Source organism: Ictidomys tridecemlineatus, chromosome 4 (assembly GCF_052094955.1).
Source record: "Ictidomys tridecemlineatus isolate mIctTri1 chromosome 4, mIctTri1.hap1, whole genome shotgun sequence".
Taxonomy (NCBI): domain Eukaryota; kingdom Metazoa; phylum Chordata; class Mammalia; order Rodentia; family Sciuridae; genus Ictidomys; species Ictidomys tridecemlineatus.
The window spans coordinates 18,691,251-18,762,346 of NC_135480.1; the positions used below are offsets into that span (position 1 = coordinate 18,691,251).

Sequence of the window (71,096 nt, forward strand, 5' to 3'; positions counted from 1 at the left end):
GCATCTTTGAAATACTCCATGATTCTGTAACCTTGTCCTGGAAATTGGAGGCAAAGAGCAGGATGGTTGCCCTAATGTTACAATTTTCCTAAGAGCAGACCTAGTTTTCATCTCCCTCTGATGGATAGAAGGCAGAGCTGGGATGTGAATGCCTGGGAGTTGGGAATCAGGGACAAACTACCCTTGGAGTCCTTGAGGACAGAGAATGGATCCTATTTGCATATGTATTCCTGTACCTAAGGTCTGGGGCCAATTCACTGCAATTTCATTCCTCACATTGCAATTTGCTAATGTAGGTGAATTACCACATGAGTAAGGTCCTGAACTTTTGATCTATCAAAACATGTTTCCATCAACCCTTTATAAAACTTGTAGTTCTTATGTCTTGTTGAGGTCAATAATGAACAATGTATTTGTGGTGCAGATTTTATGTAGTTTGAAACTTTTTGTGTATCTTTGAAATTCTTGGAAACAGTGAATGTAAAAGGATTAAATATATGGTGTTATGTCTCTTTTGATGAGTTTTATTATCAGTCAACTGCTGTTGCTATTTCTCTTCACTCTTGGTTTTATTTTCTCAAGCAAAGAATAGTATAGTTCCAAGTATAGAAGAGGAACATCCCACCTGGGCATGATATCTCAAGTGTTAACCAAACTTACCTGGGTCAGACTGACTTTCAGCCTCACTTCTTCACCCCTTCTTGTGTCTATGCCCTTTTCCATGTGACTTTGCAGTTGGCACGATGACTGGCAGATGACAGACACTCAATTGCTGCTGAATGAGTAATGTCAAGATTGTGTCAACATTGTCTTCATCATTTGGGAAGGGCTTAAGTCAGATGTGTGGTCCCTTGGAGTGAGAGGATTTTATTATTGAGATATAACTAAGACATAGACATAGAAGAGGTATTCACACATTATCTCGCAGTAAAACAATACCAACTTTCCAAACTGTGTGGATATACCTGGAAGGCATATTTGGATTTGTTAATATTATAATTGATATGCCTTATATTTGCATAATACCTTGTTATTATTATTCCAAAGCCATTTCACATCTATTACTTCACTAGAGTCTCATGGAAATCCTGTGAAGTCAATGAAATATGAATTCATTATTTCTAATATATAGTTTTTGAGTCCAAATGTTGTTTAGGTTAGGTTTTGCCTGCAAGGATCAGGATCTGAAACAAGATAGAAGTAAAAAAAAAATAAAATAAAAAGATTCAGAGTAGAAACATTCTCTTTATCATGTTTCTCCATCCTTAATAACTTCCATTCCAGTGTTTACCTCATGGCCCCAGAGAGCTGTTGGAGCTCCATTCCCAATGCCAAGTTCCTGTCATCCTTATAAAAGAAGTGACCAAATCAGTACATATCCCCTCAAAGTTATAAAGAAGCCTGGGTGATATAATTTTTATTTTTTCCAGGTGGGCATGTGCTCCAGTAATACTTGGACCCACCCTCTTAAATACTGCTCATTTCATATCTATCCCTTTGACTGTATCTTTATTTGTTAAGAATGAATGACAATGAAAATATGGAAAAATACTAATATTTGTGGAATTTGGATTAAAGGAAAATAGGCATTCTTTCTACTTTTCAGCATTTATGTAAGTCAAATTATTTTACAATACAAGTTTTAAATATTTTGCAAATTAAGGGGAAAACATTGTACAATTTGCATTCTTTGATTTTTTTTGTGAAGACAGATGTTCTACTGTTTTGTTTTTAGCCTTATTTACAAAATTTTTAGAAATTAAAATTTTAGAAGCTTACAGTTTTATAAATTATAATTCTATATTCTACTGATTTATTCCATTAGTTTTGTATTTGCAAAATCTTATTGTAAATTCATATGTTGCCTTAAAATTACTTAAAATTTTAATTTAATTAGTGCCCAGGTAATATATTCATAAGGTTTGAAGAATAAATGAAATGAACAGATACACAAGTGAAAAGTTTCTTTCCATTCCTGTCTCCATTTATCCTGTCATTGTCCTACTTTTCTCAGTTTCTTATATTTTTTCAGAGTTTCTTTAAGCAAACACATGTATAGTAGGTGGTTTTTTATTTATCTCTACCTTTTATGTAAATAATAACATGCTATATAAAGAAAGATAAAACTTGTTTACTGATTTAACAATGCTCATTGGAGATTTTTTTTTATATATTGATACTAGGAAAACTCATTTTTTCTTAAGTTTCATGGTATTCATTGACTGGGTGTACCATCATATACTTAAGTAATTTATTGATGTAATAGGTGATATAGCAATGTACAGAGGTGAAATGACTAGATTATGAGAGTTGTAAACTCATAGTGGATTAATCCATTTTGTGGATAAATAATTTCAACAGACTAATGGGTGGCAACTGTAAGCACATATATTGTAGCTGGAAAAAATAAGTCACTGTGAGCTGAATCATATTTGTCCCTAATTCCCTTTCTGTGTCTCTGTGTCTCTCTCTCTTCTTCCTGTTTGCCATGCGGGGAACAATTTTTCTCTGCCAGGCCCTTCTGCCATGATCATCTGCCTCATCTTGGGCCCAGGGCAATGGAATGAGTCAGCTGACCATGGATAAAACCCCTGAAACCATGAGCTCATAATAAATTTTCCTCCTCTAAGTTGTCCTCAGGCACTTTGATCACAGCACTGGAAAGCTGACTAATACAGACTGAAAAATGTATAAAAAGGAAGATGAAGTCATTTCAGGTAGAACAAGCAGCATTTCTTCAGGGATTAATAATGGCCATCCATGGGTATGATTAGCAGAGACTCCAAGGAAAATGAAGATTTCCTGGGGCCTTACAACCACTATTCACCTACATTCTGAACTAGTGCCTACAGGAGAAAGGGAACGATCTTCAAGGCCTCTAGCACACCCAGGATGCTGCATCACTCTTCCAGGGAGGATGCATGCATTTCACCTGATCCTCAGAAAAGGTTGGTGGATGCAGTGCAAACGCAGTGCCACTCTGTGGAATTCCAAAATTGGCCAATTCTGTGATACTCTCTAAATTGTTCACAATGATGTGAGAGGGTGAGTGACATGGAGATCCCAAGAGGTGAAACAACAGCACACACCCAGACTCTCATATTCCTTCAACAAGAAATACTAACAAGTATTAAAAAAAATAAATGTGCCATGGTCAGTAAAAATAAGGGACATGGTTCTAGAATGAAAACACATAGACAGTATAACCCCCACCTTCATGCTCTAATTGGGACAGTAAATATTGTCTAACATTCTATGATTTCTACTTCTAGATAAGGTAAAAAAAAATTCCTTTTTATGAATAAATTTGACTTCACTTTTCCCAATTGATAAGTACAACTGATGCCATTTTGATATTGTTTTTGTTTACCAATGTTGGACACTGTGAGACGTCCCAATTCTACCTTGTGAGTCAACATGTCAAAAGAACTCTAGGGACTTTTCTGATGACCATGATCACATGGCTATGGTACTAGATGCCAAGAGCCAGCAAGAAGAATTGAAAATTTTAAAGATACTCTTATCCATATTGGAAAAGAAAAAAAGATTTATACTCTCATACCCAAATATGCCCTAATAATTCCTGTGGATGGTCTTCTTTTATGTGAAGTACAAGTTGTTAACATGAAGGATGTTGAACAAAGGGAGAAGGAAAGAAAGGAGGGAGATTAAAAAGAGAGGGAGGAAGGGAGGAAAAAAGGAAAGGAACAGATTTTAAGCAATGATGTCTTTTTCAAATATTTTTATTTTTTAATTGTAGTTGGACACAATACCTTTATTTTATTTATTTATTTTTATGTGGTGCTGAGGATCGAACCCAGGGCCTCTCATGTGCTAGGTGAGTGCTCTACTGCTAAGCCACAACCCCAGCCCAAGCAATGAACTCTTTTTAGCAATACAGGTAGATAGAAGAAATAGCTCTTAAAGTTCTATCACACAGTACAATGGCTTTCAGTGACACAAATTAATGAATATTTCATGGATAACAAGTGGAGACAATGACAGCTTACCCAACACAAGAAATGATAATTGTCTGATCTTATCTATATACCTTTACCCTAATTTGAACATTACACATTGTATCCATATATTGAAATGTCACACTGTCCCCCACAAATATATAAAATTGCTATTGAAGGAAGAATAAAAGAAGAAAAGGATGCAAGAAAGTAATTTTAGCCTACAAAACATTCATTAAAATATTATCCTTGCATTTACATTTGATTTGTCCCTCCAATTACCCAAATCATTCTATTATTGGATATCAGAGAATCACCAAGTTCCATGAGGTTCAGCAAGAATATTTGACCTCTGTCCTTGGACCATTATACCAATATACAAGGGACTCCTAGTTACTAAGGAGAATTGTCCCAGCAATAATATGAAGTTCTTATGTTTGTTGTTGCCATTCTTGAAAATCATACAAAACTTAAAATCCATTCCAAGAAAGACAAAAATCAGACACATATTATTTATCATGTTCCCATCCCTGAGATTCCCTTTCTGGCCCACAGCTTCCTCATGGCAGCTTTCACCTCTGCGTTTCTGAGTGTGTAGATGATGGGATTCAGCATGGGGGTGATGACTGTGTAGAACACAGCCACCAGTTTGTCCACAGTGAAGGTGGATGAGGGCCGCATGTAGATGAAGATGGCAGGTCCAAAAAACAAGATAACCACCGTGATGTGAGAGGCGCAGGTGGACAGGGCTTTGCGCCTCCCCTCTGCAGAGCGGTTCCTCAGGTTGAATAGGATGATGATATAGGAAGTCACCAAGATAACAAGGGAGAAGACGGAGATTAATCCACTGTTGGCCAACACGACAACCCCCTCCACAAAGGTGTCCTTGCAGGCTAGCTTGAATAAAGGCTGCAGGTCACAGAAATAGTGGTCTATCACATTGGGACCACAGAAGGGCAGTGGGATGGTGATGATAACCTGAATTATGGAGTGGATGAAGCCCCCTAGCCAGGAACCAGCTACCAGCATGTGACACACTTGACGGCTCATAATGTTCATGTAATGAAGAGGCTTGCAGATGGCCACGTAGCGGTCATAAGCCATCACCATAAGCAAAAGGATCTCAGTGACCCCAAAAAAGTGGGAAAAGAAGATCTGGGCCAGACAGCCCTTCAGAGAGATGGTTTTAACCTTAACAAGTAAGTCAGTGATGAATTTAGGGACTATGGTAGAGGAGTAAGTTATCTCTACCAGGGACAGGTAGCCAAGGAAGAAGTACATGGGGGAGTGCAGACTCTTACTGACACTGACCGTCACAACAATGAGGCCATTGCCCACCACAGTGGCCAGGTACACGGGGAGAAACAGCACAAAGCACACTCTCTGCACCTCTGGATCCTGGAAAAGGCCAGTGATGATTAACTCAGTCACATTGTTTGTACTGGCCATAGATCCAATTCAAGTGTGCTGGACATCAGATAGTGAAAAGCCTGCAATGGAGCAATGATTTTTAGCTCTGATTCAGCTCATTTAATCACATAAGACAGTGTAAACCAATCTATAATAGACTCATCAGTTCAGTAAGTACTCATTTACCATTAAATATTAGCAATCTAACACTTTGTATTATTTTAATTTATTTAATTTTACTAATTTTAAGTGGAAGTTTCAGAGCTATAGTCATTTTCCTAAGGTTACAGAGAAAAGTGGTGAACTCTGGGACTCAGAACCAATCTTTCTGACCTTGAGCCCAGACATCTTTCTCATTCACTGCAAGATATTGTGAATGTGGGAGCCACTGAAGTGAATGGCCTATATTTCTATTACCTATTTTTCATTTTGATAGCTCTTCCTCTTGGGGAATCCCCCTGATCCACTTCTGGTCCTGTGTTCCTTGTTGCTTTCATGTTTGCTCCAAGGAATGTCATAATCCATTTTCTGTTGCTATACCTGGATGCCTTAGACTGGGAACATCATAAAAATTAGAGGTTAATTAGTGCACAATTCTGCAGGCTGTGAAGTCCAAAAGTGTGGTCTGGGTCTCTGCACAGCACCTAGTGGTGGCCTTCTCTGTGGGTCATAGCATGGTAGAGAGCATCACATGGTGAGCACAGCAAGCATGCCAAAGACTTCCTTTGACAATTCTTCCTCAATTGTCTATTAATCCATTATCCACGAATGGATTAAACCATTTATGAGCACCAAAAATAATAATAATAAATAATAATGTGTAAAATAATGAGAAACTTCAAATGGAATCACTGATTAGAAAGCACAACTGAAAAATATTGTGTGTAAAACAGTAAGAAACTTTTTATAAATATAAAGCATTAGAAATGTAAAATACTCAGAAAATCCTAAAACTCTAGTGAAGAACATAAAATAATGTTATATTAATGCAAGAGAAGACACATGTCATCACAAAATAATTTATGAAATCGTATTTTTAAATAGTAAAAGACAAGATAGGGAATTGCTTCAATTCTCTGTAAATTTCAATTCTTCTTTAATTAATCCCAAAATATGTATCCTCAACTATAATCCAATAAAATTTCTTTCTATAATTAAACAAAATTATGCTAAAGTTCATCTACAAGGAAAAATAACAGCTAAAATCATATTAAAAAATTAATGAAGTGTTTGTCCTTCCGATATTATTGTTTTTTGCTTTATTTTGTTTTGTTTTAGTGGCTGTATTTAAAGAAGTTTAATAATGGATGAGAAAGAAATAATTATATAATTCTCAAAAACTGACATGATGAAACATTTGCCATAGCCAAGTAGATTTAAGAAAGAATGCTCAAAAGATAATAGAGGAACGATTGGTATAACCTTTAGGGGAAATGTATATTTGATGACCAACTATATACTACCATCAAAATAATTCCAAATTAAACATTTAAGAATGAGAATTTAAATTATTAAAGAATAACAAGTAGAATTGGTGAATGTGATCATAATTTGATGGTATAAATGCCTCTAGAACTTGGACATAAATGCTAGATTTTTGACTACACACACACACACACAACATTTAAACAACAAAAATTTGTGCATAAAAAAGGTCTTATAAAAATGATCCTATGGGAAAAATACTCAATGTATTTGAAAATACTCAATAGTTACAACATATAAAAATTTTCTAAATCTATAAGAAATAGATGTGCATGCATAATTTACAATAGCGAAGTTATGGGATTAGTTCTGGTGTCCATCAACAGATAAATGGATAAAGAATATATCATATATACACCTCATCTCAGTTGCCATGAACAAAGCAATTTGTCTTCACCTAAGTTGTTTTTGTCAAGTATTTTGGTCATGGCTACAAAAAGCAAATAAGGATATATCATCATATACCTTTCATAGCAATTAACAAATTGTTTTATAATTGTAGCTTCTGCTCTATATCACTTACCAAGAAATACAGTATTCTTGCACTCAAAAATATGTCTGATATTTTCTTAAATCTATTATTTACATTTTTGGTAGATAGTAATAGCTGGTATCTCAATAATACTTACTATATTCCACACAATTTACAAGTACTCTATAGAAATTTATTCATTCATTTTTTCACAAGAAACCTGTGGAGTAGTCTACTTATTATTACCCCCTTTTTACACATAGGAAAACAGACAAACCAAGAAGTAAAGTAAGTTGCCAAAGGCTTCATAGTATTGGAGCCAGGATTGGAAAGCAGGCAGCCCAACCACAGGTCCCGTGCTTTTTCACAATACCATGTTCCATTAGCAAGGACACGGTATGTACATAATGCATGGCACAAAGCAAAAGGGGCCAGCATAGAAAAGTGCAAATCAGTATTTGATAATAGACTCTATATCCACTGAATGGTAGGTTTGGATCAATGCATAATACATTGTGAAAATTAAATGCAACCTTTATTAGCAACCGAAGGTACATTCATTCATTTGACCCATACAAACACATACCCTCTTATCTGAGTTTGAACTTGATCTGTTTTTGACTCAGTGGAGAAATTAAGGAAAAAAAAATCAATCTCAGAAATCACTCAGAGATAAGAAGATAATTATGGAGCATCTCATTTTTCCAGACTTTATCTCCAACAAAGAAACAACTGATGACCCTTTTCCTCGAAATTTATCCTTCCTTTCCTATCATCTGTCTTTTCTCTTTTAATTCCCCTTTCTGCTACCTGTAGCCACCATATCTCCATTTACCTGTTGAGAAATACCTACCCAACCCCCCAGCCAATACTGCCTCACCTAGAAGTTCAGAAAGTAAAGGTGGCCAGCATCAAGCAACTGACTAGTCTGAACCGGAGCTAAATGATACACAAAAATATACAAAAAACAGCTTGACTTGCAAGTGTGACTGACACTAGGGTGCAGTAAGGGAAGCTCTGCCCCAAGCACAGGTTCCCACATGGTGATTCCCAAAGGCTACTTCACAGAATTCAAAATAATAAAGGTATTTAAAAGTCACCCAATTTTTTCCTGTGTACATTTAATTGCAATAAAAATGATCAATTTTGGCTGGGGATGTGGCTCAAGCGGTAGCACGCTCGCCTGGCATGCGTGCGGTCCAGGTTCAATTCTCAGCACCACATACAAACAAAGATGTTGTGTCTGCCAAAAACTAAAAAATAAATATTAAAAAATTCTCTCTAAGTACATAATCAAGTTGCCCAACATCCTATGGCTGCTTAGAAACATTATGCTTTATTTCTAGTCACAGCACCTACCTTTGGGTCAGAAGAGCTGGTGTGGTTTTATGTTGCCTTGGAACAAAGAATTGGACCAGGTGGCTCCCAAATCCTCTCAGGAGACTCCAGTTCAGCATGAAGCTAGACACTCCACTGAGATAGGAGATCACTCAAAGAGATGTTCTGAGAAAACAAGGATATCAAGGGGTATTAGTTCCCTCCCTGCAAATTCTGGTCCTTGAGCAAGAAAGTGCCCTGGGCTATGTTACCACACAGCAGATATCTCACTCAACACCCCCAGTGGACAAAGACCAGGTCACACTCAGCTGTGACACTCTGAGAATAGTGATGGAAGAATTTTCACAGATAATTCCCTTTGATTATAGATGAGGTGACAGGTACATTCACTGGCTGCCAATTTCATACACTAGTTACTTGCCACGTTCCAACTCAGATATAAGTGCTCTTTCCTCAGCATTAGGCTGTCTTCTCATGGAGTAGGTGGTAGGTGCTACTGCAATTCAAAGATCTCCCTTTCTCACAAAGGAAAATGAACAATGTTCATGGGAACTGTTAGAAAACAAAGGAGATTAAGTCTAAGGTAAACCACAAAGGAAAATTCAGAGGATCTGTATCGAGATTAAGATTCAGATTTGTAACATTTTAGAAATAAACAAGAGCCAAACACATCAGCAAAACCAAAGATTTTAAGTTCTTTTTTCACGTGAACATCTACACACCACTCTGTAGTCCAAAGGTTGTGATGAATTACTGAGATCCTTGAACTACTTATTACACTAACACTGCAATCAAGGGACCAACTTCCCTATGGAATTTCTTTTCTCTAGAGTAAAAATTTGCAAATAAACTGTGACTTGAAGGAAGGTCAAAATCTATTTCAATTGCTTTAGAGACATTAACAGAATCATTTTTTTTTTCACCCAAAAACAAGGAAGTCAATGAAGAAAGTTGAAAGTAACACATGTGGTAAGCTCTCATGCAGAGACTGGTCAACTGAAAATAAATACAAGAACCAACAGTGAACAAACACAGCAATGGCACTAGCTGTGGTTTGGCAAGGGACTGACTCTCCAGTTTTGCCCGGGCCCTTGCACCTCTTCCCTTCTCACCCTCCTGTCTGTCCATTTCCATAAGAGACGACAGAGTTCACCTGCATCATCACTCACCTTTCTACTCTAGCAGTCATGCGGTCATGGGTAACACTCATGTTTAAATTCAGTAATTCTCCCTGGGCCCCCACCCAATGATGATGGAGGCCATGATCATAGAATATGGTAAGAATTTCCTCCCAAAGGGGTCATTTCTTCACTGATTCATTTACTTACTTATTCAGCCAGCCATTTATTCAACAAAGAGTAATGCATTCTATGAAGTACCAATCACTGTTCTAGGTAGTGGGTCTTTGCCATTCAGGGAAAAAGGCTCCTAGATTCATGGAGGTTAAAACCTCATATCCCCTCCAAGACTTCATGGAAGGAGAGACAGACAACAAGTAAACACAACTTGATGTGTAAGTTAGAGGGTAACCAACTTTCACAGTTATGACAAAAAATAAACTAAGATGATAGAGAAAGCTGTTAGAAATTAATTTGTGTAAGATAATAAGAAAGGGCCTCTTGTGCCAGGATCATTCGCTGTTTTCTCTGTGACCTTGGGCAAATAACTATTTCTCTGAGTCTTATTTTCTAATAATAAAAGTAAATAAATTTGAATCATTTGAAGTGTTAGATCACCAATGGTAAGTGTTACTTAGTACATATTGACTGAATGATTGACTAATAAGTGTTTATAAACCACAAAGAATCAACAAGAGACCCTGAACCTACTAGAAGAAAATGTAGGCCTAACTTTCCATCATATTGACAGAGGAACCAAATTCCTCAACAAGAATCCTAAAGTGCAAGAAGTAAAATCAAGAATCAATAAATGGTATAGTATCAAACTAAAAAGCTTCTTTGCAGCAAAGGAAACAGTCAAGAGCATCAACAGAGAACCTACAGAATGGGAGAAACTCTTTTTCACCTGCACCTCAGATAAAGCATTAACCTCAAGATTCTGAACTCAAAAAACTTAACACCAGTAAAACAAATAACCCAATCAGTAAATGGGCAAAGGAACTGAACAGACACTTCACAGAAGAAGAAATATAATTAATCAACAAATATATGAAAAATGTTCAACATCACTAACAATTAGAGACATAAATATTAAAACTAAACTGAAATTTCATCTCATTCTAGTCAGAATGGCAATTATCAAGAATACAAATAATGGGGGCTGGGGTTGTAGCTCAGTGGCAGATCGATTTCTTCACATGTGTGAGGCACTGAGTTTGATCCTCAGCACCACATAAATAAATAATAAAGGTATTGTGTCCATCTACAAACTAAAATTTTTTTAAAAAAATAGAATACAAGTAACAATAAATATTGGTAACAATGTAGGGGAAAAGATACACTCATACATTGTAGGTGGGACTGCAAATTGGTGCAACCACTATGGAAAGCAGTCTGGAGATTCCTCAGGAAACGTGGAATGGAATTAGCATTTGACCCAGTTATCCCACCCCTTGGTATATATCCAAAGGATTTAAAAACAGCATACTCTAGTGACAAGTCCCATGAATGTTTATAGCAGCTCAATTCACAATAGCTAAGATATGGACCCAACCTAGGTGTCCTTCAACAGATAAGTGGATAAAGAAAATGTGGTATATATACACAATGGAATATTAGTCACCATAAAGAAGAATAAAATTATGGCATGTACTGGTAAGTGGATGGATCTGGGGGCAATCATGCTAAGTGAAATAAACCAATCCCCAAAAAACCAAAGACCAAATATTCTCTGTGATATGCGGATGCTAACACACAAGTCAGGAGGAGAAGTGGAGATTCACCATATTGGATTGGGGAGGAGAAGGGGAAGCGGGGGGGGGGGGGATAGGAATGAGAAAGAGTGGAGAATGAAATGGACATAACTTCCTATGTCCATATATGAATATACGATCAGTGTAACTCCACATCATGTACAACCACAGAATGGGAAGTTATACCCCATGGATGTATGATATCTCAAAATATATTCCATGTATAACTAAAAAGAACAAATAAAAAACATTTAAAACAGATTACCCGGGCTGAGAGCTTTACTGACAAGGTTACTATGTTGACCAACAGTGAGTTGATCTGTGTTTTCTCCATCCTCATCCTGCTGTCTTGCTACGCTGTCATCCTGGCTAACTTGAGGAAGACTTCTGAAGAGGAGGGATGAACGGCTCTCTTCACCTGAGCTTTTCACATCACAGTGGTCATTACTAAAATTTAGAGCAGGAATGTGACACAAAGACCCATGTGTTAAAGTGTTGACGAATGGTCTACCCAGCATCGAGAGATGGCAAAACCTTCAGGAAGGGAGGCCTACAGGATGGATTTGGGTCACTGGTGTTATGACCTGAAAGTGAGCTTTGGGACATGGCCCCCATCTGTCTCTCTTAGTTCTCGGTTACCTTGGGGTGAGCAGGCTTCCTCCATCATGCACTCCTGCCGTGATGTCCCATGTCACCAGAGACTAAAGCAACATGGCCAAACAACCATGAGCCAAAATAAACTTTGCTCCCTAGGTCTGTTCACATTAGGAATGTTTTCAGAGCAGTGGAAAGTTAACTAACACAGTCATCTTGGGTTTTGTTCTGTTTTGTTTGTGGTCCTGAGGATTGAACTCACTGTCTCTCTCATGCTAGGCAAGCACACCACCTCTGCGATACATGCCCAGCAGATTTCTCAGCCTGCCATCTTCCTCTAATGACAGCTGTCCTCTGCCTTCACTGAGGACAAACTGGTGGCTGTGCTCTTCATGGTCTATCACCCCCAAGCTGAATCCCATCATCTGCACATGGAGAAACGGGAGGGTGAAAACTGCCATGAGGAGCTTCAGGGGCTAGAGGTGAAAAGATGGAATGAAAATGAAAACATGAGCCAGGAACACCAGGAGCAGGGGACTCAAAGTGCGACCTGAGTTCAGTCAATGGTGAAGGAGCAGAGTTCACCTGCCTCTGTTTTCCTGCAGGTTAAATGGGCCACTTTAACCTCATGCTGGGACTTCAAGTCCTGTCCTAGTGGTCAGTAGTCTCCAGTGTGGTCACATTGGGACATCTTCTGTCTCTTCTGCAGTAATCAGCACTGCACAGAGTTTAGAATGGAGGATGGATCCCATGAAATGCAATTCCACCCAGTCACCTCTCAGCAGTGTGACCTTGGCTGTACTCACTGCTCCTCTGGGGTTAGCATGTAGCGATAGATGGAAGCATCGTGGCACTTGGAGTCAAAGGTCCATGCTTTGGTCAGTTCTCCTTACCAAGTGCAATCTTGGGAGACCCCAGGACAGATTCTTTCCTTTCTTGGGTGCCTTTCTCCCATTAGTCTGGTTCTCTTGCCTGAAATTCCATGGTAGGAGGTTTATTTCAGGAGTAAGAAGGGAATTCTTAAAGGCAAATATCTGGAAGGGTGGAAGATAGACATTATTAACCATTATCGTCTACATCTGAACAATTTCGAAAGGCTCTCGTCTTTCTAAACAGTGGTTATCTGGGGTCTCAAGGAAGGAAGTGATATAGCTAGGACTGTGTTTGTTTCAACCTGGTAAAGGGTGGCTTCAGTCAAAACAATCTCACTTCTTGTTCCTGTGTATACTGTGACATAAGAAAGGCTCTTACATTTTTTTTTTAGGTTTACAAATCAGTATTGAGAAATTTAATTATTTCAAAATTAAATATAGAAATGTTATAGCAAGAATACTATTCAATAGAAATGGTAAAAGAGAGCATATTTGTCTTATCTCTAATCTTAGGAGAAAGTTCTCCATAATTCACCATTAAGTATTAATGCCAGGTGCAGGGTTTTTTTTTTAGATTTTTGTATTTGTTATATATTACATCAGAATGCATTATGATTCATATTACACATATAGAGCTCAATTTTTCATGTCTCTGGTTGTACACAAAGTAGAGTCACACCATTCGTGTCTTCATACATGTACTTAGGGTAATGATGTCCATCCCATTCCAATGTCCTTCCTATCCCCATGCCCCCTCCATTCCCCTCCCTCCTCTTTCTCTATCTAGAGTTCATCTAATTCTCCCATGCCTCCCCAACAACATTATGAATCAGCAACCTTAAATCAGAGAGAACATTCAGCATTTGTTTTTTGGGGATTGGCTAACTTTACTTAGCATTATATTCTCCAACTTATCCATTTACCTGAGACTGTCTTAATTTTATTCTCTTTTATTACCGAGTAATATCCCATTGCGGATATATGCCACATTTTTTATCCATTCATCTATCGAAGGGCATCTAGGTTAGGTCCACAGTTTAGCTACTATAAATTGTGCTGCCATAAACATTGATGTGGCTGTGTCCCTACAGTATGCTGGTTTTAAGTCCTTTAGGTGTAGACCAAAGAGTGGAATAGCTGTGTCAAATGGTGGTTCCATTCCAAGTTTTCCAAGGATTCTCCACACTTCTCTACATATTGGCTGCACCAATTTGAAGTCCCACCATCAATGTATGAGTGTGCATTTTCCCCCACATCCTCACCAATACTTATTGTTGTCCACATCCTCACCAATACTTATTGTTGTTTGTATTCTTAACAGCTGCCATTCTGACAGGAGTGAGATGAAATCTTAGAGTAGTTTTGATTTGCATTTCTCTAATTGCTAGAGATGCATTTTTTAACAGATGAGGAAAAAAATTACCAGATGAAGAAGGTTTTGTGACACACAAAAGTTAGCATGAAATTCAAATATTAATCTTCACAGCACAGTTTTATTGGATGACAGTCATGTCTGTATTTTACATGTTATCTGTATCTGTTTCCATGCTACATGGGCAAAATTGAGCAACTGACACAGACTGTATAGTCTGCAAAACCCTAAATACTTACTGTCTCACTTTATAGGAAAAGATTGTCCAGACTTGGTGGAAGCCACATAATCATGTATTGCTGATTCAAGAAGTTTGGAGGTCAATGATTCCAGGATAATTTTAATTCTGTGATGATGGCAGACTGGGTTGACACCTGCTTGGCTCTCTAGGCTGTCCTCATGGTTACAAGAAGCCGTACAGCAGCTGCTCCAAGCATTATATCTTCATCTGTAGGGTGGTAAAGTCCCAGGTCACATTTGGAAAAATAGTTATGAGAAATCTCCAGCAAAAGTTCTTTTTTAATTTTTTTCATTCTTATTGGCCAAAACAAGGTCAGGGGTCTACCCCTATATGCAAAAAAAAAAAAAAAAAAAAAAAAAAAAGCTGGGAAAGTGAGCATTGGCAAAAGAGAATGGAATTACATGATATGCTTAGATGTGAGGAGGAAGAGTTCCCCACAGGGGGTTTGGTGAGGTGGTTTCATGGAGGGTGGTGCACATGTGAAGTAGATGAGGATTTGACTCTGATGCTCCACTGACTGAACAAAACCCAAATCTACCACTTAATGTTGGTGGAACCTCATGAACAACTGAAATTCAGTGATTCAATGGAATGTCAAGACCTTGAGTCCAATAAATTTTCACATTCCAATAAATTCAAAAATTGTTGAGAAACTTATACACTGTGGAACCAACATCCCAAACTAAAAGGAAATATTCCTATCACTCCAGGAACTACTCATGACTCCTCCCAGGTAATCTCTAACCCTGGCTGGCCAATTGGTACTCACTCATCTAATTTCTATCACCACGGAATTCTTTTAGCCTCTCCCTGTCTTCCTCTGAATGCAAGCATGAAGCACATACACTCTTCTATCTGGCTCCATTCTCTCAATGTAATGTTTTGGAGAGTCACCTGTATTGTGGCCTCCAAGAGATTGTTCTTCCTGGTAATTTGTAAGTAGTATTCCATTTCATAAAAACACCACAATAAAAAAATTCTCCTGTTGGTATATTTTTCAATGATTTCAGTATTTGTGGTAAATAAAGTCTGCTACAAAGGGTTTTTTTTTTTACATTCTCATTTGTTTAATAAACAAATGATTGGCTGGGGTTGTGGCTCAGTGGTAGATCCCTTAGCTAGGAGGCCCTGGGTTCAAACCTCAGCACCAAATAAAAATAAATAAATAAAATAAAGGTATTATATCCAACTAAAAAATAAATATTTTAAAAGAAAAGAACAAATGAACTTAAAGTCATTCATTTATTATACATGCCAAATAATTTTCTCACAAGGAAAGGTGTGAATAAATATATTCCTATTTCTGAAAAGAAAAGAATTGGGATCTAATTGGAACTGGAAAAACTAAGATAGCAGTTAATGGGTTAATAATCTTTACCAGAATAGGAAATAAAATCAACCTCTGAAGTCAAAAAAATTGATAGTTTTAGGTAAGTAGGCATAGTCTAACAACACAAATAAGTTTTAAAATGTAGTTTCCCTATAATAAACGCTCAAATATTTATATTAAAATTAATCTCACTTAGTTTTATTAAAAATCCAAATCTTTCAATATGACAATACTTTGGCTGACAGATTTTTGCAGGAAATTCAATTTCATGAGAATGTATTGCAGAATACATAGAGGTTTTGCATGAATAATCCAGGCTTTGATGTGATTACCTCCTAAAATTCTACCCTAGGTATCTTTCTTTGTGAAGGACAATGATTAACTCATTTATTATAGGTAGGAAAGCAATCTTGTCATACATTGTCCTAAATCATAAAATGCTTCATCATAATTTTCTCCTTAGTCATTAGTTGACACTTGGGACACTTTGATTCAAGGCTGAGTTGACATTAGTAACACTTGCATAGAGCCCATTCATTTTACAAAGTTCTCCTGTGGCATCTCTAAGATATTCCATCACCCTAAATTTACAACACACACAGGTGTGGCCAAATCACTGTAAGGAATCCCCATGTTCTCCACACCTCATTTCAATGCTTATGAATTCAGAGCAAATCTGCTTCAGCTATAGCAGGGCATCTCCAGGGCAGTCCTATGGACAGTATTGCTGGATAATTCTCTAAGATATGGACAGTCTTGTGCCTTATAGGATGTGTGACAGCTTGCCTGGACTCTCCCTGCTTAATGTCACCAGCACTTCCCTCACCAGCCAGCTTGGACCTCAGCCAATGGCTCAAGACATTACCCAGTGTCCTCTGGGGTAATAACACCCCTGCCTGGGAACCACCCATCTATTCCTCTTCCACACCACAGGCTTGAGATGTGCTATGTCAGTTTCCCTAAGCCTTGGACCCACCCTCTTGAGTATTGTCATTTTATATCAAGGCCCAGCATCAAGCTCTTGATGAGCAGGAGAGGGATCATTGCCTTGTGACAATGTCATGCAGGTGAGAGCTCTGTGAATTCTGGTTGAATTTAATTTGTTCTCATTTCCCAATTATTTTTTTCTACTAGGCTTGTGCAGGTCCTGCTTCCCCTGAGATATTCTACCTGATTAGGAAGGAGAAAGGGTACAGATCCCTGGAGACCTCCTCTCACCTGATCATGCCTCCCCCCACCCAGGTGTCCCATAAGCAGCTGACTTAGGGCTGAGCTGCCAGGGTTCTTAGTTCTCTGTGGAGCACCTGGGAGGCAAGTCTACTTGGTTTTTAAGTTCAGATGGATCTGGGACCCTGGTGACTCAGTCTCTCACTTTCACAAGTCTAAAGCTGCAAGGGGAGCACATCACCCTGTCTTAAGATTCGTGGCGAGCAGGTGTTCTGGTCCTAGATTGGCCTAATCCTTCTCCACCAGCTAACTGGCAGCTTCCAAGAGCCCAGAGCTGTTCCCAGAAAGAAATTTGCATCTCTGACTTCAGAACAGAAAAGGTCACTGTGGTGAGCTCAGCAAAGGACAGAAACACTGTATCAGTTTTGTTGTGTGAACATGGGCTTCTTCAGTATGTGATGGTTGATTTCACTCTTAAAGCACAGGAATGGGGACCCTGAGGCATATGATGTTTTACAAAGTTTTCTTGTGTGAGTGTTGAAGGTAGCTTCGTGCCACTCTCTGAGATCTGGGAATGGAGAAGATATGGTCTTGGTCCTTGGAGCCCTTTGTTCTTTCAAGATCTACTGGAAAACTATGATATAGCAAATACTGTGCTTAGAAGGCCATGGAAGACACCCACCCAGGGTCACTCAACCCCTGGCACTCATTGAGTGCTATTAGTTGGTGGTCACAGAAGTAAGCACCTGGTGGAGATGGCATGGTGAGAAGATGCAGTCTCTCCCTTCGGAGGCCTGCACTGCAGTAGGTAGGTGGCCGCGCAAACAATATAATCCAGTGTGAAGCCCTTTGATGCAAGGCAGCACAGAGGAAGGGAGAATAATTTAGCTTGGGATGGACCTGGGAGAGGGAGTCATGATGTCTCTCTCTAAAGTAGGTAAGATCTGCATGTTAGTTGAGCCTTGAGTGGGGAAGAGGTTAAATAACTCTCTAAGTGGATGCAGTGGTACTAGCCTGAATCTCAATCAGGAGAATCCCTAGTTGTACATCTCTCTAGGGAATGTAAGGAGATCATGTCTCAAAATAAAAAACAAAAGACTGAGGGTATAGGTCAGTGTTAGAATCCTTACCTGGCATGTGTCGGGCCCTTAGTTCAATCCTATATAGGAGAGGAAGGGAGGGTGGACAAAGGAACTAAGGAATGGAGGACAGGAGGAAGGGAGAATGTCTTCCCCCTAGGTGTTCATTTTAAACAGCATGAACTTAAGGCTGAGATGCAGGGTTCTTAGTTCTCTGTAGAACACCTGGGAAGTTAGTCTAGGAAGGAAAGAAGAGAATAACTTTCAAGATATCACATAGATACTGTCAGAAAAACACATGCACATGACCCCAGGAGACCAGACTGTTAGCAGACATAAGCTGTCTCCCATGAATGGCTTGGTAGAATAGCCCAGGGATCTAAGAACTTACTATGAATCTTGCCTTCTGTTTGTTTCTGTGTTGTAAGTTCTCTCTGTGAGTTTCTTCTGGATCCTGATGGTGCTTAACCACCTCAGCCTGTCTCCATCACTGGAGAAAGGAAGATTTGTGCCAGGAGGGTAAGTCCTCGGGCTCCCTGTCTCAGGTGCTCTGGACTCTCATTATGTGAGAACACAGTTCATAGATGCTGACCTCAGCTAGCTCAGACACAGTCCAGAAATGAGCAGGACTACCTGCATATCAGTCAGTGGAGAATCCCGGTGATGACAAGGTGTTGGGGGAATAGGAGGTAGAGAGGGATAAGTCAGAAATTGAGTGAGCCCTGGGGAAGGGTGTAGAAATTTTGGTGGCATTGGATACGTAATGGTTGGAGGAAATGAAAAGTGCCCGTGAAGAGAATCATGCATGGATCGAATGGATCCTTAGAAAGCAATAAGATCACACAGAGACATGTTTAGAGGCTAAGAAATAGGATGGGGAGTAGAAATAAGGATTCAGACAAAGCTTTGTGGTCCTCTTTGGGGCACTGAGTCCAGGGACATCTCTTCTGAAGACTCTGAAGGGCATGTGGACAGGGTGAAAACAGTGTTTTGGAAACCCGTTTTACAAAGCAGGTAAATATAAGTGTAATGCAAGAAAGCTGCAGTGACAGGTAATACAATTATCCAAGGCAATAGAAAGATGTACCACAGAGACCCGCCACACTGTCCTGTGTGCCCACATTGTCCAATCAGGAGATGTGCTGTAGTTTTACTAGGTTGCCCCTCCTCCGCTCTGTTTCCACTAGTCCAACTTCTGCATACAAAATGATTTTATTTTCCACTTGACAAATGTTCTTCATGACTTTTTATTTTCTGCAGAATAAATCCCAAAATTTGTAACAGACCCTCTTACACTATTACCAGTCTCTCTGAACAGTTTGATTTGCTGTTGTCATTTTAATCCAGCCACACACAATGCGTCTACAGTTTCTCTCTCCATTCTTAGAATGCTCTTCCCTTCTTCTATACAGAGGACTTATCTTTCAATATCTAGTTCATAATATCTCAGACAGGCAAGTGTCTATGTAACTCACCCAGTTCATGAAGAAGTCTTTTGTTTTCTATCATTTCAGGTCACAAGACCCAAATAGCTGCCTGTTGGTGGTGACCTCATGGCCAATACATACAACGTGACTGAATTCATTTTTCTGGGACTATCTCCGAATCAGGATGTGCAAAGAGTTTGCTTTGTGATTTTTCTGCTCTTGTACGTGGTGATTATCCTGGGGAATTCCCTCATTGTGCTCACTGTCCTGACCAGCAGAAATCTGGGATCCCCCATGTACTTCTTCCTCAGCTACCTGTCCTTCGTGGAGATCTGCTACTCCTCCACTATAGTCCCAAAACTCCTCTCAGATCTGCTGACTGTTAGGAAAACCATACCTCTGTGGGGCTGCTTGGCACAATTTTTCTTCATGCACTTCTTTGCAGGCACTGAGATTTTCCTGCTCACAGTGATGGCCTATGACCGCTATGTGGCCATCTGCAAGCCCCTCAACTACACCACCATCATGAATCGGCAGGTGTGCATGGTCCTGGTGGGAATGGCATGGGTGGGAGCATTTCTGCATTCCCTTTCCCAGATCCTCCTTGTATTCCAGCTGCCCTTCTGTGGGCCCAATGTGATTGACCACTATTTCTGTGATGTGCTCCCCTTGCTCCAACTGGCCTGCTCAGACACTCTCCTCATTGGTCTGCTGATTGTTGCTAATGGGGGGACCCTGTCTGTGGTCAGCTTTGTGGTCCTCTTGGTGTCCTATTTGGTCATCCTGTTTCATCTGAGGACTCGGAGCTCTGAGGGGAGGCGCAAAGCCCTGTCCACCTGTGGGTCCCACATCACCGTGGTCATGTTGTTCTTTGTACCCTGTGTCTTCATCTATCTGAGGCCTTCGACCACTCTGCCTGCAGACAAGATGGTAGCCGTGTTCTACACAGTGGTGACCCCACTCCTCAACCCTGTCATCTACTCCCTGAGAAATGCTGAGGTGAAGAAGGCCATGAAGAGGCTGTGGACCAGGGCAATGAAACTCGGTGGGACATAGAGGCTAAGCCTTGGTACTGGTCCTTGTATTTTAATGATGCTAGTCCTAACTCAAGGGGCAAAATGAGTAGAAGAAGATTAATTCTAGAGTTACCTTATCTGGTGTCTGCCTATAAAAATGTCCTTTTAGTCACTTGTAAAGTGTTTCCTCTTAGGGATGTACTGAATATACCTTACCATTTTCAGTTGCTTCTAATTTTTACTACTATAAGTAATACTCCTTTAAATATCTTTGAATAGAAATCTTATACTAACTTATGATTTTTGGACTCATTTTCTATGGTGAATTTACTCTCCTAAAGAGTAACTCTACTCTGACTATTCAAAACTATTGAAAAGAAGGGAACTCTTTAGATTCCTTCTCCAAGACCAGCATCACCCTTATATCAAATCCAGACAATGAGTCAATAGAAAAGGAAAACTCCTGACCGATATTCCTGACAAGCACACATTCAAAAACTTTTCATCGAGACCAGAGACATAGCTCATGGGTAGAGTTAGGCCTTTCCTGACCTACATGAGACCTTGGGTTTGGTCCTTGGTACTGCAAGAAAGAAATAAAGAAAGAGAGGGAGGGAGGGGAATGAAAGAATGAGAGAGAGAGAGAGAGAGAGAGAGACTTCAACAGAGTGAGGGGTTTTTTAGTTATATATATATATATATATAGCATTAGGATTCATGTTAACATAATTATGAAAGCATGAAATATAATTCACTCTAATTTTGTCCCAGAAATCTTGCTATCCCTCCTCTCTTCCCTCCCCCTATTTCCTTTCTTCTACTCTACTGATCTCTTGGCTACTTATAGTTTTTGTCTTGTGGATGTACATGATGGTGAGATTCACTGTAGTATATTCCTATGTGCACACAGGAGAGTTACGTCAGATTCCTTCCACTGTTCTTCCTTTTCCCCAATAAGTTTTTGATTGACTTCTTCATTAGCCATATAAGAAAAATTTTAAAACATGATGAGGTAAATAAACTACATTTAATTTAGGGTTGGAGATATAGCTTAGTGGTAAAGTATCAGAGGGACAATGGCCAGCATCTCATTAAGGGGTCTTTCTTCCTGCCTGGATAATCCAAACCACCTTAAGCCTTACAATCTCAAATAATTAGTAAATAACAAAGCACAAATACTCAGAAGTGTTTACAGAAAATGAAGCCCCTGTTACATCTAGTCCACATGGGTGCTGGAACTAGACAAAAGACAAAAAGCTTCCGGTGGTTTACTTAAGGGGGTCCATCAAAGGCAGGGATAAGGTGTCTAGGGCCAAGTCTTGCTTCATGATTTCTTGTAGTCAGCAGGTTGATGGACATCTTGGCAGTCACACCCATCTCAGGTGCTGTGTGGAATCTTCCACAGAGGTTGACGGGGAAGTTCACCTGCATCAGGTGGTCAATCCCTGTGGGGGGGGTACCACAGGGAGTTCCCAATGCCAGCCTTATGCCCTCAGGAGGCTACTATGTGCAACAGTTCAAATATAGCCCACGGACAGCTTGTGACAGTGAGCACTTACATATGCTTTAACATATGTAAGGTCCCCAATTCAATCTCCGGTATTACCAAAAAAAAAATTTTCAACAAAATAGCAGCAAACTGAATTCAACAACACATAAACATTTGATATAGGGAAAAACAGAAGGGAAAAAAAGAGGAAGGAAGGATAAGTGATTTCGATTTACAAAACATTTATCAAAAAGTCATCTTTAAAGGGATGCCAGTAGACAGTACTTTGGGATAGCATAGTGGAATAACTATGGGTGATAGTAATTAATTAATATTTCATAATAATTTGCGGAGAGAATTTTGAATGTTCCCAACACAAACACATGATAACTGTTTAGGTGATTGATATGTGATCTGATCTGATCATTACCCATTTCATACATGTATTGAAATATCACATTGTGCCCTCATAAACATATAAATTACTTCAGAAGGAGGAAGAAAATGAGGAAGTGATTTTAACCTACAAGACATTTGTAGAATTCTCCACTTTGCATTTGCCTTGGTTTGAGCCTTCCAATTATCCAAACCCATTATATTATTGGATATCATGGAGCCAACCATGTTCCATAAGATTCAGGAAGAATTCCTCACCTCCACTCCTCAAATGTTACACCAGAGTATCCTGGTAACCAAGGAGAATCAAAGCTGTAGTAACATTAAGTCTGATATTTGTTGCTGCCATTCTAAAATACCCCACTAAAAATGCATTTTAAACACATAATAATCAGGCATACATCTTTCTATCGTGTTCCCATCCCTGGGTTCTCCTTCTGGCCCACAGCTTCCTCATGGTGATTTTCACCTCTGAGTGTGTAGATGATGGGGTTCAGCATGGGGGTGATGACCGTGTAGAACACAGCCACCAGTTTTTCCACAGTGAAGGTGGAAGAGGGCCACATGAAGATGGCAGGTCCAAAAACAAAGATGACCACCATGATGAGAGAGGCACAGGTGGAAGGGGCTTTGCGCCTCCCCTCTGCAGAACGGTTCCTCAGGGTGAACAGGATGACGATGTAGGAGGACACCAAGATGGTGAGGGAGAAGATGGAGATTAATCCACTGTTGGCAACACAATAAACCCCTCCACATAGGTGTCCTTGCAGGCTAGCTTGAAAAAGGGATGGAGGTCACAGAAATAGTGGTCCATCACATTGGGACCACAGAAGGGCAGTGGGATAGTGATGGGAACCTGTATCATGGAGTGAATGAAGCCCCCCAGCCAGGAACCAGCCACCAGCATGTGACACAGTTGATGACTTATAACATTCATGTAATAACAACCTCAGGCAGGTGCTGGCAAGCCACGGGTACATCCCCATGGTGGCAAAAGACGGGGACAAATGGGCAGGGAGGAAGCTGTCAGAGCAGCCGCAGCTACCTGCTATGGCGGTCAAACCATCCCAGCAGGTGAGGCTGCCTGAGTGCTCACTGCTGACTGAGAGTGGGCCCTGCCACAGGGATTGATCCTGACTGGGATTGGCTGGTCTCACCATCACCATCCTGAGATGGAATTTGTCACAGGTAAATGTCAAGCAGGGGCATGGGTTGGAGACACTGTGGCCGCCTCTGCAGGTTGACTTGGGAAGATGCTGGCCACATTGAGGCACTAGAGAGGCTGGGCCAGCTTGACTGCCCTTCTGAGAGTCCTACTAGGGGTCTAAGGGACTGTTTTCTTCACTCTCTTGACAAAGGCATCTAAAACCACATTTTTATACAATCACCCACTCCTTCTACCTAACACTACAGGCAAAGGCAAACCAAGCCTGTGCCATTCCCCTGTCCCTAAGCCGCACAGGCAACCCTGTCATGAGATTAGTAGACAGCCTTCCAACATCATTTGTGTGCTCAGCTGTGTCCGTCAGTGACAGCACTGAGCTCTTAATACATTACCAATATCACGCTATGTACATTATTCTGCAAGTTATCTTCACTGTTAGTCTAGCCTGCAAGCCACAGAACTGCACACTTTAAAATGGTGGGTTTTAGCTGGGCACAGTGTTGCACACCTGTAATCCCAGCAACTCAGGAAGCTGAGACAGGAAGATCCTGAGTTCAAAGCCAGCCTCAGCAACTTGGCAAGACCCTATCTCAATAACAACAGCAGAAAATGATGTAGCTAGTGCTAGAGCACCCTGCGTTCAATCCCTAGTACTAAAAAAAAATGCTGAGTTTTATGTTCTGCATATTTTACCACAATAAAGCGGGGGGGGGGCTGAAAATCATGAAAGAGGAAGACTGAGAAAGTTGTAGAATCTCCCACTTAAGTGGAGAACAGCTGTTATAGTTAAAGCTCCATCCCAGGGTTTCATAAACTGACTTCCAGACCACTCACATGTAATGGAATCAAGCCTTTATTGAAGCACACCGGTGGCGGCTGACCAGAACATAAAGCTGTTCCCCTGATCAGCCCTGAACAATTGCAAGCGCACTCCTTATAAGCCTGAAAACCGCAAAAGGGATGTTCGGGGGGTCCAGCCAATGCAAGCAAGCCAGGTTACAGAAGCGGGAGAGTGCAGACAAGCAGAGGGAAGCCCAACCAATCACAGTTAGCCCAGTCACCCCAGTTACAGAAACAGAGCCCCGTTACCCTAGTTACAGAAACAATGCCCCATTAGGTAGTTCCGTGTTCCTAAAGGTTTCTATAGCAAAAGGAAGAGAACATCTTGCCCCAGTCATGATCCTTCTACCTGGCATGGTTGTTTTACAGGATGAAGTCACAAAACAAAATGCAGTCACATTTGCTTCTACTATCACACAGCAAGGACTCCCCCTTCCCACCACTGCCAGGGTGACAGGTGACAGGATATAAGAGCAGCTGGACCACTAGGAAGGAACGTGTTCTCCCAGCTCCCTTCACTGATCCTGAAGTGACCCTGGGCGCATTAACACATCTGCGCCAACGGGCCCTTCCCCAGGTGGAGGTCAGTGGGAAAGCGGGAGGACAGTGCTGACGAAGGAGCATCAGAAGTGCACCCTGCCATCAGCGAATCCCAGGAGGATGGAGTGATGGAGACTGTCACCACAGGAGCTGCGTCCACAAGTGCCTGCCACACTCAGGGCATTGCATGTGATTTAATTCCTGCAAAGTCTGAGGTTGCAAAGAGAATATCATTTGGTGATGAGAAGATTGGCTTAATGGGCACAGGGGACTGGTGCCAAGCTCAGGAGCTGTGGCTCTTGTAGGTGCCCCCCTGGACATCTCTTGCCCAGCCCAGCTCTTCCGTTATTCCTGGAATTCCTCCTCTGGGTCTCTAACCAGAACGCTGCACAGCAAATTTTAAAAAGGCAGAAAAATTGAATAACCGAAAATATAGCATTTATTCAAAAGATAGCAATCCTATCAAAGTTCAATGGCATTCTTCATAGAAATAGAAAAAAAAATCCTATAATTCACACGGGAACAGCCGAAGCGCTCCTGAGGAGAAGGAAGGAAGCGCTACAGCCTGTAGTTGGCCTCAGAGCACTGCAAAGCAGTGGTAGTCAAAGGAACACACCTGAGGACCAATGGAACAAAAGAGAGGCCCCAGAGCCACAGTCAGTGCACAACCAGGTCTCAAAGAAGTCGAGAACAGAGTGCGGCAGGGGCAGCGTCTTCAAGAAACATGCTGGGGAAACAAAAGAAAACACGAGACCCTCAATTCACACCTTGTAGAGAAATCAGCTCAATGTGGACAAAAGACAAAAGTGTAAGGCCCAAAGCAAAATTCAGGGGGAAGCGCTGTGACGTTAGTCTAGGCAAAAAGCAGGCACTAAATAGACCCTCAGAAGGAAATGTCATCTCCAGGGTGATATTCCCCCTGCTCCCCAGGAGATTCAGTCCTCCCAGCCCAGTGCAACCCAGCAGCTTCGGTACCACCCTCCCCTATTGGCTTGTCGGCCGGTAGGGGGGATTCCCATGTCCACAGTGCATAGAGCTGGACAGCCAGGATCAACTCTCATTGGTGCAGAGCATGTCAAGGTGCAGGCGGTATCCACCAGGCTCTTGAGGTAACACAGAAACACGGATCAAGAAAGGCTTTCTGTGGATTTGAGGAGTATCCCATGGAACCAAGCAGGGCACAGGAGCTCAGGGTCCCTAGCACAGCAGCGCAAGAGCTCTGGAGGAAGGGACTCTGGGGAATCTTGGCCCAGAGGCTGCAGCTCCTGCAGAGAGGAGGTGGGGCCAGCAGCAAACTCCTGATCCTGGTGGAGTCTCCTGCAGGACCCCAGCCGGCAGAGGGTTGCCAGAGAACATGACACCTCTCCCTCTGCTAGAGAGATCTCACACCCCAGTACAGGAGGCTGGGAAGAACACAGGCCACTTAAGTGACCACTTCTGCAGGAGAACACCAGTGAAGCCGCCCATGACAGACACTGGGCGTCAGGAACCAGACACGGCCACCCCACAGGCTCCTGCTCCACACCCAGAGGAGGCAGCAGAGGCTGTTAGCAATGGTAAGCAGCAACTTCATGTTTAAGTAATGACTTTAAATTGGCAATCAGAAATCCAGTAGAGAAAGGCATAAGAACTGGAAAGAAACAGGTAAAACTGCAATCACAGATGATTTGATTACAGATCTGGAAAACCCAAAAGACTCCATAGAAAAGCCACTACTGACAAAAAGAGAATTGGGTAACAATACAGCAGGTGATCAGCCAGGCACGCAAAAATCAACAGACTTCAAAATAATCAACAGACTTCAAAATGAAAATGAGAATAAACAATGGAAAAGACCCCTTACTACAGCAAAAAGAAAAAAGAAAATGCCTACTTTAAGCTTAACAATAATAAAAACTTAAATGAGAAAAACCCCAAAGTACATTCTCATAAGACCTAAAAGTAAACTTAACCCTTAAGGAAAGACAGCCACACACCTGCTTGGAAGACTGAGCACAAGGTGGGTCGCTTCTCTCCAGCGCAAACCCTGGAGCTGGAGATGCATGTTATAGAAGGCAACTTGACAAATAAACACGAATATCCAGGAAAATCCTGGGAAAGAAGAGGAAGGAGGAGGGAAAACCTCCAGACATCAGGGTACTCCATAAAGCTTCATCCTTACAACAGAGTACTGACAGATGCACAGACTGAGCAAACGCACAGACTAGGCACCCAGACGCAGGATTAAATCCCATGCAAGTCTGACAAAGAGGGCGTTTCTGTCAGGTGGTGGAATGGATTTTTAATAAGTGATGTGACACACAGGTCTGTTCTCACACCACCCCACAGAACAATTTCCAAATGGATCAGAGACTCGAATGAATAAATGAGCAGTAAACCATGGAAGCACTAGAAGAAAACAGCTCAGTGTCTCTACAACCCAGCACTGGAGAAAACATCCTTAACAAAGATTCTAAGTTCAAAAGCAATTAGAGAAAAGATAAATGATGAAAGTTTTTTTAAAAAAATACATTAGGCAAAATAAAAAGGACAAATGACAAGCTGAAAAGTGTACTTCAATGACTAATTTATAAGGAGCTTCTAAATGTTGAGGAAATACTGAAATGGAATAGAGAAATTAATGAATGAATGAAATAGAGTAGGGGCGGGTAGCTGCTCTCTTGGCTCCTTCTTTCTTTTCCTTGCAAAGAAATGTCATGGCCCTCAACCTTCAAAGAAGCTGGAGCTCCTTGAAATGCAAATTTAAAATTCACAGAGGTCCCATCTCTTAATTATAAGATAGAGGAGGAAACGACTATTGGTGGGTCTTTGAGGAAACACACACTGTCAGATGTGGCTACTGGGGATGCACAATGGCTGGTCCCTGTAGGGAAATACCTAGAAAGATACAGGACCCTTTTATCCTCCCACCTGAAAGTCCTTTCTCTAGAAATCCACCCTGACGAGAACACACAGGCAATTAATTTGATGTAGGACGAATTGTGGTACATCTACAAAGTCAATATGAAATAAAAGACTACCCTTTGCATTTATTCAGCAATCAGTTTGTCTAAATATGTTAAAAGGTTAATATCAGGGTGATGAAGTTTTAAGTGTATTTCTTTCTACCTTCTCCAACTTCTTCTACAATGAGCATAAAATCCTTTTCTATTTTTAATTTTGATAAAACACACAACACAAAATTCACCATCTTATCTGCTTTTAAGTGTTTATGTGAGTAGTGTGAACTGTATTCATCTTGTGTGGAATCCATTTGTAGAACTTTTTCATGGTGCAAAACTGAAACTCTGTCCCCATTAAACACCATCTCTGCTTTCCCCTCCCCTCAACCCCAGGCAACCACTTTCCTGAATTCTCTCTGTACAAAATCAGTTTGTCTGAGAGACAGCTGCAATCCAAGGTCCACAATAGCACTATCCACAACAGCCAAGATACAGAAATAACCTAAGTGTCCATCATGGAGGAATGCATAGAGAAGTGTGAGAGAGATATATAGACAGATAGAAAGATACATAGATAGACAGGCAGACAGACACACATACGTACATAATAGAATAGTATTTAGCCTTCAAAAAGAAGGAAATCCTGCTATTTGCAACAACAGGGATGAACTGGAAGACATTACCTAAATGAAATAAGCCAGGCCTTAAAAAAGGTTGGTCATGGTCACACCTACACAGCATGTCTCAGTTGAGCCCACAGCAGCAGAGAGCAGAAGGGTAGGGTTACCTGAGGCTAAGGGTGGGGAAAAAAGGAAAGGGAGCTTCAGATACAGATTTGCACAACAGAGACCTGTGATGACCATGGGTAATAATAATAATGTACCGCGCATTCCAAAATTGCGGTGTCTGTCAGCACAAACAATAAGCATTGGAGGTGCCCGATAAAGGAATTATATTAATTCAATCATTCCACAATGAATATATATAACCTCACATCAGACCCTATACATTATGACTACACTTAACTTTTTTATAATAATTTTTTTTAAATACCCAAGTGCCCTGATCCCAGAGGTGAACTGTCCAGTGAGTGCTTTCTCCTCTGTTCTCACCCCTTTCTCCATAACTGCTGAGAGCCAAGGCAGGTTCCAGGTTGTGGAGATAAGGACATCCAACACACGTGCACCTGCCCATGCGCTCCGCCCGCCTGCCCGTGGTGCTGAGCAGGTGAAGCAGATGAGCCAGATGAACCAAAGCTCCCCACCAGCAGGAGGTGCAGGAAGCAGCCCCTTTCCTCTGGGCTGGCCATTTGAGCCCGTGCAGCCAATGAGCAGCGAGGCGTGCAGAGGAGGACCCCCCCGCCCCGCGTGGGCGTGGCTTCGCCTTTTTCCTCCAGGCTTGCCTGCCGGAGAGTTGGCCCTGATCCCTGAGGTGAGCAGTCGGTGAGTGCCTTCTCCATCACTGCTGAGAGCCCGTTTTACAGCCTGAAGCCTGCCCTAGTTCTCTCCAGGATACCCAGGCCCTAAGACCCTGTGGAGAGCAGAGTAGACACCCGGTTTTCTGCACAGTCCTCTTTAGATGTGTACTTAAGGCACTTGGGCGGGTCCCCTCCCAGGTTTGAGGCCTAAAGTGAGGGTAGGGCAGGGCATTGACCCAATAGTGACAGGTTACCTGGAGGTGGAAAAGTCATTTATTGCTGGGGGCGGTCCGTTCTCTATGATAAGCTGCAGGCAGGTGAGCGCTCCCCTGGGTCACAGGTTGCAAGTGTTCAAGGCTGGGACTGCGGGCATCCACTGGTTCTATAAGCAAAGCTGGGCCGCAGGGCGGGGGAGCTCTGGGAGGCCTCCTGCGGGCAGCTGACCTTGTTCTGTCCTTCCCACCTGCAGACCTGTGGGGACTGGAATGGCGTCCTCCCTGCTCCCCAGGCCCTCCAAGCTGAGGGCTCCAGGGAGAAAAGGGCTCTGAGGCCTCCGTGGGTTCTGATCCCTGGTGGCAGCCTCTCCTCTCCGGGTTTAAGGGCACACACTCCCATGCCCTGGAGGGATGGAGCCTCTTGATCAGGTGTGGCCTGAAATCTTCCTGAGCAGCTACCTACTCCACTCCCTGGCTTTGGCACTGGCGTGAGAACAATAACACTCCATGTTGACGTGCTTCCCTAAGGCTAATGGAGAGGTCTGAATCCCCTATGAAAGGCCATGGGAAGATGAAGTGCCCTGTTCTGTGTGCTTCCCTCCCTGGGCTCTGCCTGGGAACTTCATCTCTCCCTGATGTTAATCCCGGGCACTGATCCCCTCCACTGAGGTTCAGTGCTGGGTCCCTTCATCCCTGAACTTGGGGCATGTGCCGCAGCTCGGGAGCGTGAATGTGGAAGTGTTTAGGAGAGCTGAAGCCCAGTCTGGAGCAGCCTTCCTTCCTAGCTTAGCCGCTCAACCCAGCAGTTGAGAGCGTTTTGTTTTCCAACACCCAGGCCTCAGGTGGTTCTCACATTGAATGAGAGGGAGGGGGGAAACTTGGGAATTTTGATCTGCAGTTATAATGTGATCTTTTTAACTGATAAGTACATACTTCTCCTCTACCAACCACAGTCGACCTTTGCTGCCTTCCTGGAGGAAGGCCGCCAACATGCTGGCTCCCTGCTGGCTTCTGTTCTGAGCCTTCCAGGGCTTGACCTTTGGTGGTCTCTGACGTCCTTCTACAGCTGTTTTCTGTTGTAGTTGGGCAATGGTGAAGTGGTCCTGGTTGTCTGGGTGAGCTGGCCTCTGTGGGCCTCCACTATCGTGATTTCTAAGCAGGGGTACCCCTCATTGCTCACTGAGAGGGCAGCTGTCTCTCCCGTCCCCCCACCCCCATGAGGTGTCGTCTTGCCCTGATCCTCTGCACCTGTGTGGGTGCCAGCCTCACTGAGGCCTGTGCTGATGGCAGGGTGCGTGCTTGAGCCATCCCACCTGCTGCTGATGGGCTCCAGGCTGCCTCCAGTTCTGCTGTTTGAGCAAGGCTGTGTCTAATATGCCAGGGTTTAAGGAGGGTGGTATCCCTCAGCAGATGTCGATTGTTTGCTCTTGCACCAGTGGTTGGCCCTCTTCCCTCATCCATAGGGAAGTGAGTTCAGTCAGGCATGCAGGACAGGTCAGCTGGGCACATTAAGCACAGCACATCACAGTGGCTCTTGGTTAACACATTGTCACTGGTGGTCTCATGTGGGTCAAAAGCCATAGACCAGCTGCACACCCTGGAGCACACCAGTCATCCCAAAGGCTCCAGAGGCTGAGGCAGGAGGATCACAAGTTCAAAGCCAGCCTCAGCAGCTTAGTGAGACTCCAAGCAACACAGCAAGACCCTGTCTCTAAATAAGATATTAAAAAGGGCTTTGGATGTGGCTCAGAGGTTAAGGCCCCTGGGTTCAATCCCCAGTACCCCCCCCCCAAAAAAAAAAAAAACAAAAGGCCAGACTAGGTATTTGGACCTGCTCAAATTCTTTGCTCATTTCAATGCTTTGAGTTGTTGATCCTCTCCATAGATCAGAAGAGAGATTTATATAAACTACTCTTCATATATTTCAAATGTATTTTCACCAGTTTGCTTTTTCAGGAAAGATGTAAATATTGATATGCTACTTATGTTTTTATGGATTAGGAAGGGGACCGAGTCGAATGAATTTCTATCTGGCTTTTCTACTATTGGATTGAAATATTCTGTTCCATCTACAGATTATTTGGGGATTAAATATAAAGTAGAAATTCATGAACACAAATATTTCATAACTTGAGCATATCTTCTTTTTCTTTGAATGCTGGGAATTGGGTAATTGACCCCAGGGGTGCTCTACCAATGAGCCACAGTCCTTTTTTTAAAAAAAAAAAAAAAAATACCTAGGTTGCACTAAATTGCCCCAGGCTGGCCTTGAACTTGTGACCCTCCTGCCTCAGCATCCCAAGTCCCTGGGATTACCCATTAATCTATTACTAACTGAATTCAATGACTTCATGATTTCTAGAAGTTTTTCCAAGGACTTTCCAGGGTGAACATACCCACCTATGAATGTCAGTTTTTACCTTTGTCGCTTACACCCCACATTTCTCCATCTGCTTTGATACCAAAGGTAATGTAAACCATGGAATTATAAAACAGTGGGACCCAGAAGACGTGCAGGTGGAGAGGTCAAAACTGGTCAGCAATGTCCGTGGCTACCATCCCATCTGATTCCCTCTGGGTCAACAGATCGGCTTGTGGGGCAAGCGTTATTCACCACTAGGTCTGTCTGCCTGCCTGCAGCTTTTACACTAGAAAACCTTACTGGATGCATTGAAGGCTCTTCCTGTGGGCACTGCCAGTGTGTCCACTGAGACCCCGCAATCTGACCTTACTGCTCTGTGAGTGTCACCACTACTCACTCGGTACTCATGTCGGCATGAATTCTCAGGTTCCTGACTATTCCTGGTTAAGTGCTCTGAGACCCAGGTGCTCACTGTGCTCTGCCTGGGAGGTCGGTCAGGGGCGTCCCTGGGGATCCACCTGCTGACGGCCATGTGAACATAGGCCTGGGGAAGTGGGTGCTCGAGTCCCACAGGGCAGGGGCAGGGACAGTGGCTGCTTGCCTGGGGATGCCTGGGACAGCTGCAGAGCAGGGCTTGAGCATGGAGTCTGTCCTGGGCGCCCAGCCTCGCACTACAGGCTTGGGCCTCCTGGGTCTGAGTCTCCTGTGGGTTACCAAGCTGGCTGATGCCAATCCACTGTCGCAGAGTGCCCTCAGGATCGTGAGGGAACAAGGGAGGCACCAGCCTCTGCAGGCAGCACTGCCCGGTGACCCTCATCTGGGAAAGAGCCTTGTCCTGCTGGTACACCACACCCCAGGAGGGTCTCATTGCTGACCCGTCCCTGAACCCCAGGGAAGCCCCCAGGAGCAGCGTTGGAAAGGAGCCTTTGAGGAGGTCGGTCTTCATGGGTCTCCAGGCCTTGTGCTGGTTTTCTTCCATGTGTTTCATAATCTTTGTTTTCTTCACCTTCTGAGTCCATTTTCTGCTGTTATAACAACCAAATAACCTACAAGGGACAGTTACTTGGCTCACATTGCAGAGGCTGTGAAGCACAGAACCTCCCATGGTGGAGGTGGAGGTGGAGGGGCAAGGGAGGCTGAGATGCTAGCTACCCCTCCTTGAGGCCACATCGGGCCACTCGGGAGGGAGGGCAGGGCCCTCATGGCTGCCCTTTCCCAGCACAGCTACATGGGGTCTGTTTCCAGTGAGCTCTGAGGGACACACCAGTACCACAGCATCCTCCAGCCCTCCTGTGAAGGTGACCTTGGCAAACCCCTCCTGAGCCTCCCTAGTTGGAGGATGGCAGGCAGGACTGAGGGCACTAACCCCCAGGAGGGAGCTGGTCTCCTAGATCAGGGAGCCACAGCAGACGGCCAGTCTGTGGAAGCAAGTGGAGACAGCGTGGCTGCAGGCTGGTGGCACCTCCCGGGCTGGCATGTTCTCGCCAGGACCCTAGCATATCAGCAAGTCGAGGCAGAGAGAGCTGTGTAGGCACAGGTGGCAAGCAAGGATGACATCCCCCACCCCTCGCGGAGGCCCTCAGAAAAGGCCCACCTGCTGCAGTCTAGGGGTACTGTGTTGCTTCCCATGGATTAAGCAACTTTCTAAAGCTACTTTCTACCACCAGGTAGAAAACCAGACGAGCCCTAAACCACCACCCCATCCTGCTCTCCCTTTTCAGAGGTTGCAACATAGCAAGAGGAGGGGTCGGCAGCATTGAGAATGGCTCCCAGGCGCCACTAACACTGCAAAGCGTCTGTCGGGACCAGCCCTTCAGGGCTGGCAAGGCAGCATGCGGCAGAGATCCTGCCACAAGTCCAGGGGACCCTGGGGAGTCTAGCCTGAGGACCTCTGCTCAGCCCTCTGTACCTCCTCCTGGGGAAGTGCCTTCCCAGGTCCTTGGCTCACTTCAGATTGCCTCTTTGAACTTTTATATTACCCAGGTATAAGTCCATTATCTGTAAGATTTTTCAGATAGTTCAGTAATTCTTCTACCAGGACTATTTCCCGCATTTGTGAGACTCCTGCTAAGCACACAATGGCCCTCGGCTGATTGGACACCACCGTGGGGCAGGCTGGTGGCAACTGCTGGGAACCCAACTGCTCTTCCTGGAGCCAGGAGCCTCAGATGGGCATGTTGAGCTTTATCTGTGCCAGGTGCACTTTTGAGGGACTGAGGAGTTGGCAACACACTATCCCAGAACTCCTGATGACAGGATGGACAGTGGCCATTGATGCTTCCTTCCCGCCCCCTGCCCCCAGACAGGGTCTCCCTGGGTTGCTTACAGTCTTGCTAAGTTGCTGAGGCTGGCTTTGACTCTGCAGTCCTCCTGCCTCAGCCTCTCAAGCCCCTGGGATGACAGGCATGTGCCAACATTCCCAGCTGCAGTCCTGGCTCTTTGAAGAGTTGTCATCTGTGTGTTGTGTGTCTCCAATATTTCCCAAGAGGGATGGAGACCCTTGCCCACCCCCAAGGCACCTGAGTCAGTGCTGTGGGCTGAGCCTGGACCTCTCCCCCCAGGTCCCACTTGCTCTGCATAACAGGAAAGTCCACCTTCCCCGAAGGCCATGGCTCAGGCCTCCGCAGCAATGGAAACGGACCAGTTGTACACCTTGACCAACTACGGGCTGCAGTGGTGCCTCAAGGAGTTGGATAAGGAAGAGTTCCACACCTTCAAGAAACTGCTGAAGGAGAAGTACTCGGAGGTGACCAAGAACCCCATCCCTTGGGCAGAGGTGGATGCCGCCGGCCCTGAGGGTCTGGCCGCCCTCCTGCTTGAGTACCATGTGGGGCACCTAGCCTGGACTGTCTGCATTAACATCTTTCGAGAGATGAGCCTCTTCACGCTCACAGAGAAAGCGCGGGAGGAGGAGAGGAAAGGTAAGACGGGGGCAGGTTCAGGATGGGGACGGGGCCATCGTCATCCAGGTCCACTCTGCCATGGGAATCTGAATGGTGAGAAGCCACTGTGTCCTCAGCGGCTGGAACTTGGCACAGGGAGAAGCAGTGGACAGCGTCTCCACCCAGGCAGAAGTTGGCTGGGTTTAAGAGGATTCGAGTGGTGTTAGGTTATACTTCTGGTGCAAGCTTGCGTGGGTCTCTGCTATTCTACCCTTGGATTCCACGTCTGGGAATTGCAGCTCCTAGCAATAGAATGTGTGTGTGTTTTGCAAAGGCTCCAGGTGACGACACACATCAATGTCTAATGTCCGTGTCTGCCCCAGCCCCAGGCAGAAGGACGGAGCTAATGGTGCTGACTGAGGGGTTGGCCTCCCCTAGATGGTTGCACTGAAGTCTCAGCAGGAGACTCGGATCAGACGTGTGACTCTACCTTAGCAGTGGACTTCCATCAGAAGTTATTTGGGGGTCTTTAGGAGAAAGATCATTTTAAAACGTAGTTCTCCTTTATCAGAAGAAAGTCTCTTCAACTGTAGACTGAGAATGTATTGTAAAAAGTTCCAGGACTGGGCAGCCGAAGCAGCCTTGCTGACTGTGGGAATCTTGGGTCTGCTCGTCATCCGTCACTCACCCACACACGGCTCGGCCTGTCGCCTCTGAGCTGTGTGGGAGACACATTGGGCTCCTTGCAGGAAGCTAGGGTAGCTGATTCTACTGAGTCACTGCAGTAGGTCACAGTCACATGGAAATGTCCGTGGACCCTGAGGCTGGTCCTCGAGCCCTCCCCACGAAATGGGCTCCCCCAGCAGAAGCTGAAGCAGAGCTGCTTTCAAGTCCTGCAACCTGGCTGCTCTGGGGAGCCCACCAGTGACTTTGGGTAACACTTGTTTAGCATATATTTAAATTGTCCTCTGTCCACCACCAAGGACTTAGCTTTCAGCATGGCAGAGACACATGGGCCTTAATCTTAAAAAAAATGGATGGTATGGCAAAATTGAGGTTTCTACAGCAGACGAGAGGGACGTGAAGTCTAGGATCACTTCTAGAAGAAGAAAGCTTTGGAGGAAGAGGAATAGGGCATGGTACAGAAGGTTCTGAGCAAGAGGCAGCAGTGGTAGGAAGCCTTGGTGAAGAGAGGGCTCGGGGCTGGATGTGGAGGAGGGGCTGGTGAGGTCACAGCGTCTCCAAAATGCTGGCAAGCCTGAGCAGTTCCTGAGCAGTGTCCCACGGGTGGGGCTGGGACAGCAGGCATTTCAGTACTGCTGCTGCTGAAGGGCTGAGACCCAAAGGAGCTGTGGGAAGGCCAAGGCTGTTCTAAGGAAGCCAGGAGAGACGTGGAGGCCGCCTGGACAAGGTGGTAGATAAGGATGCAGAAGCACAACTGGGAGATGATCTGAAGCAGGCAGAATCATATAAGGACTTGAGAGAAGATGGTGTCAGGATGGTACCTGGGTTTCTGGAGGGAGACACCAGGTGGGTGGAGCTGTGTGGCCTCATCCCAGGAAGCACTGGGGTAAGGCAAGGGTCTGTTTGCCTTGGACCCACCTTGGACCACACAGCTTGAGGATGTCCTATTTGTGTAACTCAAGGCCTCAGGCGGGTGGTCGACTGGGTCGGAAGTGAGAGGGTTGGAGGATGGCTCCTGAACGTGAGCATTTAGTGACCACAGTGTACCACCCCAGCATACCACCTACCAGGGCCACGCGGCAGGCAGGTGAACCACAGAGCATCCTTTCCTGTTAGTTGCCACCTCACTGTGCTCCAGGCATAGGAGGACTGACCCCATGTGCCCACCACGGGCTCCACGTGGGATAAACTGATCTCCTGGGCTCCTCTAGGTCCTTCAGTAACGTGGGCAGGCCTGAGCTTGCCCCTGGCTTGGGTGGTTGCTACAGCTTACACCATTTTCTCTTCTCTGTTCTAGTATGTTCAATGTCTGAGATCTCAAAGTCTGAGCTACCAAAGACTACCCAAGGACCCAGTGAAGAAGAAGCACCAGGTTTGTGGGGGAGGTGGGGGTGGGAGGTGGAAGGATGGATGCACTTGTTCCATATGATAAATGTCAGTCAGTCCACAGATCATGTTGAGAATCTTTTCACGTGCTCGTTGGCTATCTCCATATTCAGAGAAATGTACATTCAAAGCCTTCATCCATTTTACTGTCATTGGGCTATAATGTCTCTGTTTTTTGGATACGAGGTCCTAAACAGATACATGATTGGCAAATATTTTCTCATTGTTTGGATTTTCTTTTCACTCTCTTAATAGTGTCCTTCAAAACAAAAGGTTTAAATTTTTATGAAGGCAAATTTTCTTGAGCTTTTAGTGTCCAATCTAAAAATCTATGCCCTAGCCCAAGATCATGGTTTATGTCAGTATTTTCTTAAGAGTTTTATAGTCATAGCTCTTAAGAGAGGAATTAGTTCAAGCAGGGGATGTAGCTCAGCACTAGAACACTAGCTTGACGTGAGCAAGTCTTATTTTGAGTTGTATGAGGTGTAGGGATCTATCTTCATCCCTTGGCTGGGGAATTTCCAATTCCAGTAACAATTGTTGAAGTCTGTTCTTAAAAACTCAACTGTCAAGTGCTCTTTCTAATGAGTTGAACAGAGGCAGGGGTTTGCTTTTGGACGGTCCTATTCAATGGATCTGTATCTCTTTTTTGTGGTAATACCACATAGACCCAGCCACTGTTGATTCTTGGTAAGCTTTGACATCAGGAGGTGTGATTCTCCAATTTGTCCTCAAGATTTCTGAGCCATTCGGTGCCCCTTGGATCTCCATATGAATTTTAGGACCAGCTTGACAATTTGGTAAAAGAAGCCATCTTCTGGGATTTTGACATGCGTGGCATGAAATTACATAGATCAATACTGGGAGTATTATCTACGAACGAGGCGTCTTCAACCGTGAGCACAGGGTGGTCTTACCATTGCTTTGAGGCCTCTTTCAATTGTTTTGTGGCTTTCGGTAAACAGGCCTTACACTTCTCTTGCAGAAACTTCGCAAACTATGCAGCAAGACGGTGGGACAGCTGCAGAGACACGCAGACCAGGTGAGGGAAGCCCTAGTTCCTTTGGCAGCTGGAGGCAGCTGGGTGGAGGAGGGGTCTGTGGAGCCCACCTGGGTAGTTCACTGGGCTAATTCATCAGATTTTACACTTCCTCTCTCAAGCCCCACGCCATGATACTCACTCCCCATGGCCTCTGCCACCAGGCCCTGGGCTATGGCCAGGAACACACCCACCCACCCCACCCCCATGCCCACACTTTATGTAAATGAAGAGTGTGGACTTGGTGGTGGGCTTCCTTGACCTTGAGCCATCAGGGTTCATCCAGGTTGTCAGGGGTCAGCCTCTGGTTGGCTTTGGTGCCTGACAGCTGGGCCTTCCACATTGTCTCCATCTGTTCCCCGCAGGCTGGTGGGAACCTGGGTTGTGCCCATTTGGGGCTGTGGTAAAAGATGCTGTGAACACCTGTGCTCAGAGGCAGTGATGGCGATTGGTGACCTGGCTCATGACATTCGGATGGCAGAACCTGATGTCTAGCCGCCTCAGAAAACAGGAATGATAGCCGCCCACACCTGCTGTTGGGAGAGGCCATTGGGTGGTAATGAGGGAGTCATGACTACAGTCCCAGACTCTGAAATCATGTCAAGCTGGGCTCTTATTCCATGGGTACAGCATAACGCACCGACTGTGTGTTACTAACCTTCCATTCCACCAATATAAGAAAAAGTACTGGTTGCCGGAATTGTTGACTTCAAATGCACCCTTGACGACTTGCCTAGGTCACTCACCCAGGGCCAGGTGGTGATCTCCAGGTTTGATCGTCAACGTCGCCCTTGTCCCAACTTCACAGGGAGGTACTGGTGTCCCCTCTGTGTCCCTGAGCAGTCTGTCATGGAGGATGGAAGAGGCCAGAAATACATTCATGTCCAGAACAAGGAGATCCATATCCATTTCCAGTTAGCTTGCAGTATACGCCTTATTCCGATTATGACTTACAGGAAACTAAGAGAAGGAATGAGTTGGGGGCTGGAGGTAAAGGATGATGTGGGTTTTCCTGCTTTGAGGTCCCTGGGTTTCCTGAGGCTGATGAATTGGATTCAGGGGCCTGGGCTCTAGGGAGGTCTTAGAAGTTTTGCACTCTTGACAATTAGACCCATGGAAGAAAAGAGGTGGCTGAGGAGGAAGCAAAGAAGGCTGGGTCTACTGTAGTGTCTTCCTGCCTCTGGAACCCCTAACTCCACTGGCACAGCCAGTCCTGTGAGGAGGGCCTGGGTCCAGGCTCCTCAAGCACAGGCTCCAAGCTCCAGGTCTCCTTCCGACAGCTGCAATGTGGATCTGTTAGCGGCTTTCCCTCGTATTGCCGTGAAGTAGAAGTTTTAAGAGTTCTGAATAGGTTTTTGTATTTTAGTAATCACATAACGTTGGTACAGAGAATCTTGCTATGAGATTTTTTTTGTTTTTGTTTTTGTTTTTGTTTTTGTTTTTGGCAGCATAATGGTAGGACCAGGAAATTGAAGGTCCCAAGATACGGATATTTGGTATTTATCAGCTACCTGCTGGGTACTTGAACAGACAGCTGAAGGCATTGGACAGGCCCAGGTGAAGGGCAAAGCACTATTCTTGTAGTGTGTGCAAAATGCAAGGAAGAATGAGTTTGAGCTTGGAGATAAGTCAGCAGGGTAACGACTGTATGGTTCACGGGCACCACCTGGCACGCTCGGCCGGCCTGAGCTAGTGAAGGTTGAGTACTCCTTCTTAAATCTCTCACCAAACCACAGGAGGACTTCGGAGGTAGGGAACTGGAGCCCAGAGTATGCGATCCATGTCTCAGATCACATGGACACTGCAGTGGAGCTGGGACTCCACTCAGGCACCAACTCCAAGGGACATGCCCCCTTTTCTGTAGACCCCCTAGGGGTCTCCACAGTAGCTGAGGCTGCACTTCTCTTGCACATGTAGATGTTAATGCCATGGTGCAAGACCCTCGGCTCCCCCAGGCTCCTGTCTTTCAGAGTCTACAGAAATTACTCAACGGGCCCCAGGCACTGTTAGAAATGCTGAAGACCCCCATGAGTAGGAAAGTCCACAAGCAGAATGGATGGGTAGAGAAAGTAAGCAAACGTAGCACAGCATATCTTGAGGTCTGAGAGATGTCGGGACGAGCAGAGTTTTTGGAGCTTCTGAGGGAGCCACAGTTTCAGGGGAGAAGGGGCAGAGCCCATCAACAGCATATTGCGAGGAAGGAGCAAAAGACCCAGCACTTGAGCCATCTGCACCAGGATCCACTGATTCTGGCCCAGGAACGTTTTGTGCATGTTATTGTGCTCATTCGTGTGGAGGTACAATGTGTTTGGATCCGTGTATGCATGGGGGGGTAACTAGTGTAGCCATCATTATAAACTCTCATTTCTTTATGGTAAGTACATTTAGATTCTTTGAGATAGAAAATAACCCTATTGCCAATTACATTCTCCCTGCTGGTGTTTCACTTGTACTAAAAACCACTTGGTTCCAATTTTGTCTTTCTGCCACTCTCTCCTGTCTGCCTCATGCCCAGGTGCCTCGCAGGACTACAAGGACCGTGTGATAACTAGATTCACCGCAGAGTTGAACAGACATCCCCGCTTGCAGAGTACTGCCGGCTGGACAGAAATACAAACACTGGTTGACGCTTTTCACGCAGACCAGCAGGGCTTCCGGGCACGCACCGTCGTCCTGCATGGCAAGTCAGGCACAGGGAAGTCAGTTTTGGCTCGAAGGCTCATGCTGAGCTGGGCGCAGGGCACATTCCACCAGGACACCTTCTCCTATGCCTTCTTTCTCCAGGCCAGGGAGATCCGATGGATGGAGGAGAGCAGTTTTGCAAAGTTGATCACCAGAGAGTGGCCAGGCTCCCAGGCTCCAGTGGCAGAGATTATGTCCCAGCCTGAGAAGCTCTTGTTTGTGGTGGACAACTTTGATGACCTGGACACCAGGCTCGGGGAGGATGATGAGCAGCTCTGTGTAGACTGGGCCGAAGAGCAGCCGGCCTCAGTCCTGATGCGCAGTCTGCTGAGGAAGGTGCTGCTGCCGGAGTCCTCCCTGCTGGTCACTGTCACAGACGTGGGCGTGGAGAAGCTCAAGTCACTGGTCCAGTGCCCCCTTTACCTGATGGTGGGGGGCATGTCGGTGGAGAGGAGAACTCGGCTGCTCCTTGAGCACATCACAGATGACCCTTCCCGGACACAGCTCTTGCGCTCAGTAGTGGACAGTCACCGGCTCCTGGACCAATGCCAGGTCTCCACAGTGTGCCTGATGCTCAGCATGGCCCTGCGGCTGAGGAGCAGCTCGGCCCCCGTCTGCCGGACCCTCACGGGCCTGTATGCCGCCTTCCTGTTCCACCAGCTCAGGCCCCGAGATGTACCACTGCGCTGCCTCAACCAGGGGGAGAGGGTGACCCTGAAGAGCTTGTGCCGGATGGCAGCCGAGGGCGTGTGGACCACACGCTCCGTGTTCTACAAGGACAACCTGCGGGTGCACGGGCTGAGGGTGGACGCGCTGTCCGCCCTGTTCCACATGGACGTCCTCCTCCAGGAGGACCGCGGGGAGAGCACTTATACCTTCCTGCACCCCAGCCTGCAGGACTTCTGTGCCGCCCTGTACTACCTCCTGGAAGGGCGGGAGAGGGAGCAGGACCGCTGCCTCCTGTTAATCGAGAACATGCCGGAGCTGAAGGAGCTTCAGCAGATGGCCTTGGGCTCTCACCTGCTCAGCATGAAGCGGTTCTTATTCGGGCTCATGAACAAGGACATACTAAAGGCGCTAGAGGACCTGCTGGGCTGCCAGGTGTTCCTGGGGGTGAAGCAGAGACTCCTGCGCTGGGTGTCTCTGCTGGCCCCGCGGGCCACCACGGCCACCCCCCGGGATGTGCTGGACTCCTTCCACTGCCTCTTCGAGACTCAAGATGAAGAGTTTGTCCTTTCTGCGTTGAGCAGCTTTCAGGAAATGCGGCTTCCCATCAACCAGAGGGAGGACCTCGTGGCCTCCTCCTTCTGCCTCCAGCGCTGCCAGCAATTGCAGAAGATTCGGGTGGACGTCAGAGACATCTTCGTGAGGAGCGAGCTTGCTGGAATGTGCCCTGTGGCTCCCCCCAGGTGAGCGCCTCCCGCAGGTCAGTTCTGGGGTTTGACATGGTTCCAGATCCTTGTAGGACAAATCATCTAGATCCCCAAGCTAAGTGACAGGACCCAAATCTGGCTCACTGTGGATAAGCTCTTGAAAAACACTGGGCCCACTGAAGACTGTTGAAGGAGAGGATCTGGGCCTGGAACCTGGGGGCATGTGAAATTTTTTCAAAGCTCTCTATTAATTTGATCCTTTTGACTCACACACTGCCCTCTAGTGTAGGGTCCAGAGCTGTGCTAATAGAATTTTCTGCAGTGATGGAAGTGTTCCACAATACTTTATCCAATATGGCGCCCACTAGCCACATGTGCCTATTGCGCTCTTAAAATGCCTTGAGACTTCTCGAGGAGGTAAATGGACCCTTAATCTTATTCCATTACAACTTATATTTACATGGTCACACGTGGATGGAGAGTTTACTGTGTGTACTCAATGGTGAGGCGCCCGTCTATCCAATTGCCCATCCTCCCAGGACCCGCATAGAAACCCAGTCAAGAAGGTGGCTCTTGTTAAACCATGACACAAAGAAAAGACCACCAACTCCAATTTTAAATCAAATCAAAGCAAGCTTGTAATTCTGACTAGCTGGGACTCTCTCTTCCAAAATCTGTGGGATAGAAGACGGTACTCCAACTCTCTAGGAATGCAGTTTTATAGCACAAAAAGTTGCAAAAGGGGTGTGTCTTGAGAACTTACAGATAACAGAATTTTGACAAGCAAATACAAAAGCAGGTAGTAGGTTAATGGTGTAAATGGTTCAGCACTTAGGGAGTAAATTTAGATCCCAACATCAGAATTTATGAGGCACTATTAGGGTTTCAGAGAGGGTTGTTATCTGGTCAGGTAAAGCCAAAATTTATGAGGCGCCACTCAGGTTTCAGAGTGGGTTGTTATCTGGTCAGGGAAAGCCAGGCAGGGGTGAGTTCAAGGCATGGGCAGGCATTCCAAGCAAGTTTAAAACATCAAAATATGGCCAGGCCAAATAGAAATCCTAATATTTTACAGAAAACAGAAATGAATCTTTTATAACTTTTGCCAAGATGGCTCCTAATCTTACGAGGGAATTAAGCTGCAGTAGGAAATAGTAGGTCATAGTACTTCCCAGAGTGTGACCTCAGGAAAGTTCACCAACTGCCTGAGCCTGTTTTCTCATCTGCAAAACAGACATAATGGCATTTACCAATCTAGCTATCATGAGATCATAGCTGAAGCACCTGGGAACTATGGCACTTGGTTAGCACACAGATGTTGGGTGGTAATACCATCACAGCTAATCAAGGGCGGGCATAATTCAGCAAAGAACACTGGGCAAACTTGGTTTTGAATTTTACCTCTTCCCTTAATAAGCTTTGTGTCATTGACAGCATGGGGAAGTAGCTCCAACCTCTTGGACTTAGAACTACAGCAAATTCCCACACAGGGAGCTAGCACAGTGCTTGAAAAACACCCAGGACCTGGCAAGGCAGCCGCTAATGGTGGGGAATGATTAGGTCTGAAGCTTGCTCTGCTGGAGGAGCTTGCACTGGGACAGAAGCAAGGGTGCCTGGCCTGTCACCTTGCTCTGCCTTTCCACAGCCAGGGGAGCATAGGCCCGGGCACCTTCCTGTTGAGAAGCTGGGAATATGTTAAGGATGCCCTGAGCTGGCTCTGTTTACAAAGTCTTCACAATCGCGCCATAGTGTGCTCCTCAGCACTGCCATGCACTTCCCGTTCTGTTTTCAGTTGAGAGCTACATGTTTGAGGGGTACAATGTGATCTGATGCAGGTTCTAAAAGCATTTAATCAAGCAGAGTAGCATACCCATCCTCTCCCCTGGGTACAATTCCTTGTAGCGAGGACATCTTAAAACTACCCTTTAAGCAATTTTAAGATAAATAGTAACTGTGGTCACCATGCTGTGCAAGTGATCACTGAAACCTGTTCCTCCTCACCAACTGTTGTCCCTTGGCCAGTGTCTGCCCTGCCCCACCAGGCTCCAGCAGCCACTACCCAGCTCATGATCACTGGCTGGTTCAGATTCCTCGTGAGATCATGGCTCGTCCCTCTGTGCCTGGGTTACTCATTTCCCATGCTGTCTTTCAGGTTTGTCATTTGCTTTTTTTATTTATTCCTTGAGCACTCCAGTGAGATCAGTCAGCATCCTGGAAACGTCAGCCCAGTGGTGAGGTGGCCACCATGAACAGGTTTTACACATGTTTCACGTGTAAATCAGTATGGCTAATGCTAGTTCTGCTGCGGGCCTCAGGGACAGAGTCTTGGACCCAGAGCTGTGACTCCATAACCTTCCTTCAGAGGCCCTGGTGGCCCTGCTCTAGCTGCTGCCAAGTTCACCTTTCCAGGGCCCTCACCTAAGTTGTCACACAGTAGTTGTCCTTCTGTGACCTGCTTGTTCCGCTCAGCTTAACATCCCCTGGATTCCTCTGTTGTTGAAAATGGAAATTTTCTTTAAGGCAAAATAAAAATTCCATTGTGTGTAGAGACCACATCCACTGAGGGATATCAGGTTGCTCCCAGGTCCAGGCTGTGGTGCCAGTACCTCTTCGGATTTCAGGCCTTTGCGGGAGCTGCACAGAAGTGAGATTGCTGGGTCATGCCGTGGTTGTTGTTATTTCTTGTGGGATGGCCACAGTTTTCAGAGTGGACACAGCATCTATCGGGGGACCTAGAACTCTAATGTGGCTTGAGAGCAGGTAGCGCCTACACGCCCTCATGCCCTGCCCCAGGCATAGAATTTCAGGAGGCATCTGGGTAAGAGCCAGTCTGCAGTGCACGAAGGGGGCCTGAAAGGGGCCCATCTTGCTGTACCTGGTCATCTCGCTCCTCATTGTCCCAGGGCTGCTGGCATCCAGGTGCATCTCTCACATCTGTGTCTCCAATAGGCTGCAGCAGAAGGCCCTCGTGGACGAGTGGTGGGAAAGCTTCTGCTCTGTCCTCGGCACCCACCCGAATCTGCAGCAGCTCCACCTGGGAAACAGCATCCTGAATAAATGGGCCATGAAGACACTCTGCCTCAAGCTAAGATGGCCGACCTGTAAAATACAGAATCTGATGTAAGGCTGCCCAGCCCCCTACTAGAGAGGTTCTCCCTGTCCCGAGAGGAGACCTGGCCGGAACCCCACAGATGTGCTGAGGGGGGATACGTGCTGTGGAAGGTGGTGGGGAGTGACTAGAAACACCGTGCTGTGCAACTAGATTGTTGAAGCAGGTTCCCTGACTCTGGGTTTTGAAGGGTGAGTAGGAGTTGGTTAGGAGGGGAGAACGTGAGGAGAGCTCATCCCGGGTGATAGTAGAGCTGGAGGCAACAGTGAGTACAAAACACGTGGTCCACAGACCCCGTGAAGCCTGTCCTCCGTGATGGGGACCGAGCATAGCACCAACCAGGAGGGCCCAATGAGCTCTAGGTGTAGCATGGAGCTGGGACACTGTTCTAGGCTCCTGGAGCAGGACCAAGCGCCAGGTCTACTTCAGAAGCTCTGCTGCCTACTTTGTGTCCAAGACCAAGTGACATTCATGCAACACCAGAGTGAGGCTGTTCAAGTTTTTGGTTGCTAACCTCCCCCTCTACCCTGCCCCTCCCTCTGTGAGCAGTTTTCTTCAGCCAACTGGACTGAGGAGTTTGGCTCCGGAATAAGGAGGAATCCCTCCTCCTCACACCCCATGGCCACCTGGACTTACTTCCCCAGGGCTGGCTGTCCCTCTAAGTGCTACTCCCTGGGAACCACCTCCACCCTACCCCGCCCCTGCCCAGCAGCATGTCTGTGGGCATCACTGTACCCAGCAGTGGTGGAGATTCGGGCAGCGGCTCACTGGTCCCCTAGCTCACAGCTGTCGTCCTTAGCATTCCCTGAATGCTCCTGCCCTGACATCCTTTTTTATTATTTTTTATTTATTTATTTATTTATTCATTCATTCTAATTAGGTCTATATGACAGCAAAATGCATTTTGATTCATTGTACACAAAGGGAGCATAACTTTTCGTTTCTCTGGTTATACACGATGTAGCATCGCACCACTTGTGCAGTTATACATGTACCCAGGGTAATGATGTCTGTCTCGTTCCACCATCTTTCCTGCCCCCATGCCCCCGCCCCGCCCCTCCCCCCACTTTGCCCAGTCACAGTCCCTCCATTCTTCCCACGCACCCCCCCACACACTCCCATTATGGAATCCACATCCACTTACCAGAGAGAACATTCGGCCTTTGGTTTTGGGGAACTGGCTTACCTCACTTAGCATTATATTCTCCAACTCTATCTATTTACCTGCAAATGTCATGATTTTATTCTTTTAAAGCTGAGTAATATTCCATTGTGTATATATACTACATTTTCTCTTTCCATTCATCTACTGAAGGTCATGTAAGTTGGTTCCACAGTTTAACTATTGTGAATTGGGCTGCTATAAACATTGATGTGGCTGCATCCTTGAAGTATGCTGATTTTAAGTCCTTTGGGTATAGACCGAGGAGAGGGATAGCTGGGTCAAATGGTGGTTCTATTCCCAGTTTTCTAAGGAACCCCATACTGCTTTCCAATGCCGCCTCATCCCCGTGGCGAGCGCCCACGCTGGCTTTCCCTGGACTGGGCTGCACGTCTCCAGCTCCACCCCGTTCTCAGCAGGCCGAGTCTGCCCCCAGCCAGCACTGTTGTGTCCTCTCTTCCTGTGCCCAGTGCTCTCTCTCCATGTTCCTGTATGTTGTTTTAAAATTAAAATTCAAAAAGCGACTTGAGAGCTGGCGCAGGAGAAGGGCGAGGAGGCAAAGCCACGTCGGTGTCTGGCACCTCACGTCCCCTCTGCTCTGCAGATTTAAAGATGCGGAGGTCAAGCCCGGCCTGCAGTACCTCTGGATGACACTCATCATCAACCGGAACATACGACGGCTGGACCTGGGCAGCACGGCCCTGCGGGAGGACGACGTGAAGGTGGCCTGTGAGGCCTTGCGACACCCCAGCTGCCTGCTGGAGGCCCTGAGGTGAGCCTCGGGTCTGATTTTTATTCTGAAGTTTCAAAACCAGAGTTGGGAAGGTGGGGGTGCTGGGATGGGTGGTGCTGAGGGTGTCTCCACCCAGGCAGGTGCTTGGTGCCATTGAATGGCACAGTTAAAAACGGCTAAGGCAACAAACTGTCTCAGACATCATGAAGACGGGCTTTGTTACCGCACAGCAGTAACAACCTCCAGAGTCTCACAAAGGTTAAAAACGGCTGTCACTGGAGGTCGCTGCACCCCCAAGCAGTCCACCCAGTGGTCACGTCCTACATGACCTCACCACAGCGTCAATAGCAGGAGGCCCTGGCACATGAGTGCCCCTCCTGTAACCTTTTCAGCACAAATCCATGCCCGTCCCTGTACCCAGGATGCCTTCTGGCACCGCCCCTCCCTGGTCTCATTGCCCCCGCAGCCTCCCCACTGAGCCCTGTGGCCCCTGGTGTTCTCCGTCTAATTCAGCCACTTGAGGATGCCATAAGGTAGAATCATGGTGTCATTGCCTGAGACGGGCTCCTCCACCAGCCTGTGAGGTCCTTCCCTGCATGGGCCATTAGGTGGGCTCCTCTGTGGCCAAGTGCCAACAGGTGACCGGGCCGTGCCACAGTCGGCTTAAGGCTCACCTGACCAGAGGTGTCTTGGTGTGTCCAGCTTCTGGCAATGATGACCAGATTAGTCAGGAGAGCCTAGTCTAGCAAGGCCGTACTCGGGGACTCCCCTACAGGCAACCTGGACCCTGCTTCAGGCTCCATCACTGATGCCCGGCAGCCAGGGAAGACCAGGGGCTGTGCCACTGCCACATGGGCTTGGGCCCTTTACCTTCACGGTGCAGCCACACAGCCAGCCAGAGAGGTCCTGAGGGCGAGAAGGCTGCCCAGTGTGTGGCTCACACATGAGACACAGCTTCCAACTCTCCTTCCCGGCCCTCCTCTCCCCTCCTCCACCAGCCAGGGCTGGGGTTCAAAGGGAAAATAGGGGACATTGCCAGACAAAAGGGGGACAGGACAGGCCATTCAGAGCCTGGAGTGGGGACAACAGCAATCCGAAGGCATACTGGGTTTGCTCCTGGTGGCTCAGGACAGCAAGGTACCTCGATTTCCCTCACCACCGTATCCCCAAGGCCTATGGACACGTGGCCTATGTCATGTCCCAAGTGTTGGTGAAAGGGTGCAGGGTAGACTGGCTGGCTCCCTGGTCAGGACCTGACGTGGATAGCAGATAGGGCCACATTGTGAAGCTCAGAATCCTGTAGGTCAGATTCTTTTGCTTAGCTGACATCCTATTTATAGGACTGGAACAGGTTCGTGCCCACAGGCTTATCGACCTGGAAGTATTAGAAGTGTTAAAGAAACTGTCCGTGAGAACAGGCAGACCTTTATCCCATCACTGTCCCCAGGGAACACAGCCTGGCAGCTTCCTGTGGCATTTGCCCCCTATTGGGTATTAAGTCTCCAGCAGATGAGGGCCCATGGGAGGGCTGCGTGGTCCTAAGCCAGGATTATGCCATTTTTGCATCTGGGGTATTCGGTACCCAGAGCCATGCTGACACCAACCCTCTATGGGCACTGAGGGGCTGCTGGAGGGGGTCAGAGGGTTCCCTCGCCACCTTAGCTGGCTCTCAGTCTTGTGAAAGGACCTGCTGCAAGGCAGGCTGGGCAGTGTGGTCCCACTCCACACGTGACAAGCAGGTGGGCATGGCTGGCATCTGCTATGGCTGGATCCAACCTGTGCATCTGTCAGACATCTCACGTGCTTGGCGTGGGGGCATCATCCCCGTTTTCCAGAGGATAAACTGGGCAGTTCCAAGGACGGTAAGCTGCCTGCCGGCAGGTGCTTAAGTGGCAGGTGGACTTGGAGTGGGATGGCCGGGCAACAGGCTAAATGTACATTCTGCCCTCCGACACAGCCAGAGGTCTCAGGTTGGGCCTTCTGGCAAATGCCAAGTGCTGTCTGTGTGCCAGGCAGTCCTGTGGCTGCTAGACATGCAGGGACACCCCCAGGTGTTCACTGCTATGGGAAACTCGGTGGGAAAGGTAGGCAGTATAAGGTAGTCCGTCCAGCTCACTCCAAAGAAGTGAAACCCAGGATACTTGAGTGAGGAGCCAAACCCATGAGGACCTGGGGCCAGGCCTGTGCTCAGATGCTGCGGCAGGAGCAGCATCCAAGGACCAGGAAGGTGAGCAGAGGAACAGGCCTGCACGAGGGGAGATGCCTTCATGCCGCCCGTCTCTGCAGGCTGGACTCCTGTGGGCTGACCCAAGCCTGCTACCCAGTGATCTCCCAGATGCTCGCCACAGCCACCAGCCTAAAATCCCTCAGCCTGGCAAGGAACGAGGTGACAGACAAGGGCCTGGAGCCGCTCTGTGGAGCCCTGAGGACCTCGCTGTGCACCCTGACAGAGCTGGTGTAAGTGGTTCCCCTCACCAGGGCTCAGGCCCTCAGCACAATGGGGTTGTCCCCCTACAACCTAAAGTGGGGACACGTGGGAGGGTGGCGTTTTGGAGTGCCCCAGTGTCAGGAGGACCCAGTAAGTAATGTCTGCCTCCACTTCTGAGCCATGTGAGGGCAGCAGCAGGAAGCCACCCCAGAAAGCGACCACGTGTCCACTCAAAGCCTTTCAGACGGGGAGATTGGTCTCCGGTGACGGAAGGGCAGAACAGAGCACCCAGGTCTCAGCACAGACTGGGTCAGACGGGTCCCACAGAGCATCAGCCACGATCCCAGTGAGATTCCTCTGCCTGCTGCCCAAGGACAGGGGAGGGGCAGGTCCAGGCATGGTCTAGCAGGCCTTGGGGGGCATCCTGCCCTGCCCTGTTGGTGGGCAAGGTAGAGCTGCATGCCCACCAACTTTATCAGGCAGGGAAGCAGGGATTCGACCCCTGACCGGTCTCCAGGCTGTGGCCTGGCTGTCACCGGAGCACATCACCTTAGGTCCAGAGTCACAGCCAAGGTTGAGAACGGTAGCACAAATTACCCTCTTGAAGCCAGAGAAGGATGGAGGATCTCGATAGGAGCCAGGGGCACCCCCTCCACTGGCCAAGCCAGCCAGTAGGCCTCCTCACAGGAAGAGCTCTCGTGGTCCACCGAGGGCCCGTGTGCTAGGCACCTGGCATGCTGACCCCGTTAGTGTAGCCACAGCCCTGGGAGAGCAGCTGTCGGGCTCTGGATTGCTCTGGTTTTCAGATGCAGAGCTTCCTTCAAACAGCTCCAGCCAGGAGGCCCTGGGAGCCTAATGCCACACAAACAGGACTCCCCACAGGCTCAGAGCTGGAAGGGAGGGGGACAGGAAAATCTCATGGAGACAAGGGAGGGACTCTGGGGGAAAAACTCACTTCTTCCCGGGCTCACTTCTAAAGGCTGGACACCTGTGGCCTCACAGCCGCTGGCTGCCAAGACCTGGCCTCCATCCTCGTCCACAACCACAGCTTGACGCACCTGTGCCTGTCCAACAACCAGCTGGGGAGCGAAGGGCTGAACCTGCTGTGCCGCTCCCTCCGGCTTCCCCACTGTGCCCTCCAGAGGCTGATGTGAGTCTGTCTGCCCCGTAGCCCCTGTGGTTCCCAAAGCACAGAACCAGGGCAGAACGTGGAGGGTGCTGCCACAAAGGGACCCAAGACAAGTGTCCCCGGGATCTGCAGGATGGGGCCTGGGACCCCCATAGATGCCTCAGAAACTTGGCGAGACACTGTGTCAAAGTATAAAAAACCAACAACGGCTGGGGATGTGGCTCAGTGGTGTGCACCCCTGGGTTCAGCCCCTAATACACAGGCCAAGGAAGAACATGACCTTAAACACAAGGTGCCTTCCAGGCCTGAGGGCTCCCAGGTGGATGGGGGATGCTGAACCCTGGAGGTGGAATGGCGCCCCCCACCAGCTGCCACACTCATCCCTGGGGCCTGTGAACGTGCTGCCTTACATGGCAAAGGGACTCCATGGCTGAGACTGAGGATCTTGAGATGGGAGGCCCCTGGTAGGTTATGGGGATGGCCAGCGGTCATCATAGGGGCCCTTAAAAGAGGGGAGCAGAGAAGCAGGAGGTGGGCATCCAAGTGATGCTATCAACCAGCCATTGGAAGATGGCCCTGAAGTCTGGGAAGGGCAGGAGCAGCTCCTCCTGGAGCCTGTGGGGAACACGGCCCTATTCCCTGCTAGGCCCTGGCCCAGGAAGCCCATGCCGCATGGACTTCCATCATAAGATGGTAGGTTCGAGTCCTAGGCTACTACGTCGTGGCCACTTGTGAATGGCAGCCACGGGAAGGTAATCCTCAGGGTCCGAGGAGAGGTAAAGAGAAGGATCTGGCACCCCACGTGTCTAGTGCCACTACCCTGAGCCCCACAGCCCTCCTGATCAGACGTGGTCCTTCCTGAGGGGTGTGGGCCCAACCCTTCCTTGCCCTTGTGTCCCACAGACTAAACCAGTGCGACCTGGACGTGGTGGGCTGCGGCTTCCTGGCATTGGCCTTCATGAGCAACCCACATCTGGGGCTGACGCACCTGAGCCTCAACAGGAACCCTTTGAAGGACAAAGGGTTGAAGCTTCTGTGTGAGGTCCTGCAGGAACCCTGCTGCCACCTTCAGGACCTGGAGTGAGTACCACGGGAGTCGGGGGCAGCCTGCACTCTGCAGGCCTGGGGTGCCGGGGTCCACAGGAGCTCATGTTTCCTGTGGCAAGGTGAAGTGTGGGGTCACTGAGAGCGTGCAAGGGCAGATGCCCTGCGCTGGAGGTCCTGGGGGTGGGTACTTAATGCACTCCTCTATCCAACCTCAGAGGGTGCCACCGAGCCAGCAGGAACTAGAGTGTCAAAGATGGAAACCTCTGCTTTGTCCCGTACTCCGCCCTTGATAGGGTATGCTACAGCATGACCCAGCACCCCACTCAATGGTGGATGTGACCTTTAAAATCCCCTAAAGGTGGGCACTTCCCTTAGGTCCAGTGTCTCAGTCATAAACATTTTTTTTAAAGAGAAAGAATTTCAATATTTATTTTTTAGTTTTCGGCAGACACAACATCTTTGTATGTATGTGGTGCTGAGGATGGAACCCAGGCCGCACGCATGCCAGGCGAGCGCGCTACCACTTGAGCCACATCCCAGCCCCAACAGTCATGAACATTTAATAGCATTGTCAATCAGTTACAAAGGTGGAATTGGTAGACAAGAAAGTAGGGCGATTTGGAAATCTCTGTCCTCCCACTATGCCGCTCAATATGAATTCCTCATTGGTTTTAATTTCAAGCCCTACTTTTGGGTGGTATAGAACTTTACTCTTGGTCGAATGGAGACTCCCTTCCTTTGGGATTGCACTAAACTGCTGGGTGCTTAGGGGATCCTCAGTTTGTCATCGTTTGCCCACTGTCCCTAAGACAATCTTGTCCCCGGCCCTCAGATGTGAGCTCTCATAGCTGAGTCCTTCCTTGTCTTGAGCCACATGCCTCACGAGGACTCTCTGACCCCAGGGTCACTCTGCCTATGGTTTCCAAGCTGAAGATGCAAGTAGAATGTCCCTTGTCCAAAATGCTTGAGCCAGGAGTGTTCTGGACTTTGGATCTACCTCACAGTTTGGAATGTTGGTAGACGGAGACGTAAGGGAAGGACCCAAGTCTACACACAAATCACTTCTCCACGTGCACCATCCCCGGGGCCTGAAGGTGATTTTGTATAGTCTTCAGGCCCCTTAGTTGACCGACCTGGCACACGGGGACAGGTGTAGACGGGTGTTGCCATTTGTGGCTTCTCATCAGTACTGGGTTTGACTTTTGGAGCATTTTGGGTTTGGGATGCTGAGCCTGGGTGGTCATGGACACCTTTGGTCATTGTCACTCAGATGAGCTCTGCAGCCATTCCTCAGCTGCTCCACCCCCACTGCCCATGTGGCCTTGGGACCCAGGCCCACCAGCCTGTGGCAGCCCCTGCTGGCCCCTCCCCTCTGGGCTCTGCCAGTTTCTCCTTTTTCTGTTCTGCTCCCTGCACCCCACCCCCAAGGACCTGGGCCCCTCCAGGAGAGGCTCGACCTGCTCACTTTTCCCCAAGATGGCCCTCTGGTGCCAGCAGCCCGCCCCCTTCCAAGCCACAGGGAGTGAACAAAACCCACAGGGGTCTCTGACATTGCCCCACTATGGCACTGTCCCTGAAAGTCGGCCGCCTCTGGTCTCTGCAGGTTGGTGAGTTGCCAGCTCACCGCGGACTGCTGCAAGAACCTGTCCTGCATGATCGCCAGGAACAAGCACCTCCAGAGCTTGGACCTTGCCGCCAATGCCCTGGGGGACAGTGGAGTGACAGCGCTGTGCGAGGGACTGCGGCAGCCTGACAGCTCGCTGCGGAGACTCGGGTAAGCTCCTGGGATGGCCGTGGAGGGCAGAGCTGGGAGGAGGCCTAAGGGCCCCCGTGTGGAGGAGGCCAGCAGCCCTGCCAGGTTGGACGGGCACAGCTAACACAGGCCTGGGCTTCAATGCCAGCCCCCTACTGTGGATGAGATGAGGGGCAGCAGAGCATGGGCACAGGGTCTGCAGGAGAAAGCCCTGGGCACCCCCAAGCAGCCCGTGGTGCTGGGAAATGGGGTGGGGGGCCTGGTGTGGCCATTTAGGGGAAGGACGGCACTTGAGCAGTCACCCCAGTGGCTCCCAGCTGCAGTGGGCATCAGTCACTGGGGCTCTTTAGGACACTCCTGGATCATGCTTGGAACACGGCTCAGCCGTGTTGGTACCTGCCACAGCACGTGCGAACCTTGGAAACACACTATGTGAAAGGGACCAGATACACAAGGTCACGCATGTTGATTCCATTGATGGGGAGAAAAGCAGGACAGTCAGCCCCGTAGACGAGGTGGATGGGGTGCCAGGGGCTGGGAGGGGGAGGCACAGGAGGAGGAAGCTAGGGAGCTAGGTGGAGGTGTGGCCACCCAGCTCCGCCAGGGGGTCCACTGGGGCTCCGCTGCACTCACTGGACACCACCCAGGCGCTGGCATCATGTTCTGTATGGCCTCCTCCAGGGCCACCCGCCCACGTGGCCTTCTTTAGACCCTTCTGGGTCTCCATGTCCTGTCATGTGGGTGCTGTGGCCTCCACCTGAAATGCTCCCCACACCCAACCTGCCCGCAGGACCTAGGAACCACAGGCTCTGAAGTGACAGGCACAGGCGGGCTGGGGACAGGGGCACTTGAGGATCATGGACATCACTTCCTACCTTCCCAGCATCAGTTTTCCAGCTAATCTTTCTTCCCTTCCCAGTGACATTTATTTCAAACCAACTCCATGCCCGTAAACCTCTGGGCCTACCTGTTCTTCCTGGGGCTTAAATGACACCCCCCCTCCAGACACCGCGCAACCCGCGTGAGGAAAGCATGGGATGAGCTTCCGGGGAACCCTCGGGGTCTGCAGCCACTGCCTCCCTAATGCAGAGTCAACATCGCCAGCAGCAGAGACCCCAGGTCCTGCCTGCACAGCGCCTAGTGCTGCTGACCCCTGACCCCCATGCCCTGTCCTTGGCCTCCCTAATGGGCGTTTTCTGTCTCTAATTGCTCCAGAACCAAAACCAAGACATGACCCTGTGCCCAGCCCCACACTCTATCATGTGAGTTTAGAACCTCAAAATCCACAATGAACATAAAGCCCTCCACCACCTCCTGCACTCCTGGGGCGTCACTGCCCTCTCTGTCCCTGTTGCAGCAAGCCGGGGGGCTCCGTGTTCTGCCTCTGGACATCTAGGCGGCTCACGTCCTCACTGGGCCTTACTCTAGGGCTTTCTGCTATCGTGTGGTAAACCCTCAAAGCCTGGCCCTCGCCACTGCCTGTGACTGAGCTGTGGCCATGTGCTCTCCAGCATGCCCCCCGCAAGGGTGGGGTCCTGCAGACACTGCCGCCACCTCTGCAGTCCCTGCTGCCCCCGTGCTGCTCTCCTTCAGCTCTCGGCCTTCATCCTTCTTCCCACAACTTGATCTGGGTCACCCAGAAGCCCTCAAAGGGAGCTCAGGGGCAGTAGCATCACTTGGGAATGTGTCTGAATGGGAACCTTTGAGTCTTTCCTGGAACTTCCTAGCCAGAGATGGGGTGTGACCCCCCACTTTTTCTTTGACATTGAGATGAAATCCACGGGTTGGTGCAGGACACGGCACTGATCCTGGGTTTTCTTGGGCCCCCACTGCTGCAGGCTGGAGGCTTGCAGACTGACCACTGATTGCTGCGAGGTGCTGTCCTCCGCCCTGTCCTGCAACCACTCCCTGACCAGCCTGAACCTGCTGTGCAACAACTTCTACCCCTCAGGGATGACCCTGCTGTGCTCCGCCTTCTCCCGGCCCACGTGCAACCTAAGAATAATTGGGTGAGTCCCTGGCGAGTGTTCTGGGGCACAGGCCTACTTTTCAGGCAGGCAGGCTAGCTGGTGAGAAGCAGCTAGCTCTGTCCCCAGCTGTGGGTACTGGCTGGGCCACAGGCTCCATGCTGGATGCCGGGAGCATATGGAGTTGGAGGTGGAGGTTCAGCATCTCGGGAACTTGCTTTCAGGTGGGCTGAGGGAGGGGGAGGAGGGAATCTACTGATATTCAAGCCCAGAAATCAACAGAATGGCTCTACTCAGCAGCTAAAAGCAAGACCTGAGTCACTGGCACCCCTGCCGCAGCAGCAGCACCCATTGGTAGCCAAGAGGCAGGTGATGGGTGATCAGTGCCATCCACGTAGGCAGTGGAACACGGTGCCTTGAAGGGCAGTTCTGACCTGGCCCCACAGGGGAGCCTTGAGGACATGACACTGAGTGGGCCAGGACACTGATGTGCTCTCCCGTGAAGTACATAGCCTGGTCTCGGGGTGCGAGGAAAAGTGGCTGGGGACTGGGCAGTTGGGGACGACACACAAGTTCTACAGGAGTGTCCAACAACACAAGTGTATTTACTGTCCCGGACTGCACTTAGAAGAGAGTAAGCAGTCATTTTTAAGTGTATTAAAGGTTAAATTAAAATATAAGGTTCGGGGTCACTGCAGATGGTCAATGCCAAGGAGGGCGTGAGATATAAGAGCCGTAGACTTGAGGCACTCGCAGGTCACAGTGCTCCCCAGCATCAGGCACTTGATCTGAGCCCTCAGGGCACACGGTGAGGTGGGAGCATTCCTGGCTGAGAGTCCAGGGAAGGTAATGAGAAGAGGGAGCAGTGGTAAAAGCTGGGGTTGACAGGATGGTGGGCGATAAGCCCGTGGTCAGGGAGAGCCTCAGTCCAGATTTTTAAAATCTGATCTTTAGGATCCAGGAAGGCCTCCAGCAGCTCTGTTTCTAAGGTGTGGTGGCATGTGACACAGGAGCTTGGGCAAGATCCAGAACAGGACAAACAGAGGTGGCCCAGCCCCAGAGGGCGGCACTAGTGAGAGCCAGGCTGAAGAGTCTGCCCCACACTGCTGTGCTGCATGGATGGAGCCACTTGAGGGAGTTCCCAGGGGCCAAGGGTCCCATCCTTTAAGAACAAGATCTCTTTCCCATGAAGGCCACAGCACAGAGACAGTTTCCGTGTTTGGCAGGGAAACTATCAGTAGAAGCTAAAGCCTTCATCCTGATGGGGCTATGATTTGACGCTGGAGAAAGGAGGCTGTGGAATCAAGGACCCCCTCTCAACACACAAAGGGGGGCAGTGGTGTCCTGGCAGCAGAGGGTTTACCAAGGCTTGGCATGTGTGTGACCAGCTGTGGCCCAGGCATGACGCAGGTTGGCCAGTGGGCTTGGGCATCTTGAGAGTCGACAAGCTTCTCCGGGGCCGGCTGCTTGACCCAATGCTGGAACCACAGGCACAGGGCTGGGAGAGCAGGCCCAAGGACACCCTCATGAACCAGGACCTCCCTGGGCCCACCTCCCAAGGGTCCTTCCACCTCCCACTACTCTGGGGACATTCTAGGTCCAGCAGTCTTTGGGGATCGTGTGACTGTGGACGTGGTGGAGAAGCGGACGTGGATTCTGCTGATTGACCTTTTCTGAGCCCATTTTCCCTTCTACAAAATCTACTTAAATACCTGTTTCTCTCCTCAGATGAGTGGAGTGAAGCTGGGGACTGCCCTGTCCATCACTGTTCCTCCAGACCTCATGATAAGGCCTAGCACAGAGATCCTTGGGAAGGGCTGGTGACAGTGAACAGGATGGGAGCCCAGGGTGGCCTCTGACATATCCAGGGGTTCCTTTGCCTAAAGGGACTGACCCGTGTTCTGTGAGGAGCGTTCTGTCCCCCTCAGGCGTGGGGGGGAAGGCTGGATCCTTCTCCAGGATCCCAGGAGGCTGGAGGAAGGGAGTCAAGGTCTCAGCATAACGGGTGCCCTCTCTGCCCACAGCCTGTGGAAGGAGCAGTATCCTGTGGAGATAAGATGGCTGCTGGAGGATGTGCAGCGGCTCAGGCCCCACGTGGTGATCGACAGCAGCTGGTACTCCTTTGACGAGGACAGGCGGTACTGGTGGAAAAGCTAAAGACGGGAGACCTCCATCTGCAGCCATCTGGACCTTGAGGAGTGGCTCCTCAGGCCTGCAGGATGATCTGGCTCTCTGTCCCCTCCCCATGGTGGTGGTGATTCTCTTCCCACGCAACTTGGTTGCTGCATTTGAAGGTGGGGACCTTCAGGTCACAGGACCTTGGCATCTATGTCGGTCCCACACTGAGCACAGAGGGAGTAAAATAAACACAGCATTTGGAAATGGACCCGAGTGGGCGTCTCCACCAGCTGGGGGCAAGGGTGTAGGGGCAGGGTGGGAGGACCTGGGTCCTGAGAAGTGACCCCACAGGCATCACACTGTTGCTGGCTCTGAAGCTCTGGCTGGTCATCTGGGTAGTGACCTGCCACTCTGACCTCCAAACAAAGCTGGAGCCCCTGCCTGGGGTGACGAGAGCAGGTCTCCCGTGGTCTCTGCAGGCGGGGGTTCCAGGACCGGGTGCTCCAGTGTGGGCTGGCTCATAGCACGCAGTGTGTCGTCAAGAAGCCCCAGAAACAAAGGGCAGCCACTGTGTGGCTCGTGGAAGGCACTTTCCCTGGCAAGTCGCTGGATGGGTTGGGCAGGCCAAGAGCTCTTGGGTGGCCCCTATTGGGTATCAGGCTGCAGAATGGCTCTTCTGTCCTAAAGAGTGGTATTGGTCAGCTCGCCACCCCAAAGCACACCCAGGGCAACTGGCTCACAAAGGGCAGAGGCTGCTTGGGCCCACGGCTTTGGAGGCTTCAGTCCACATGTGGCCCAGACACTGGAGAAAGGAGCCTGCAGCATCAAGGAATTGAGGACCCCCCACACACACATACACACACACACGGGGGTGGTGGTGTCCTGGCAGCAGAGGGTTTACCAAGGTTTGGCATGTATGTGACCAGCTGTGGCCCAGGCATGACGCAGGTTGGCCAGTGGGCTTGGGCATCTTGAGAGTCGACAAGCTTCTCTGGGGCCGGCTGCTTGACCCAAGGTAGTGAGGCAGCTGGTCATGGGGGGAGCTCAGGCAGAGCAAGACCTGCTCACCTCAGAATAGGGTGAGAAAGAGGGGAAGGGACCTTGGTACCCCTTGAGGAGACTCATGACTACAGGAGAAAGGACCAGGGTCCCCCTCAGGGACACCCTCATGAACCAGGACCTCCCTGGGCCAACCTCCCAAGAGTCCCTCCACCTCCCACCACTCTGGGGACATTTTAGGTCCAGCTGCAGCCTTGGACTCGTCTTATGCTACCAGTGTCCTGTGGTGGATGATGAACTGTTTACCGGGCCCTGACTGTGGGCCCAGCTCTGTTCTTAGCATCTGTACACTCACTCCACCTCCAGCTCATCCCTTGGACGAGGACTTGGGCACAAGGGGCCTATGAAGGCAGAGCCAGTGAGCAGCAGCACCCACTCAAGCCAGAGACGCCCTTCTCCCGCAGGCCACGAACCACCTGCTTAAAAAAGCACCTCTCCCACCTGGATTATTTCCAGGTTGGTCTTGAGAGAGCAGCTCAGGTGATCCAACTTCCCCTCTGCCATGCGGCTGAGGAATAGCTGCCCTCTGAGCAGCAGGGACACCTACCCAGTCTGCTTGCTCTTAGCGATTTCCTCAGCCAGCCGGCAGCTTTGCAGGAATACTTGATCCTCTTTGTGGGAGAGTCAGTCCAACTGTGGGCGCTGAGAGTGAGGCTAGCATGGGGCAGGACATGGGTGGACCAGGGAAATAGGGAGGGGGACACCAAGTAGTATTCCAAGCTAGAGATGCCTCCACCTCCTGCAGAACATGGGCTCCTGCCAGGACCACCCCACTTGCTGGCCAGGTGGGCGGTGGCCATTGGATGAACTCGGTGCCTCACTCATGCTAAGCAAGCACGCCACGTCTGAGCTACATGCCCAGCAGACTTCTGAGCCTGCCATCTTCCTCTAACAACAGCTGTCCTCTGCAGTCACTGAGGACAAACTGGTGGCTGTGCTCTTCATGGTCATCACTCCTAAGCTGAATCCCATCATCTGCACATGGAGAAACAGGAGGGTGAAAACTGCCATGAGGAGCTCCAGGGCTAGAGGTGAACTCAAGGATGGAATGAAAACATGAGCCAGGAACACGAGGAGCAGGAGACTCAAAGTGCCATCTGAGATCAGTCAACGGTGAAGGAGCAGAGTTCACCTGCCTCTGTTTTCCTGCAGGTTAAATGGGCCACTTTAACCTCATGCTAGGACTTCAAATCCTGTCCCAGTTGTCAGTAGTTTCCAGTGTGGTCACATTGGGACACCTTCTCCCTCTTCTGCAGTAATCAGCACTGCACAGTGTTTAGAATGGAGGATGGATCCCATGAAATGGAATTCCACCCAGTCACCTCTCAGCAGTGTGACCTTGGCAGTACTCACTGCACCTCTGGGGTTAGCATGTAGTGATAGATAGAAGGATCGTGGCAATTGCAGACAAAGGTCCATGCTGTGGCCAGTTCTCCTTACCAGAATGATCTTGGGAGACCCCAGAACAGATTCTTTCCTTCCTTGGGTGCCTTCCTCCCATTAGCCTGGTTCTCATGCCTGAAATTCAGTAGTAGAAGTCTTATTTAATGACCAAGATGGGAATTTATTAGAAGGCACATGTCTCAAAGCAGGGGTGACAAAATGCAAGATAGCCATTATGAACCATTATCATCTACATCTGAACAATTTCCAAAGACTCTTCTTTCTAAACAGTGGTTATCTGTGGTCTCAGGGAAAGAGGTGATGTAGCTAGGACTGTGTTTGCTTCAATCTAGTGAAGAGTGGCTTCAGTCAAACCAATCTCACTGCTTGTTCCTGTGTGCACTGTGACCTAAGAAAGGCTCTTAAATTTTTTAATGGTTGAGGAAAAATAATCAAAAAAGAAGTTTTGGTGACACACATTAGCAAGAAATTCAAATGGTTATGTTCATAATACAGTTTTATTGGATGACAGCCAGGCCCATATTTTGCGTGTTCTCTGTGTCTGTTTCCACACTATAAGAGCAGAATGGGACAGAGACTGCGTAGTCCATAAAGCCCTCAATATTTATTCTCTTATTTTACGGGAAAAGACTGTTTGGCCTTGGTTGGAGCCACAGAATCATGTATTGCTGATTTGAGGAGAAGTTTGGAGGTCAATGTTCCCAGGATGATTTTTAATTCTGTGACGATGGCAAACTGGATTGGCATTGCTTGGCTCCCTAGGCTGTTGTAATGGTTGCAAGATGCAGTACAGCAGCTGCTCCAAGCATCATATCTTCATATGTAGGATGATAAAGTCCCAGCTCGCATTTTGAAAATAATTATGAGAAATCTCCTGCAGGATTTATTTTTCTTTTTCATTCTTATTGGCCAGAACTAAGTCAGGGGTCCACCTCTATATGCAAATAAGGCAGGAGAGTGAGCATTGGCAAAAGACAATGGGATTATGTGACATGCTAAGATGTGAAGAGGGAGAGTCTACCATAGGGGTTTTGGTGAGGTGCACCTGGGCACAGTGAGGTACGTGAGCATTTGACTCTGATGCCCCACTGACTGAACAAAATCCAAATCTACCACCTAACATTGTGAAACCTCACAAACAATTGAAATTCTGTGATTCCATGGAATGTCAAGACCTTGAGTCCAATAAATTTTCACATTCCAATAAATTCAATAATTTTTGACAAATTTATACCCTGTGGAGCCAACCCCCCAAACTAAAAGGAAATATTTCTATCACCCCAGAAACTACTCATGACTCCTCCCAGGTAAACTCTAAACCTGACTGCCAACTGGCACCTGCTCATCTAATCTATCATCATGGAATTCTTTAGCTTCTTCCTAGTCTCCTATGAATGCAAGCATGAAGCATGTTCACTCTTCTATCTGGCTCCATTCTCTCAATGTAATGTTTTGGAGAGTCATCTGTGTTGTGGCCTCCAAGAGGTTGTTCTTTGTATTTAATAAGTAGTTTTCCATTTCATAAATGGAAAACACACCACAATAAAAAAGAGATTCTCTTATAGGAAGACATGGCATTGATTTCAGTAACTGACTGTAGTAAACAAGCTCTGCTACAATGGGTTCTTAACATTTCCATTTGTTAAGAGAAAAGCATGAACTGATAACCATTCATTTATTGAACACACCAAATAACTTTTCACAAAGAAGGTTGTGAATAAATATATTCCTATTTCTGAAAGGAAAAGGATTGGGATCTAATTGAAATGAAAAAAAATAAGGCCATACTCAATGGGTTAATAATCTTTACCAGAATAAGAAATAAAAATCAACCTCTGAAGCCAAAAAGTATAATTTTAAGTAAGCAGGCACAGTCTAACAACACAAATAAGTTTAACAATGTGGTTTCCCTCTAACACTCAAAGATTCATATTAAAATAAATCTAACTCAGGTTTATTAAAAAGCCGAAACTTCCAATATGACAATACTTTCACAGATTTGACAGAAATTCAATTTCTTGAGGATATATTGTGGAATACATAGAGGCTTTGCATGAATACTTCAGACTTTGATGTAAGTACCTGCTAACCTCCTTTCCTAGGTTTCTTTCTCTGTGGAGGACAATGGTTAACTCGGTTATCGAAGGTGGGAAAGCAATCTTGTCAAACATTGTGCTAAATCATAAAATGTCTCTTCATAGTTTTCTCCTTGGTCATTAGTTTACCCTTGAGACACTTTGATTTCGGGCTGAGTTGACATTAGTGAAATGAGGCTTGAAGAAATCCTGTTCATATTACAAAGTTCTCTCGTGGCATCTCTGAGACATCCCACCACACTAAATTTACAGCACACACAGGTGAGGTCAAAGCACTGTAAGGAATCCCCGTGTTCTCCACGCCTCATTTCAATGCTTATGAATTCAGAGCAAATCTGCTTCAGCTATAGCAGGGCATCTCCAGGGAAGTCCTATGGACACTGGGCTGGGTACTCTTCTATGTGGACAGTCCTGGCCCTGTAGGATGTGTCACAGCTTCCCTGGGCTCTCCCTGCTTCATGTCAGCAGCCCCTCCCTCACCAGGCAGCTTGGACAACAGCCAATGGCTCCACACATTACCCAGTGTCCTCTGGGGTAAATCACCCCTGGATGGGAACCACCCTATACCCCTTCTACACCACAGGCTTTGAAATGTGCTATTTCAGTTTCCCTAAGCCTTGGACCCACACATTGAGTATTGTCATTTTATATCAAGGCCCAGGATCAAGCTCCTGATGAGCAGGAGAGGGATCATTGCCTGTGAACAGTGTGATGCAGGTGAGAGCTCTGTGAATTCTGGGTGAATTTAATTTGTTCACATTTCCCAATTATTTTTTTCCTACTAGGCTTGTGCAGGTCCTGCTTCCCCTGAGATATTCTGCCTGATTAGGAAGGGGAAAGGGTACAGATCCCTGGAGACCTCCTCTCACCTGATCATGCCTCCCCCCAGGTGTCCCATAAGCAGCTGACTTAAGGCTGAGCTGCCAGGGTTCTTAGTTCTGTGTGGAACACCTGGGAGGTGAGTCTACCTGGCTCTTGTTTTTAAATTCTGGAACCTATGGGACCCTGTGCCTCAGTCTCCCACTTTCCTAAGTCTAAAGCTGCAAGTGGAGCAGATCCCCCGTCTTAAGATTCCTGGAAAGCAGGAGTTCTGGTCCTAGATTGGCCTAAGGCTTCTCCACCGGCTAACTGGCAGCTTCCCAGAGCCCAGCGCTGTGCCCAAGGAGGAATTTGCATCTCTGACTTCAGAACGGAAAAGGTCACTGTGGTGCGCTCAGCAAAGGCAGAGAAACACGGTGTCACTTTTGTTTTGTGAACATGGGCTCCTTTGGTATGTGATGATTGATTTCCCCTCTTAAAGCACAGGAATGGGGTCCTGAGGCATGTGGGGTTTCACAGAGTTTTCTTGTGTGGGTGTTGGGGGCATTCTAGGCCAGGCTCTGGGATTGAGGAATGAAGAAGATATGCTCTTGGTCCTTGAGGACCTTTGTTCTTTCAGATTTACTGGAAACCTATGATATCACAAATACTGTGCTTAGAAGGCCAGGGAAGACATACACCCACAGTCACTCAACTGAGTGCTATGAGTTGGTGGTCACAGAAGTAAGCATGTGGCAGAGATGGCGTGGTGAGAAGATGCAGTCTCTCCCTTAGGAGGCCCATGCTGCAGGAAGCAGGTGGCCACATAAAACAATATAATCCAGTGTGAAGCCCTGTGATTCCAAAATATCCAAGGGAAAGGGGGCCACTGGCTGTGAGAGACTCTGGCCTGACAATATGGATTTCCTAACTGACAAATATCCAAGGCAGCACAGAGGACAGGAACAGAACTTACCCTGGGACAGACCTGGGACAGACCTGGAAGTGGGAGTCACGGCATCTATCTCTGAGGTAGCTATGATCAGCATGTTAGTTGGGCCCTGAGTGAGGAAGAGGTTAAATTACTCTCTAGGTAGGCACAGTGGTGCTAGCCTGAATATGCATCAGAGGAATCCCAAGTTGGAGGTCTCGCTAGGAAATAGAGGGAGATCCTGTCTAAAAATAAAAAATAAAAGCCTGAGTTTGTAGGTCAGTGTTAGAATGCTTAGCTAGCATGTGCCGGGCCCTGAGTTCAATCCCTAGTACAGGAAAGAGAGAAATAATTTGCAATATCCCATAGATACTATCTGAAAAACACATGCATATGACCCCAGACTATTAGCAGACATAAGCTGTCTTCTATGAATGGCTTGGTAGAATAGCCCAGGAATCTAAGAACTTACTATGAACCTTGACTTCTCTTTGTATGTATAACTGTAAGTTCTCTCTATGAGTTTCCTCTGGGTCCTGATGGTGCTTAACCACCTCAGCCTGTCTCCATCACTGGAGAAAGGAAGCTTTGTGGTATGAGGGTTAGTCGTCTGGCTCCAGTATCAGGTGCTCTAGAGTCTCATTATGTGAGACCACGGCTCATGTACATTGACCTCAGCTAGCTCAGACACAGTGCAGAAAGGAGCAGGATTACCTGCATATCAGGCAGTGGAGAATCTTGGTGATGACAATGTTGAGAGGCTAGGAGGTAGAGAGGGATGAGTCAGAGGTTGAGTGGCCACTGAGGAAATGAAAAGTGCCCATGAGGAGAATCATGCATGAATTGAATAGATCCTTAGAAAGCAATAAGGTCACACAGAGACCATGTTTAGAGAACAAGAAATAGGAGGAGAAATAGAAATAAAGACTCAGACAAAACTTTGTGGTCTTCTTGGGGGTGCTGAATGCAGGTGCACCACAAGACATCTCTTCTGAAGACTCGGAAGGGCATGTGAACAGGGTGAAAATACTGTTTTGGAAACCAGATTTAGACAACAAGCAAATGTAAGTGAAATACAGGAAAGCTGGAGTGAAAGATAGTTCAGAATATACAAAGGCAAAAGAGAGACACATTACATAGACAGAGAAACACTGTCCAATCTGCCCCACATTGTCCAATGAGGGGACTTGTTGAGTTTTTAATAGGTTGCCCCTCCTCTGCTCTGTTTCCACGAGTCCAACCTCTGCATACAAAATTATTTCCCTTTCCACTTTGCAAACATTCTTGATGACTTTTTCTACATTTGACATTTTCTATAGAACAAAACTCAAAATCTGTAGCAGTCCTTCTTACACTGGTTCTAGACTCTCTAAACTGCTTTATTTGTTGTTATACTCACCTTAATCCAGCAACCCACTATACATCTGCAGTTGCTGTCTCCATTCTTGGAATGTTCTTCCCTTCTTCTATAAAGAAGACTTATCTTCCAATATCTAGTTCCAAGCATCTCAGGCAAGTGTCTCTATGTAGCTGATACAGTATGAAAAAATCTTTTGTTTTCTATCATTTCAGGTCACACCACCCAAATAGCTGCCTCTTGCTGGTGACCTCATGGCCAATATACACAATATGACTGAATTCATTTTCCTGGGACTATCTCCCAGCCCGGAGGTGCAGAGGATTTGCTTTGTAATATTTCTGCTCTTGTACGTGGCCATTGTCCTGGGGAATTCCCTCATTGTGCTCACTGTCCTGACCAGCAGAAGTCTGGGATCCCCCATGTACTTCTTCCTCAGCTACCTGTCCTTCGTGGAGATCTGCTACTCCTCTACTACAGCCCCCAAACTCCTCTCAGATCTGCTGGCTGAGAGGAAATCCATACCTTGGTGGGGCTGCTTGGTACAATTTTTCTTCCTGCACTTCTTTGCAGGTACTGAGATTTTCCTGCTCACTCTGATGGCCTACGACCGCTATGTGGCCATCTGCAAGCCCCTCAACTACACCACCATCATGAACCAGCAGGTGTGCATGGTCCTGGTGGGAATGGCATGGGTGGGGGGCTTTGTCCATTCCCTTTCCCAGATCCTTCTCGTCTTCCAGCTGCCCTTCTGTGGCCCCAATGTGATTGACCACTATTTCTGTGATGTGCTTCCCTTGCTCCAACTGGCCTGCTCAGACACTCTCCTCATTGGTCTGCTGATTGTTGCTAATGGGGGGACCCTGTCTGTGGTCAGCTTTGTGGTCCTCTTGGTGTCCTATGTGGTCATCCTGCTTCATCTGAGGACTCGGAGCTCTGAGGGGAGGCGCAAAGCCCTGTCCACCTGTGGGTCCCACATCACCGTGGTCATGTTGTTCTTTGTGCCCTGTGTCTTCATCTATCTGAGGCCTTCGACCACTCTGCCTGCAGACAAGATGGTAGCCGTGTTCTACACAGTGGTGACCCCACTCCTCAACCCTTTCATCTACTCCCTGAGGAATGCTGAGGTGAAGAAGGCCATGAAGAGGCTGTGGATCAGGGCAATGAAACTCGGTGGGACATAGAGGCTGAGCCTTGGTACTGTCCTTGGTTTTGGAACGACGCTGGGTTCAAACACATGGGGCACAATGGATCGAAGGAGGTTAATTCTAGAGTTACTCTATCTGGTGTTTATATTAAAAAATGTCCTTTTTAATCACCTGTAAAATATTTCATCTTATGGATGTACTGAATATACTGGCCATTTTCAGTTGTGCTTCTAATTTTTAGTACTATAAGTAAATCTTTTAAATATTCTTGAATGGAAATATTTAACTAACTTTTGGTTTTTGGACTCATTTCCTATGAAGAGTTTACTCTCTTAAAGAATAACTTTACTCAGACTATTTAAAAATATTGAAAACAAGGGAACTTTTTAGAATTCTTTCTACTAGGCCAGCATCACCCTTATATCAAATCCAGACAAGGAGTCAATAGAAAAGTAAAACTAGAAACTAATATTCCTAACAAACACATTCAAAAAAATTTCAAAAAGGCTTAAGATATAGCTCAGAGGTAGAGTTAGTTCTTGCCTAGCCTACATGAGGCCTTAGTTTTGGCCCTTAATACTAAAAAAAAAAAGGAAAAGAGAGAGACTTCAACACAGTTTTTCTTTTATTGTTTTGTGGTTTTTTTAGTTATATATAACATCAGGATTCATTTGACATGATTATGGAAGCATGGAATATAATTTGCTCTAATTCAGTCCCCAGAACACCCCCTCCCTTCCCTCTTCCCTCCCCCTATTTCCTTTCCTCTACACTACTGATCTTTTTGCTACTTACACTTTTGTCTTGTGGATGTACATTATGGTGAGATTCACTGTGACAATTCATATATATGCACATGGGAAAGTTAGGTAAGATTTATTCCACTGTTCTTCCTTATCCCCAGTAAGTTTTTGATTGACTCATTTGTGAGCCATACAAGAAAAAAAATTAATAAGTGATGAGGTAAATAACCTACATTTAACTAAGGGTTGAGGATATAGCTCAGTGGCAGAGAACTTGCTTAACATATGGAAGGCCCTGGGTTCAATCTCCAGTATTGCAAAAAAAAAAAAAAAAAATTCAACAAAGTATTAGCAAACTGAATTCAACAACACATCAAAATATGATATAGGGAAATAAGAAAGAAAGAAAATGAGTAAGGAAGGTTAAGGGATTTCAATCTACAAAACATTTATCAAAATGTCCTCTGTAGTGGTTGGGGCTGTGGCTCAGCAGTAGCACACTTGCCTGGCATGAATGAGGCATATTCACTCAATTCTCAGCACCACATATAAATAAATAAAGGACACTCAACAACTTAAAAAATATTTTTTAAAAATCTCCTCTGAAAAGGATAGAAGTAAACAGAATTTAGGATAGCATAGTAAAAAAAAAACTATCAGTGAAGTAATATTTTATAATTATTGGTGGAGAGAATTTTGAATGTTCCCAACACAAAGACATAATAATTGTATTAGGGATAGATGTGTGATCTGATCTGATCTGATCATTACACATTTCCCACATGTATTGAAACATCACATTGTACCCCTATAAACATATAAATTACTACAGAGGGAGGAAGAAAGTGAGGAAATGATTTTAACTGACAAAACATTTATAAAATTCTCCACTTTGCATTTACACTCCGTGACAAAGGAAACATAGCCATAAGGACATGAGCCTTCCAATTACACAAACCCATTATATTGTTGGATATCATGAAGCCAATCATGTTCCATAAGATTCAGGGAGAATTCCTCACCTCTATCCCTCAAACATCACGGCAGGGTATCCAGGTTACACAGGAGAATTATAGCAGCAGTAACATTAAGTCCTATATTTGTGGCTGCCATTCTGAAATACTCCACTAAAAATCCATTTCATAAAAGTGCATTTCAAAAACACAATAATCAGACGTACATCTTTCTATCATGTCCCCATCCCTGGGTTCTCCCTTCTGGCCCACAGCTTCCTCATGGCAGTTTTCATCTCTGCGTTTCTGAGTGTGTGGATTATGGGGTTCAGCATGGGGGTGATGACCGTGTAGAACACAGCCACCAGTTGTCCACAGTGAAGGTGGATGAGGGCCGCATGTAGATGAAGATGGCAGGTCCAAAAAACAAGATGACCACCGTGATGTGAGAGGCGCAGGTGGACAGGGCTTTGTGCCTCCCCTCTGCAGGGCGGTTCCTCAGGGTGAACAGGATGACAATGTAGGAGGACACCAAGATGGCGAGGGAGAAGATGGAGATTAATCCACTGTTGGCCAACACAACGATCCCTTCCACAATGGTGTCCTTGCAGGCTAGCTTGAATAAGGGACGGAGGTCACAGAAGTAATGGTCAATCACATTGGGACCACAGAAGGGCAGTGGGATGGTGATGAGAACCTGAATTATGGAGTGGATGAAGCCCCCCAGCCAGGAACCAGCCACCAGCATGTGACACACTTGACGACTCATAATGTTCATGTAATGAAGAGGCTTGCAGATGGCCACGTAGCGGTCATAAGCCATCACCACAAGCAGGAGGATCTCAGTGACCCCAAAGAAGTGGAAGAAGAAGATCTGGGCCAGACAGCCCTTCAGGGAGATGGTTTTAACCTTAACAAGTAAGTCAGTGATGAATTTAGGGACTATGGTAGAGGAGTAAGTTATCTCCACCAGGGACAGGTAGCCAAGGAAGAAGTACATGGGGGAGTGCAGACTCTTACTGACACTGACCGTCACAACAATGAGGCCATTGCCCACCACAGTGGCCAGGTACATGGGGAGAAACAACACAAAGCACACTCTCTGCACCTCTGGATCCCAGAAAAGGCCAGTGATGATTAACTCAGTCACATTGTTTGAATTTGTCATGAATTGGATTTGGAGAAGATTGATCTCAAAGAAGAGCCCTGTGACAAAGGAAATGTAGCCGTAAGGACATAAGCCTCTGGATTCTATCAAGCCCTGTGGTTTTGCCCAATCCCACAGCTTCATGAAATTGTAATATATTTGAAAATTTTGACACCTGAGCACTAAGTAGACAATAAGATATGGTTCACTTTCAAACAGCAGTTCAAATATAATATATGCATATTCACTACTTTGAATGTGTCCAAGTTTGACCCCCTGATACACTTTCTTGTGAACAGCAGGTGAGGAATTTTTTTAGTACAATTTCTCTGAACCAAAGGTTGTATTAAGCAACTGTCATGTACCTAGACAACTCAGAACATAGGAAAAGAGAAGAAAATGAGGTTCCACCCTCAGGAAGCTTGCAACTTCATGTGATTAAAAGGTATATTGATACAACGAAGCACAGAAAACCCTTAAGATTTTCTCTGCTCTTAAAACTACTTTGATTGCAGATATAATGACAATGTGATATGTATATATAAAGAAAATGTGATTGATATATATTATATATATATATTATATATATTATATATAATATATATATGATATTAATTATGGCATTTGCTCGTAGGATGGAACTGGAGAACATCATGCTAAATGAAATAAGCCAGACTCAGAAACTCAAAGGTTGAAAGTTTTCTCTGATAGGCAGAAGCTAGTCCAAAATAAAGGGGAAAAGAGAAAGAAAGAGAAAATCCATCCATATAGAAGAAAGACCAGTGGAACAGATGCAGGGAAACCAGTGGTGAGAGAAGGAGGGTCAGGATAAGAGAAGAAAAGTGAGCCTAACTTTCCTATGTACATGTGAGAACACCACAGTGAATCTCACATCATGCAAATCCACAGATATTAACTAAAACTTTTTTTAAAAAAGTAGAAAGATGAGTAGCAGATAGAAGGGAACAGGGGGAGGTAGGAGGGAGGGAAGGATAAATATTGGGAACTGAATGACAGCAAATTGTATTCAGTGCATTTACAATTATATGAAAATGAATCCTAATGATATGGAACACTAAAAAGAACCAATAAACATTATTGAAAATTTTTGAAACATTTTTTAAAAACTACTTTGAAGTATCTTACTGCCCCGAATTACATGTGCTTCTATCCTAAAAAAATATATTACATATGCACCCCACTCAGTTTCTCCCATAGTGAAAATCTGAAGAAAAATACAAGGTGAAAGCCTTCTGAGAGAGGGCTGGTGTTGTGGCTCAGTGGTAGAGCACTTGCCTAGCACTCATGAGGCACAGGGTTTGATCCTCAGAAACACGTTTTTTAAATAAATAAAATAAAGGTATTGTGTCCATCTAAACCTAAAAAAAAGGAAAACACTGAGCAAAGCCTTAATATGTTTTCTGGCTAGAACTAGAGAAGACACAAGGATTCCTCAGAATAAAATGAGGGGACCCAGGAAGAACAACCACATGGGAGATGGGGGGCAAGATGGTGCTTGCCTACTGTACCAGAGAGACGGGAATAACAAGGCACGGAACAGCCCCAGAAGGCTGCAATGCAGTCTGGTGGCCTGAAGGAAACTAGGACACCTGTGTGCCTGATGGTCACCATTTTCATTGTCATCCCAACACCCACAGATGACCACTAGGGCCCAGGGTCTACTGTGCACTGTACTGTAAGCACTTCCCCACCACCTCCACACTTCATTCCTCCTTATCCCTTTGAGGTAGCTAATTGACAAGGGGGGAAAGGGAGACTCACACAGGTTTAGCATCTTGCCCAAAGAAACACACCTGGTGAGTGAGTGAGCCCAGGCCAGACCCAGGCTATCTAGAAGAAAAGGAAGGAACCACCACACCTCAGGACACCGGTGAGCCACTAATGCCCTAGGAAATGGCACCAAGACCCATGGCCAATGCAAAGCTTTCCCAAATCCACTATGAGTCCCTC

General features: G+C 46.9%; 5 protein-coding genes across 5 annotated transcripts; 3 read left to right on the forward strand and 2 right to left on the reverse strand.

Annotated features, from left to right (window-relative positions):
- Window positions 1-4,475: 4,475 nt before the first annotated feature.
- Window positions 4,476-5,408, reverse strand: LOC101956672 (olfactory receptor 4B13). The gene has a single exon (XM_005330076.3). The coding sequence runs from the start codon at window positions 5,406-5,408 to the stop codon at window positions 4,476-4,478; it is 933 nt and encodes a 310-aa protein (XP_005330133.3).
- A 14,336-nt stretch (window positions 5,409-19,744) lies between these two features.
- Window positions 19,745-20,674, forward strand: LOC144376646 (olfactory receptor 4X2-like). The gene has a single exon (XM_078044904.1). It carries the CDS (start codon window positions 19,745-19,747, stop codon window positions 20,672-20,674), a length of 930 nt encoding a protein of 309 aa, XP_077901030.1.
- A 13,892-nt stretch (window positions 20,675-34,566) lies between these two features.
- Window positions 34,567-57,757, forward strand: Nlrp5 (NLR family pyrin domain containing 5). The gene is made up of 12 exons (XM_078046006.1): window positions 34,567-34,921; window positions 36,864-36,938; window positions 37,938-37,994; window positions 40,507-42,082; window positions 44,993-45,163; window positions 46,919-47,086; window positions 49,334-49,504; window positions 50,455-50,625; window positions 51,508-51,684; window positions 53,255-53,425; window positions 55,243-55,413; window positions 57,396-57,757. The coding sequence occupies exons 1-12, from the start codon at window positions 34,609-34,611 to the stop codon at window positions 57,526-57,528; spliced, it is 3,354 nt and encodes a 1,117-aa protein (XP_077902132.1). The 5' UTR covers window positions 34,567-34,608; the 3' UTR covers window positions 57,529-57,757.
- Window positions 57,758-65,388: 7,631 nt separating this feature from the next.
- Window positions 65,389-66,318, forward strand: LOC101957830 (olfactory receptor 4X2). The gene has a single exon (XM_005330079.2). The coding sequence runs from the start codon at window positions 65,389-65,391 to the stop codon at window positions 66,316-66,318; it is 930 nt and encodes a 309-aa protein (XP_005330136.2).
- A 1,988-nt stretch (window positions 66,319-68,306) lies between these two features.
- LOC101958113 (olfactory receptor 4B13) lies at window positions 68,307-69,146 on the reverse strand. The gene has a single exon (XM_013360622.2). The coding sequence runs from the start codon at window positions 69,144-69,146 to the stop codon at window positions 68,307-68,309; it is 840 nt and encodes a 279-aa protein (XP_013216076.2).
- Between the last annotated feature and the right edge of the window lie 1,950 nt (window positions 69,147-71,096).

What these genes read in the sequence shown, in the direction of transcription:
- LOC101956672 (XM_005330076.3), bottom strand. Translation starts at nt 5,408, where the DNA reads ATGGCCAGTACAAACAATGTGACTGAGTTAATCATCACTGGCCTTTTC.
- LOC144376646 (XM_078044904.1), top strand. Translation starts at nt 19,745, where the DNA reads ATGGCCAATACATACAACGTGACTGAATTCATTTTTCTGGGACTATCT.
- Nlrp5 (XM_078046006.1), top strand. Translation starts at nt 34,609, where the DNA reads ATGGCTCAGGCCTCCGCAGCAATGGAAACGGACCAGTTGTACACCTTG. An exon ending in TGCCTGCTGGAGGCCCTGAG is followed by an intron (nt 47,087 to 49,333) that starts GTGAGCCTCGGG and finishes CCGTCTCTGCAG; the next exon opens with GCTGGACTCCTGTGGGCTGA. An exon ending in TGTGCCCTCCAGAGGCTGAT is followed by an intron (nt 50,626 to 51,507) that starts GTGAGTCTGTCT and finishes TGTGTCCCACAG; the next exon opens with ACTAAACCAGTGCGACCTGG.
- LOC101957830 (XM_005330079.2), top strand. Translation starts at nt 65,389, where the DNA reads ATGGCCAATATACACAATATGACTGAATTCATTTTCCTGGGACTATCT.
- LOC101958113 (XM_013360622.2), bottom strand. Translation starts at nt 69,146, where the DNA reads ATGACAAATTCAAACAATGTGACTGAGTTAATCATCACTGGCCTTTTC.